At 38.5% G+C, this 72,089-nt stretch overlaps 4 protein-coding genes across 4 annotated transcripts; all 4 read right to left on the reverse strand.

Annotated features, from left to right (window-relative positions):
* Positions 1-25,943: 25,943 nt before the first annotated feature.
* LOC129249800 (putative nuclease HARBI1) lies at positions 25,944-26,364 on the reverse strand. Its single transcript, XM_054889446.1, has 2 exons — positions 26,134-26,364; positions 25,944-26,077 (listed from the first exon to the last, which is right to left on the reverse strand). The coding sequence occupies exons 1-2, from the start codon at positions 26,273-26,275 to the stop codon at positions 25,953-25,955; spliced, it is 267 nt and encodes an 88-aa protein (XP_054745421.1). The 5' UTR covers positions 26,276-26,364; the 3' UTR covers positions 25,944-25,952.
* A 3,984-nt stretch (positions 26,365-30,348) lies between these two features.
* Positions 30,349-30,769, reverse strand: LOC129249805 (putative nuclease HARBI1). Its single transcript, XM_054889454.1, has 2 exons — positions 30,539-30,769; positions 30,349-30,482 (listed from the first exon to the last, which is right to left on the reverse strand). Exons 1-2 carry the CDS (start codon positions 30,678-30,680, stop codon positions 30,358-30,360), a joined length of 267 nt encoding a protein of 88 aa, XP_054745429.1. The 5' UTR covers positions 30,681-30,769; the 3' UTR covers positions 30,349-30,357.
* Positions 30,770-48,772: 18,003 nt separating this feature from the next.
* LOC129249806 (putative nuclease HARBI1) lies at positions 48,773-49,193 on the reverse strand. Its single transcript, XM_054889455.1, has 2 exons — positions 48,963-49,193; positions 48,773-48,906 (listed from the first exon to the last, which is right to left on the reverse strand). The coding sequence occupies exons 1-2, from the start codon at positions 49,102-49,104 to the stop codon at positions 48,782-48,784; spliced, it is 267 nt and encodes an 88-aa protein (XP_054745430.1). The 5' UTR covers positions 49,105-49,193; the 3' UTR covers positions 48,773-48,781.
* Positions 49,194-53,140: 3,947 nt separating this feature from the next.
* Positions 53,141-53,583, reverse strand: LOC129249776 (putative nuclease HARBI1). Its single transcript, XM_054889410.1, has 2 exons — positions 53,331-53,583; positions 53,141-53,274 (listed from the first exon to the last, which is right to left on the reverse strand). Exons 1-2 carry the CDS (start codon positions 53,470-53,472, stop codon positions 53,150-53,152), a joined length of 267 nt encoding a protein of 88 aa, XP_054745385.1. The 5' UTR covers positions 53,473-53,583; the 3' UTR covers positions 53,141-53,149.
* Positions 53,584-72,089: the final 18,506 nt, after the last annotated feature.

The raw sequence follows: 72,089 nt of genomic DNA on the forward strand, positions 1-72,089 counted from the left end.
AACAAAGTACATGCAGCAAAAAAATGGGAAGAATTCACAACGGAGCTGAATTGCTTGGGACCACCAATTAGAACGGCAGCAAAATGGATTAAGGTTAATAATGGTTTTTTTTTTTTTTGTGTGATGTTTATATAAGTACATTTTTCCCTTGGCAGGTATGGGCTGACATGAAGTCAAAAGCGAAGAAAAAAAATGTCGCAAAACAAAGCTGAGCTCCGAGCAACAGGTGGGGGCCCTAACAAACTTCAGGGACTTTCAAATACTGAAGAAAGCATAATCGGTTTGCTGCAATTTGATGTCTGCATAAATCCGCCTGGAGTGGAATTTGCCCTGGATACAACTACCAGTGACCAGTTCACAGTTTTGTCCGCGTCAAATCCCAGCCCAGAGCTTCTGGTCCAAAACTATGAGGAAAGTGAAGCCGATTTAAATTTAAATGTTCACGAGGAGCCAGCAGGAAAAACCAGAACAAACAAAAAGTCTCAAAAAGCGGTGAGATTGAGGTTACTGGAGTTGCAGACTGATGGCCAAAAACAATTTTATGAACAAATGATATCTACATTGCACAAAATCAAGCAAAGTGCTGCAGAAACAGCGAAATACTCAAAAAAAAATTACGAGTTAAAAAAAACGCAACCGACGAACTCTTGCAACTAAAACGGGAGAAATTGCGCGTTTACAGAGAAGAAGTTCTGAGGAAGCAACAAGACCGCAGATCAAAACTACAATTAAAAGTAGCGATTTTAGAGATCAAAAAGAAATTGCTATCGAAATAATTTTTATACTTAGTGTTAAGGAAACTGAAGTGATATTTTTTGTTTTATATTAGTATAAGGAAAAGACTGTATATATTTAAAGTAGGCTAAACAAATGAATTAATGTTTTTTATTAAAGAAATGATATTGATTTTGAACTAAATAGCAAATTGAAATACGTAGAACTGAAATACATATTTTTTTCGAATAACGAATAACTGAATAAAGAAAATTTATAACAAAAATAAAACAGAAACTGTGGCATAAAGGTTTCTATTTAATACTTTTTAGATTTTTTTATAATATTCTAAGAATTTCATTTCTTATGTTTTCTGCTTCTCCGTTATTTGACTCCACTTCAATATTTTCAGCATCATCGTTGGGTATTTGCTATAAAAATGTGCTTTTCTTTGTTGCAGATCAGCCTCTGTGCTACTAAATTTTACCCATCTTTGGCAAATATAATTTTCCAGGACATCTATTATTTCTGATAGCACAACAGACACAGTGGGTTGAGCAAGTTCTATCATACCTTCATTACCAATACTCAATTGGTACGATCCCTGAGCACAAAATCGCAGAACTGTGGCTAGCTTTAAAATATTAGGAATCGATTTGGCTCGGGTGCACTGCTGCAACTGGTTTTCTGTAGTGGACAGTAGGTTCACAAACGCCTCTTTAGATAATCTAAAGTTCTTTAAAAATCTGTAAGGAAATTTCTGTAATATTAAGTACGTCAACACATTTTGAAAATTCTGAACTTACTCAGTGGAAGCCATTTCTAGGGGGTTGGAGGCGTCCCTCAACTGTTTTCTACTTCTAGCTAGTTCCACTAATCTTTCATCGTCCGATGAATCGTCGAACCACAACTCCGTTGTACTCATTTTCACATAAATTACTTTTTTTAACTTTTAAAAATAATGTTAGCAAAGAATTTCAACACAATCGGGTTTTCTTTTATTTTGATTTGCTGTATCAGCTGAGAAAAAATTATCTATTGTAAATGCGTCGAGCGATCGAAATTCACAATAGTCCTATTCTTCAACGAATGAGCACCATAATACCAAATGAAAATTCGTTCGATCAGCACTTTCGACTACAGTCGAAGATCGAATGTTGCTCATAATAGGGGCCATAATAAAATTTGTTCGAAACTGTCACTCTTTGTCTCTCGCGGTAACTCAATTTTTTTCGGATTTAATATACTAGCTGATTTTTGAGCTAACTTAGCGATGTGGGCTCTTTGTATCGCTACTGATAATAATTTAATCAATATTTTTGAGTACTGCTGGGACACTGCAAAAATTACTGATGTGAAAGGATGCGGGAATATTACTGAATTTTACAAATTACTATATTTAAATGGTACCCAACACAGTAGATCGCATCTTTGGCAAAATTATTACAAAAATCGCGGTTTTAACGGCGTTCTGGTCGTTTGTAAAACACACAACTCTCCACAATTTGCTAACTTAAATTTACACAATTAGTTTTCGCTTCATTCGCCTCTCTCTCTCTGTCAAAATTTCGGTGACGTGGCAGTAAAATTTAATTAGTCAACATACTCTGATGATACTCAAATATGCCGGGACATCTTCGCGGTTGCAGCATAGCGATGTGTTCGGGAACGTGTTAATTTTAAATATAAATCTTTTTGCAGTTGCGGAGAGACGATAAACGTGTTGTTGAGCGCTTTTTCAATAGTGGTTGTGGCAGACGTGTTGAAAACGACGCATTGTGGTCACGCTTGACTCTTTCATAAATTGATGATATGACATATAATACGCTTGACTATGCGCGGATACAGGAAACGAACAACAAAACTTCAGAACTATCCCAAAAACACTTCAGGTTTCAGCGGCAACTCGACTATGAATCGATCATAGTCCCGCATAGTTATATTGCAAAATGTTTCTTACAAGAAGTTAAATTATCAATTGAAAATTGGTTTTTAGTATCCTTTTACATATATATACTAGTTGCAATTGTACAACGCTTCTAAGAAAATTAATGAGAATCGTAATAACAAAAACAAAAATAATAACATGACATTTGCTGTGTTGACTCGAAGTGCTATTCACAAAAACGTTTTTCATAGATAAGATGCATCGCTTTCGTGGTGTTTCTTCTTGCCCCTACAATCTAGTGACCGAACGATCAAGGACGATAGTGAAGAAACGGTAAATGTGGCGTAAGTGGAGCAGAGCCATCAATACTTCCGAACAAGTTCCGACCGAAGACTGTTCGCTGTGTCTTTGTAGTGTCAAATGGATCCTTCTTATGTTCTAAACATATAAGTTTACCCATGATGGACGTCATACCATGATTGACATGTCTACTCGACCAGGTTTCATTATAGCCCCTGAAGATCCTGCCATGTTGGTAAGTAGTTCGGTAAAATCAACCAATAGCATAACATTGATCTATGCAGAAGGATGAAAAAAGACTATCGTCTCAACTCTAGATCCAGTCCCTTGCATTGTGATTCCTTCTAGACTTAGCGGACGGGTTCAGACGATTAAACTTATACACAAGTATAAATATTGCAATATGTGTAGCCTGCTTGGTTCCGGCATTGCGTGGAATTGTGTGCTAATATTAGTGAAGTTAACGATGAAAGCATAGTTAAAGATCAACACTTTATTGCATTCCCATGACAGCCGGTTCTACATATCGGAATGACTCGGGATTTTCCCGGCCGAATGCTGACGGCTGCGTAAACGAGCCTAACTCTGCACCCGTAGTTTATTCCCGCTGCTTTTGCCGAAAACGGCTCCACCCAAACTAAATACAATTCGGGTTACACGTGTGGTGCCATCCTAAGACTTTCTCAGGCCTTAAAACCCACAGGAAATGATCCAAATGGCTTATGGAACATGTCGCTTTCGCTATCAAGTGCACGTTACCTTAACGGCTTGTATTTCGCATAACGCGCTGGTGCCCTCATCACGCACCACAAACAAAGCCTCTAAAACTTATCGGAGTTCACCTGAGTAACATGACAAGCTACACCCCAACTCACACCGCCTTGCCACTCTAATTCCATTGTGAAGGTTCACCAGCAGCTCTTGGTCGCCCACACAGTTTGTGCCGAGTTTCAAAACAGACTACCCCGGAATCCGATTTAAGTCTTGAAATATAATCCAGCCTACGCAAAGCTAGAAATTGGGCTAGTCACCACGTTTCCCCCTATTGTAGTAGCTTTAGAAAAGGCAAGTCAATTAGGTATTCTCTGACATGTACATCAAAGCGAAAAGACTTCCAGTAAATAAACAATGCAGTAGTCTCGTTTTGACGTCCACATCACTATGATAAAACTCCCAGCCTCGAAAATCAAAGAATCACTCTCGGCAACAAGTGCCAAGCAAATATCCCGGACAACGAAAAAATTTGGGGAGATTCTTAGAATTGTTGTGTGCAGTAATACCGAAAATTATGGAGCAATGCGGAGTCCCTGCTAGGAAGACCCACTGAGCGATTTTGTTGAACTAAGTCAGTATGGCTTACCCGGTAATAAAGCTAGTTTTGAAAAAGTAAAGAAACAGAAGGGTATGTTCCGGGGCGTTGCGTTACAGATAATTGGAAGTTAGATAATACATATTATTGATAAAGTTTCTATGTTTCACAATATATGTAAATACTGATTTGGAACAATTATATTAAGGAGGTATTCTAATGTAGAGGCATGAATTTCGCCCGGAGTTTGAAACGCTGTAAAAAGGAAACAAACAAAAAAATTTTACGATCCTTTTTTATCATTTGTTTATTGATTATTGATTCTTAAATTAAAAACTAACCCAAAAAAAAAATTAAAATTGATAAAATGATAAAATGATGCGCAGTCAAAGCAGGGGGTCCAAAAACACGAAGGTGTCCTGCCGCGCATGATTGCAACCCTCCTGGTGATCTGAAAAATAAAAACCAAACGATGAATGAATGTTTAAGGAACATCCCCCCAAATTTGAAGTAAATCGGTGCATTAGAACTCGAGATATCCTTACCGCCAGCTTGAAAAAAGTAGATTTGAGAAAAACGCGTTCAAAGTTTTCAGAAGCGGTTGGATCGGAACTATGCCATCTCACCAAAAAAGCTATAACTCATTAAATAATAGGAATTTTACAAAATCCTTTAAATGACATGTTTCTAAATGTTTAAACTTTTAAAATATGCTAAAAACCAATTTCACTTTTTTCAAAATTCTACTCTAGAATACCCCCTTGAAAGTTATACTTAAACAACAAAAAAAAAATAAATAAATAATTGGGGCGTACACTTCTGTTAGGTGTTTGGCCGAGCTCCTCCTCCTATTTGTGGTGGCTTGATGTTGTTCCACAAAATGGAGGGACCTACAGTTTCAAGCCGACTCCCAAGGGCAGATATTTTTATGAGGAGCTTTTTCATGGCAGAAATACACTTGGAGGTTTGCCATTGCCTGCCGAGGGGCGATCGCTATTAGAAAAATGTTTTTATTGATTTTGCTTAGAGTTATACTTAGTCCTGTAATAAATTTTGTCATAAGTTAAGTCCGTTATAGATATGAGCTCATTAAATTTTTTGAATGAAGTTAGTTTTATTTAATCATGGAAATATTAAAATAAAATTTAAATGTTCATTCAAAATGGTCACCATTTACTTTCGCATGAGTCTTCAAACGATTAAGCCATTCAGCTATTGCAGCGCGCACGGTTTCCATGGATATTGGCGTCGCTGCTCGAACCAAAGATTGATTGAGACTCTAGAAATTTCTGTGACGTCTTCGACAGGCCATGTTCTCCAATTCTGACCACACACAGTAGTCCAATAAATTCAGATCTGGACTTCTAGACGGTCATACGGAGAAGCTACTTTGGACCAAAGCAACGTTTATCGGTGGTACAAAATGTTCTCAGAAGGCCGAGAAGATGTGAACGACGAAAAGCATGCCGGACGCCCGAGTACTTCAACGACAGACGAAAAAATTGATGAAGTGAAGAAAATGGTATTGGCCAATCCTCGTTCGGCCGCCGTACCCGAATGGGTTGGTGCGTGACTACCATTCGGAATTCACAGAAAGAACGTAGGTTCGAATATCGGTGAAACACCAAAATTAAGAAAAACATTTTGCTAATAGCGGTCACCCCTCTGCAGGCAATGGCAAACCTCCGAGTGTATTTCTGCCATGAAAAAGCTCCTCAAAAAAATATCTGCAGTTCGGAGTCGGCTTGAAACTGCAGGTTCCTCCATTAGGTTCCTCCAACAACAAAACGCACACCACAAATAGGAGGAGCAGCTCGGCCAAACACCCAAAAAAGGGTGTACGCGCCAATTATATATACCGTCAGCGTCAAAATAAAGTGTACACAAGATATTGTTAAGTTTCGACTATTTGTTTACTTATTTTATAATTTCAATTATTTGTTTATAAAAGTATGATTCGTCCTATAATAAAATCCATATAAACTAATGTTTCAAACTTAACACAAAATTTATAAAAATTCTGCAAATGTTCAGCAAAATTTCACAATTTTTACCAGGAATTTATATGAATATAACTAAGAGAGTCCATAGGGGTACTCCACAGGTGGGAGTATTATCTCCACTTCTTAGGTTATGTGTGATTAGCAAAATCTTAATAAAACTTAAAAGAGGTGGGGTAAAAGCGGTGGCGTACGCTGATGATGTGGTGCTGATGGCGTCAGGAATGTGTCCTAATACGATCAGTGGGATCTTTCAAAGGGCATTAGGCGAGCTTAATTCTTGGGCAACAGGCTGTGGCCTAAGTTTAAACACGCGTAAACCAGAACTCATGCTCTTTACAACCAGATATAAGGTACTAATCTTTACCTTATCAAATATTAACGGACAAGCCCTCTCACTTTCACCCAGTGCAAAGTACTTAGGACTAATTTTGGACTCCAAACTTAGCTGGAAATGAAAAGTCAAAGAACGGGTAAGTAAAGCTGAAATTGCTTTATTTGCCTGTAAACGTATGCTAGGAAGAAGATGGGGTCTTCCCCCTAAGCATACAGTACGGTTGTATAAGGCGGTTATACGACCAATTTTCGTATGGTTCGGTAGTTTGGTGGAAAGCTCTAGGGAGAGATTACAATACCAAATTACTCGGAAGAATACGAAGATCAGCCTGGGCAATAACGGTCGGTGCAATCAGATCATGTCCTAAGGAGGCTCTCAACGCACTGACACACGTTATTCCAATAGACCTGCATATTAAGAAGACGGCAACCATGAGTGCATTTAGGTTAAATGAAGCGGGTCGCTGGAAAGAAAAAGCTTATTGTCATTCCAGTCTACTATTGGGACAAACTCAGTTAACCTCGGTGAGGGCTGACTACATAGCCCCGACGGTAACATTCAATAGGAATTTTGCCACTCTCTTTCAATCTAAGGAGAAATGGAATAAGGGACTCTCAATAAAGGGATTGTGGTATTGAAGCTGTTATATATCCTCATAGACTTAAAATTGAAAAATCTGGGCGTCTCCTCAATGCCTGCAGTGTCTTCCAGGCGGAAGTACTGGCAATTGGAGAAGCATGTAGGCTACTAATCGCAGATTGCTCTTTTAAGGGCAATATCGCTATTCTTTCGGATAACCAAGCTGCAATCCAGGCACTGGATTCAGCTACTACAAACTCTATGGTGGTGGAACAAAGTAGGAATAGCCTCACCACCTTGAGCGTAAACTATAAAGTTACCTTAATCTGGGTGCCGGGACATCGAAATATTGAAGGTAACGAAAAAGCAGATGAACTGGCTAGAGGGGGATGCTCCATGAATAACCCTCTTGCAGAATCAATATTCACACCATTAGCTGCAGTCAAGAGTACAATTCCCCTAAAATACCTCCGAATCGCGGATTGTAGATGGAGATCCAAACGAAATGCAAAATCAGCAGAACGTTATGGCCCACCTTCAACGTCAAGCAATCGTTGGCATTAATAAGAGAGAATCTGGAACAACTGTCTAGCTTAGACGCCAACAACCTAATAAGGTTTTTAAACCGCACAGACTGGATATAGTCATGCCGTGAATAACTGGTAAACAAGTTGGTAACAAGGATGTGGCAACAAAATGGTGCGGAAGCGCTAGTGGGATTCTGGAAGAATCACCACTCAAACCAACCAACCAACCAACCAACAATTCTGTTAGGTGATTGGCCGAGCTTTTCCTCCTACATATTTGTGGCGTGCGTCTTGATATTATTCCCAGTTTAAGCCGACTCCGAAAGGCAAATGGTTTTTTCATGTTGAGCCTTTTCATGGCAGAACACACTCAAAGGTTTGCATTGTCTGCCGAGGGGCGACCGTTACTAGAAAATACTTTTCCATTTTGACGTTTCCGGCACGGAGATTCAAACCTACGCATTCCGGGATGGTATTCTTTATACTCGTATATTACTTAACAGTATCACATAGAGGAAAGTATAGTAGCTTTTAATTTTATTTAGGGAGGCTAGTAAATTTGAAAACTTTGAACTATTTTGGATTAAGGCACTCTTGCAGCAAACAAGCGATATGAAAAAATTTGGGTTAGCGGTTTTAATGCTCTGAATTTTTCAGTGATGACAGTGAACTCAATTTTTTCGGCTCTGATGGTAAGTGCTACGTATGGCGCAAGCAAGATGAAGAATAAAAGACATAGGGAAGACTGTGAAGGACGATGGATGGATGAAGATAGCTAGCTTGATATCTTGAATTAAGGCATAAAAGGGAGTACGCCCAAGTCGGACTTTGTTAAAAAATGTAAATTCTGTGAAGCGGAAAGAACTTAAAAACGCGTCACTAAAAGAGTGGAACATTTGCCGAAATTTTAACCAAAGAATTCCAAAGCGACTGACGAAAGTTAAAAAACAAAGGAGACATTCAATAAGGTACGAAAAAATACATTTATGCCAAATACATACATAATAATTAAATAGGCTTTCAATATGGCCACATTTTTCATGAAATCTGGTGTTTATGTTTTAATACACTGAATTAATTTTGTTTGTAAAACCTTGGTTATTTGATACATTTGATAATGTCTTCTGGTGTTACATCCTGTAGTTTAGCAACGGTATGCTTTTCTGATGAAAAGAAAAACTTTTCATTAACGCAGTTGACATTTCATAAGCTATATGAAACCACAGGAAACCACAGAGAGAAGTTCGACTCAAACTACATATTTGAAGTTTAGAAATACTATTATTATGAAAACAAATATATATCATAACTCTACCTTTGATAAATGATTGTGTAAAACATATAGTATATATGTCTATTAAGCATTTACTATAAATAGTCAGAATGGAGTGACGTTTTTGCACTTTTCTACACGAAAATTAATACAACATTCGAATGGAAAGAGTTTTTTAAGAAATATTTTTGAAACAGAAAAGAAAATATTCAGGCATCAATTTGACGATTCATGTGCGAATCAGGATCGAACTCATGTCTAAAAGGTTAAATATCTTAGTTAGTCCGAGCATTGTTTTTAAATTCTAGAGCTTTTTAAAAATATTTTTTTAATGAGTCCATCTATTACATATATAATACATATTAACATGAGAAAGGCAGATCCTCCACAAATGGTTCAATCCTCCGGACGCGTTGAAGTGTTTAACACATTTAACACACCGCGCATTGGGAATTCTTACACAAATATTGAATTTACCTGTTAAGCCTTCACCAAATGCCCTTATTGGGTCTACGCGACTTTTATATTTTCGGAAAAATATAACCACTGTTTCAAATATTTAACTGTTTTGTAAATTATTTTGTTGCCCAAATGAAAACTTATACAGGTAACTTTATACGGTCTGAAGCAAATACTAAACTAAGGCTTCTATGTACTTTTGACTAAATAACTTATTTGGCTAACGATAAATATGTAAATTGTTAAAGACTCATATATATTTCGCAGAGTAATTTATTATTTTTATTACAGTTGTTTTAAGTGGACCCTAGGCTATGAATGACTAAACGTTTAAAAATTGTATTAGAACTCATCAATTTACGATTTAGCAGCAGTCGGCTTAAGTTGATTTGATAAAAGTCCACATTACTATATATAAATATCTAAACAACATAAGAGGGGGGTTCAATAAATGAAGACACCATTATTTAAAGAAAATATATATATATTATTTAACATAGTCCCCTTTTAGAATGATACCCTTCTCCCAAAGCTCCAGCCACTTTTTAACCCCTCCAAAAAAAGGATTTGTTGAACCAAAATACGCCTCTGTCTTGGCGATGATTTCCTCCTTTGAACCAAATTTTTTTCCCGCGAGCCATTTCTTCCTGTTAGGGAAGAAGAAAAAGTCTCAGAGTCTACGGGGGTGCGCAAGCAATTCAAGCAGTTTGGCGGCGACAACTCTGATTTAATGTGCTGGTGCGTTATCGTGGTGAAACAGCACCTTCGTTTTCGCCAAATGCGGCCGTGTCTCCTTCAATTTTTTTGTGAAAGCGGTTCAATAATTCACTGTAGTATTGTTCAGTGACCGCGATCTTCCTTTTTTTAAAATCCATGAGGATGACGTTTACACCCCAAAAAATCTTCTTGTCTGTCTGTCACCATCTTTGGAGCAAATTGATCGTTCCTTAGTTTCTGGTGTGTAATGATGAATCCAGGCTTGATCAAAGGTGACAACTCGACGCGAAAATTCATTCAGAACGCGCTTGAATTGCTGCAAACACTGTTTCGAAGTTAACAGCCGCATCCGCTTGTTGTCCATCGTGAGCAATCGCGGCAATCATCTGGCCGACAATCTTTTCATCGCCAACTTATCATGTAAAATATTAATATTGCCTCTGTTACTTCGCGCACTTTTGTTCGTCGATCAGCGAGAATAATGTCCCCGACTTTTTGAATGATTTCCTCGGTAACCACGTCTGCCGGGCGTCCTGGTCTCTTCTCATCAAAAAGGGATGTTTGCCCACGTTTAAATTCGATTAACCAATATCTATCTGTGGTCATAGATAGTGAAGCGTCCCCATAGACAGCATCCAACTTTGCTTTTATCTTCACGCATTTTTCCCCATTAAAAACAAAAAGCGAATTACCGAACCATACTGCTCTCTTTCCATCTTAGCGAAAAGCACGAAACACGTGTTACTCGAATAGCTGCCAAATCCAAACTAACCTATCAATCAGTCTGAAATTTGTTTTGTCGTCGTTTGATAGACGGCAGCATACGATGCTAACACCAACTACCCTCAGGAGCGCCCTCTGCCATAAATACGGATACTTATTGAAACGCCCTCGTATTATTGAGATCGAAAAAGACCACGCTCACTTGTTAACCATGTTAAGACACCGAAATTAGATTAAAAAGGGATCGACCTTAGCACTTCTTTACTTGGTTATAATATTTTTTAAATGCCTTTTTGGCATTTTCTTATACACTTAAACTCAGTAATATTTAAAACCTATCACCAGCACAATCACTTCAAACTCAAATAATGATGGGATCATACCAAAACAATTGTAACCCAGTGCTCGAGTGTTTATCAATGCGGTGTTTTTATCATTGAATTGTGTTTTACCGCATGACAATGTCCAATTTGGTAAGCGATTAAAAAGTTCTGGCAGGAACGTCGCAAACACCGATTTTTGAAGTGAAAACTTCTTTAGAATCGTTGGGAGTGATTTGAGAAAAAGTGAAACGAAAAAAGCGACACTCTTGGCTACGAAGCGTTATATTATATGTTGATATAAACGTAGCGACGAACTAAATAACTTTTAGGCCAGCGCCGACAGCATGGCGCGGTAGCCGAGCGACTAGCAATGTGAGCTTCCGGTCCAAAATCCTTGGTTCGAATCACAAGAAAAAAAATTTGTTTATACAGTTATTTTATTTTATTTTATGATATGTTTATGAGGAGCTTTTTTTCATGGCAGAAATACACTCGGTGTTTTGCCATTGCCTGCTGAGGGGTGAGCGCTATTAGAAAAATAGTTTTAATTCATTTTGGTGTTTTCACCGAGATTCGAACTGACGTTCTCTATGTGAATTCTGAATAGTAGTCACGCACCAACCCATTCGGCTACGGCGTTTGTTTAATTTTACTGATGCAAAAATGAGGGAAAATATTTGAATAAAGTTTGCTTACTGTTTACACATTTTCCAAAGGTGACGGAGAACCAAAAAAAAAAGTCGATTTTCAAACAAATACGAGTGCATATGTGTAATTGCGTTAGAGTTTCGGTCACGCAGGTTTTGCTGGGGACGCTCATAATAACAACCGCGTGTGTATTTTTATATTCTTAAATATTTTCATTTTTAAATATTTACCGCAATTATGCCGAAAAATAATGCAGAAAAGTGTCGTGAATATCGACAGGAAAAAAAATCAATAAATAGCATCACGGAATTCATTCACGAAAATTTAATAAAGTATACACCAGAAGTATCGCGGATACTTAGAAAAGATTACGATAAAGTTCCAATGATTTTAAGTGGCGATTTTAACGTAACTTTTGCATTGGACACAGCGGTTCCTTCAATTGACTTTCTCAATACAACATTCAATTTAAAAATGTGTAACAATCGCACTGAATCGACAACACATATTTTATCTATCATAAGCCACTCGTATCATTTGTTGAAATTGAAAACATTGAGGATGAATAATAATAAAATGAAGAAAATAAAATATGAACTTTATAGCAATATTATAATGAACCTATAATTATCCCGCCCATAATGCTGCTTTCGTCTCATTCTCTCTCAGTTTGTTTTACGGAAGGTTTCACTTCTATCGCGTCTAACCGTTAGACTGGTATTTTTTTTTCTATCTAAATAGATACTTCGATTACGGTGTACCGCACTTACCTACAAACTTTGTATGATATCAAAGACGACGTCGTAAAAAGTGCAAAACCGAGTATAATGGATCTGCAAAATCTCGTAACTAACATTTGTCCAAAAATGATATTTGCTCATATGATATGGCTCACGGCTCTTGACATTAAGGCAGATCCATTATTTCATAAAAAATATTGAATGCAACTGGAATTAAATGTATAAGTTAACAAATAACACTTAATATAGGATGTTTCATAACTTTATAATCAACCCTCGCTATCGCGTGCTTCATAAGTTAAGAAACAGCCCTCGCAATTGCGACATTACATAAGTTGTATCAGCGCGCTATAGCTGCAATGGTCAGCGACGGTAACCGGACACCGTTATCGCCAAAGATTTTGTTGAGTCGGCTTGCCGACCATGACATTGTGGCGTGATGCGAGTTTTGGCTTAGCTTAAGTGAAATATTCTATGTATTAAGAAATTAGTTTTGAATACAGCGCTCTTCCAATAAGTCGCTTAAATAAATATTCACTCCGGCACTTGGCCGTTAAATAATTTGTTTTATTGTTTGAACCCGACGCCAGCAATAAGAGGCACAGTTCGCCTCTCAACCTAATCTTCACCCGCAACAGGACCGGAGAAAACTAATTTATATACATATGAGTGGAAATAACACTTGGGATGAATTTTGAAAAAACATGCTGCAGCAAAAAATGGTATTAATGCTTCGTTGGCTTGTCTTTTAAAAAAGAAAGAAATTTCAATTCAAGCTAAATGGCAACTTTTTCGTAATTGCGGATTTTTTAAAAAAATCGAAGACAATTTGTTTTTGGAACTAAAAAACTTTATTCTGTAATGTATTGCCCATTTTAATCAATGACCTCTTACCATCTTTCAAGTAGCATCATAATCCCACGTTCATAAATCTTCTGTTTTGATTCAATTAATTTTTCAGTTCAACCATTTTTATCAAAAATAGGCTCAGCGTTCTAAAGAAAAAAGTATATAGGAAAACTATCTTGGAGTTCAGAAAACTATACATATATAAAAATTAGTTAGTGGATTATTAGTTAGTTGCATTATATGGTATTTGTAGTAGTATAAACTATATTTTGTATAAAATTAATGAGAACTAAAAAATAAATAATTACTTAAAACTTATCAACATGTAGTGTACATTTTCCTTTGATGCTGACGGTATCTACGTACGTACATATATTCATCTTAGTTTTGTCAAAGCTGAATTCCTACATTTTTTAATTCCATTTCTATAGAGTGATTTTCTGTTAGAGCAATGATGGCAATGTGGCCTAGAAATCGGCCTCTAAAAGAAAGCGTGTTGGAAAAATGTGTATCTGATTTGGAAGATGAAATAATTACATTTGGTGACCATGATAATGTCCTAGACTTGTCAATATATGGTGTAACATACTCTTCCCTTTGATGTTGACTGTATATGCAAAAAGAAAACGCGAGCTACACACTGGGGTAAATTTCAACCACTAACTTATTTAGATCTACATAAATTCGGCGCGCAACAACTACTGAGAACTTACTGCATGAATTCGAAGAGTAAAATTTGCAATAAAAGATTGTCGGTAGAATCCTGTATCCTTCTTTGAATAATAGCGGCCGACCGCTATTAAAAAAAACTTCTTCTTCATTTTGGTGTTTCACCGAGACTCAAACCTTCGTTCTCTCTGAATTCCGAATGGTAGTCACGCACCAACCCATTCGGTTACGGCGGCCTCAAATATACATAGTACAAGGAAATATTTAATAAAAAATAAAGAAAGGAAATAAAAATAAGCAAATCAAATAGTAACATATTACATAAGTGCGTACATACAAGTGCATGCATGAATATATGTACATAGTTATACACGTTTACTACACGCTTGCCCAAGGCAAAGACAAACCGGTGCTACACTTCGCATCGACTTCGTTTCGTATATACCTCGTCGCTCACCATACCAAGACTGGCACCTCCGTATATAATAAATTTTGTTCGAAACTGTCACTCTATGTCATTACTTACTCAATCGTGTAACTCTCGCGGTAACTCAATTTTTTTCGGAATATACTAGCTGATTTTTGAGCTAACTTAGCGATGTGGGCTCTTTGTATCTCTACTGATAGGTTAGGTTAGGTTAGCCTGGTTGGCAATAAGCCGCGCATAGACCTTTTGGTCCCTAGCGATACCAGATGGAGACCGACCTTTATGAATACCTGAAGTAGACATCATGTAGGATGTCAGCGCTTTTAGCGAATCTAAGTAGGGCTGGGAGCTCCGCTTTAGAGACGTCTTCCAGACCCTCAAACAGTGGGGCTCCCAGGCATTTTAGTCGCGTTTTTAGTAATGCCGGACAAGCGCACAGAAGGTGTTCTAGAGTCTCCTCAACATCCTCTCTGCATTTCCTGCATTTGTCCGTGTTAGCAATCCCTATCTTGTACGCATATGCAGCCAGTAGATTGTGGCCTGTTAGCATACCTATGATAGTTCTGCATTCCTTTCGCGAGAGCGTAAGTACGAATGGAGTCAGTTTTTTGTCGTTAGTTCTACACATGACTTTTGCTGTTTTGCATGTGGTCAAGTTAGTTCACCTAGCTTCCACTTGACTTTTCATGTGGTCGTCCATTTCGTTGTATATTGTGTTTAGCGGTTTTGGTATGTCGTTCTCTTGTTCAAATGGTAGCCTCACAGCACTTTTTGCTATCTCATCTACTATTTCGTTCCCCATAATGCCTTTGTGACCAGGTATCCAGTAGATATGCAGCCTATTGTTTCCGGCTAGCCTTTCTATGGCCTCCCTGCTCCGTCGAACATTTTTGGACTTAACACAATATGAGCTTATTGCTCTTATTGCTGCTTGACTATCCACGTATATATTAATTGTTGAGTTCTTTCTTGTTCTAGAGTAGGCTAGCTCCTCAGCCTTCCCCACAGCAAAAACTTCCGCTTGGAAAATACTGCTGTGGTCTGGCAGCTTGATAGGCTGCCTTATTCCTAGTTTTGAGCAGTAAATACCCGCTCCCACTCCGTCTGGAGTTTTCGAGCCGTCTGTATAGATGTGAAAAGTTCTATGGCCAGGCTTCATGCCTTTGTGCCATCCCTCCTCTTCAATTGTAGTGCGAAACCTTCTCTCCCAATTAAAGTACGGAGTCATGTAGTCCGTGCCACCTGAGCTCCACTTTCCTATTGAGCTGTGACCGAAGGTTCTGTAGGTGAATACCCCCGCAGCCATTAGCCTCCTCGCGGATTTCGCTGCCAGGTTTTCCGCCATGAGGTCAATAGTTGGCATGCTGAGAATCCTTTCCAGCGCCGCCGTTGGAGTGGTCTTCATCGCTCCTGTTACGCACAGAGCAGCGAGGCGTTGAATCCTTTCTAGCGGCATTAAGTATGTCAGTTTTTTTGTCGCAGTCCACCATACTAAGGTTCCATACAGCAGTATCGGTCTGACTACTGCTGTGTAGCACCAATGCATCAGAGAGGGTGATAGACCCCAAGTAACGCCCAGCATTCTTTTACATGCGTACAATGCATTACTGGCCTTCTTCACCCTCTCCTCAACGTTATGCTTCCACAGCAATTTGCTGTCCAGTATTACTCCGAGGTACCTCGCATAGTCTTTGAGAAGTAGTTCGTTATTGCCCAGCTTCGGTAGGTTCCACGCCGGAACTTTGTACTTCCTGGTAAAAAGTACCATGTCCGTTTTTCCGGCGTTTATCCCTAGCCCTGCGCGAGATGTCCATTGGTGTATCGTTTTGAAAGTGTTGTTCATCACATTACTGATGGTGTCCAGGTACTTTCCCGTAACTACTATAGCTATGTCATCGGCATATGCCACTAGTTTAGGTGCCCCTCCGTCAAGTTTCTTAAGAATTTCATTTGCTACAAGTAACCATCATTGCGGTGATAGTACCCCACCTTGCGGAGTACCTCTACATGCATATTTGGTGACGCTCGCATCGTTCCACTCCGCTTTTATCTTTCTGCTAGCTAATAGCTGCCTTATCCATAGATAAACCGCGGGTTGCACATTAAGAGACTCAATGCTGTTTAAAATAGCATCTTTTGTCACGTTGTTAAAGGCTCCTGATATATCTAGAAATACTCCTAGAGCATACTCCTTATATTCTAACGCCTTTTCTATGTTTAGTATAAGTGAGTGAAGTGCAGTTTCAGTGGATCTGCCTTTAGTGTAAGCATGCTGCGCCTTGGATAATACGTCCGGCGCAATTGTGTCTCTAATGTATGTGTCTAAAATCTTCTCTAACGTTTTCAGGAGAAATGAGGTCAGACTAATGGGCCTGTATTCCTTTGAGTATAGAGGGTTGCTTTTTCCCGCTTTTTGAATAAACACAACTCTCGCTTCTCTCCACAATACAGGAACGTAGCTGAACCTCAGGCATCCTCTGAATATCGTTCTTAACCATGGTACCACAAGATGGCTTACCTTTTGGAGCATGGCCGGGAAGATTCCATCCAGTCCTGGCGATTTGTATGGGTCGAAACTTTGTATAGCCCATTCTATTTTGTTGTTTGTAATTACGTTCGTCGGGATTTCGTGCACAATATCTCCTCTAGGTTCGAGATCTGCAGTGTCCGCACACCCTGGAAAGTGTGTACTGACTAGGTCTTCTAGAGAGTCCTCACAGCTGTCAGCCCACTCCCCGTTAGTTTTTCGTATTGTTCTTGGCATAGACGGATTCTTGGATAACAGTTTCCTGAGTCTAGCCACATCGTTAGTGTCTTCCATACTGCTACAGAAGTCTTTCCAAGATTCTCTCTTGGCTTTACGTATCTCTTTCTTGTATACTTTTAGCAGATCCTTATACTCTTTCCAACAGAACTCATCGTCAGCCACTTTAGCTAACCTATAGAATTCATGTACCCTACGCCTTTGTGCTCCTAATTCCCTGTTCCACCAAGGAGGCTTCACCTTGCGTTTATTACGTGTTGGATGGCAGGATCTTTTAAAGGCTTTAACAAGAGTAGTTGTAAACAATTCAACCCCTTTCTCAAGCGCGATGATTGTCTTGTATTTCCGGGGTATTATTGGTGTTTTTGATAGTATATCCCTATACAAGTCCCAGTTCATATTCTTAGGATTTCTAAAGGATGTAAGCTTGTTTTTTGTGCGAAATATCACCTGAAAGCTTATGTATCTGTGATCAGAGAATGAGGGCCTACTCAATACTTCCCATTCCTGAACCATAACATGCCTGCTTGTGTAGAGTGTTAAATCGAGTACATTCTTCGAGGTTGGTCCCACCTCTATTAGCTATTGGTTCCTCACCTCTATTAGCTATTTCTAGACTACTTTGAAGAATATAGGTAAATAGTGACTCACCTCGGTCGTTTATATCTGCACTTCCCCAGACCGTGTGATGTGCGTTTGCGTCCGTTCCTACCACCAGAGCATGCTTCTTTCTGGCGGCTGTTTCTACCAGCTTCCGAAGTTCCGCCTGTGGTGCTTCCTCATCGTGTGGCATATAGCAGGACCCAAAGAGTAGCGTCTCATCCTTGCAGCCCTCCAGCGCCACCACTGTCAGATCGTCTGAAGAGAGATTGTGATCAATATAAGAACATATACTTTTTTTGACCATTATCGCTGTTCTTACCTTATTTTTTACAATCGGGATGTATGTGTTGTAGTTTTGTGACTTTAGACCGGAGACTATGTTGCCCGACGCTATCCATGGTTCCTGGACTAGAGCCACATCGTAGCCGAGTCCCTCTATGTTGAGCAGGAGCTCGGCTGAGGCGTTTTTACTTTTGTGGAGGTTTATCTGAAGGAATTTCAGCATCTGGCCTCAGTACCTTCTCGGGGTTGGATACTACCTCCAAGTCGCCCTTCTCCACTTCCTGTATATTGAGGGAGGCTTCCAGGATCTCTTCTATGCCAAGATCCTTTTCCACCTCCCCCGCAGCGAGCGTGTTGTGGTTGTCATCTGCCGGGTTGCGCTTTTTGAGGCGAAGGTGCACGCTACCAACTCCCCAAGCCATCCTCCCGAATCGCGCGTTAAGCAGGTCCTCTGCCGGCTTGTTGATTTGGATAATGTAATCCTGGTCACCATCACCATTCGTTGGTTTTGCCACGCTCAACACTTTCCAATCGTCTGTCGGCACGTCCGTGTTTTGACGTTGTAGTAGTCGCAGCGCATATTCCGGTTTTACCACTCGCGGAATGAAAACCTTTGCCTTCGGTATTGAGGGAATGCAACTGCGATCAACGATTTCCAGTGATGCCCCCTCCCACAGGCCGTGAAGCGTTTTTACCGCTTCCTTTAGCCATGTGAGCGTGGGGTCATCCTTGCACTTTATGATTTTGACGCCGCTGAACCACCCTGCTCCGTCGAATGCTGGCATGGGTGCGTTCGGCTCCACGTCCATTTTAGTAAACAAGGTTTCCAGTAGCTTCATTTCCACTACCTTCCACCGTTCCTGCGACATTCGCCCCAGCTGGTCGCTGCGGTCAGTGAGTGCCACTATGAGGTGTCTCTTGGCAATTTCACTGGCCGCTACCGCTGCTTTCGACGTCGTAGGTCTTTCGTCTCCGTTTTTAGGTTTAGCCGTCTCGTGCCTGTGCTTCTGCTTTTTTGATGGCCCTGAGGCCTCACTATTCGCAGAACGTTGCCTCTTGATGGCTAGCTCTTCTTCGATTTTGTTCGCATATTTCGGGTTCGAAGCTGCGAACATTGGCTTTGCTGCGTAGAAGGCCCGGCCATTTTTGATCTCCTCTCTGGCCCAAGCCAACCGTTCCTCCTCTTGCTTCGTCAGGTTGGACTTGCTGCCAAATCGGTCACAAACTTTGACCGCAGCCTTGTATCGGGCTTTGGCCTTCAGCTTCTCTTTATCACGCTTGATCCTTGGTCTGTTCTTGCTATCCGAAGCAGCACCATTGGACTTAGCCGGAGAACGCAGAAGAGCCTCGTCCTCAGCTGTGCTGATGCTCCCGACGCTTTCGTGGTCCGAGTCTTCGTTGACAACGGCACCTCCGCGCTGAAGAGCGTTCTGTATGTGTTTGGCAGTGGAATTGCGACCACTGTAGCCTGCTCCCGCTACAATGGAAGTTTTGTTGCTTGAATTTTTGTCCGTATTCATCTTTTTCGTACGACCACCTGCTCGACGAGGCGAGCGCAGTGGTCTATCTGTATAATGGGGAATTCAAAACGGTCCACCACGGCAGCGCCCCATACCGTGGCAAGGCCACAGTTACTTCCTAAGGCGGCCCGGTGTTAGGAAGGCGCCGTTGAAATACAGCCGGTCTGGTGAACCCCCTGGCTGCAAACCATCCAATGGGCACGGTGTCGCATAACACCCTGGATTAGGGGGTGGGCTAGGAGAGGAAATAACAGGATGTAAGGGGTTTGGGGATGGCAAAGGGATCTTCGTCGGTACGGTGATCTTCGCATGGTGATTGGTTGGCCACCAGGTTCGCCGTATAGCGAATGGATGGCAAGCCAATCTCCATATGAAGCTTCCCTCTTAGTTCGTGTTGGGTTGGCCCCCATGCTATGGGGGTCAGACCACCACTTAAGCCTCATCCCCGCGTTAAGGAGACCAACATGATGAGGTCTACTGATAATAATTTTGTAAATATTTTTGAGTACTGCTGGGACACTGCAAAAATTACTGATGTAAAAGGATGCGGGAATATTACTGAATTTTCACAAATTACTATATTTAAATGGTACCCAGCACAGTAGATCGCCACCTTTGGCAAAATTATTACAAAAATCGCGGGTGTAACCGCGTCCTGGGGTGGCTTTCTGTAATTCGATATAGAGCAAAAACGAAGTATCGTTTTTGCTTTCTCTAACAAAAAATGTCGTAGCGTTACATCGAACGTTCGATAGATACAGCTCGACACCACTTTTGCTCTCGTTTTCATTTTCTCAGCTGTTTATTTCTTCAAAATGTAAGTTAAAAATTTAAATTTGTTTTTTAGTTTTAAGTTTTATATAGTTGTTTGCATAGGTCTCAACAAACAAACGCTGCTCAATTAAAGATAATGGTGGAATATATGGAGAAGCACGATTCATTAGCTAAAAATAGCTTACAGAGTGCAGCTAATGGCCGTTCGAAAAAGAAAGAGTTATGGCAGAAGCATGGCAGAAAGTTTGTATTAACACTTCCCATTACTTTTAAACATTTTCATTTGTGGTAATAAATTATTTTAATGCCCCTAGGTATGGACTGACTACAAATATGTACAATGCAAAACGCAAGCTTACCCAGTGCATGAAAAGCATGACGAAAACGGGTGGCGGTCCATATGATGCGGTTTCATTGAACCATATGGAGGAACGGATAGTTACCGCAGCCAAAATAACCGAGCATATATCGGGAGTACCAGGCGCAACTTTATATGGTTGCCATACAGACGGACCCAACTGTTCTACTGCGGCTCCTCAGGCAGACGATACTTTTGTTTGTGAATATTTGGACCAAATCTCGAGCGCAGATAATTCTTCTAGTGACGACGAAGGTAAAACATCAAGTAAGTCTGAGCCTCCAAAAATTAATATACGTGAGGAAGGGGAAATCGACGAGGTACAACCTGCTAAAACGAAAAGATATTCAGACCCCAAAATCAAAATAATTGAAAAAGAGATTGAAAAGCAAGAAAAAATTCAAAGTGAAGTGTTGAGGCTTTTCGAAGAGAGCAATGAAATCGCAAAGAGGAAACTGCAACTAAAGGAGACACAAATTGCAACTGAAGTGCAATATAAAAGAATGAAGGTTCAAGTCTTAGAGCTAGACTTGGAAAAACTGAAATGTGAAATCGCATTGCTAAAACGAAAAATGTATTAATAATGAGTTAGTTTATGTACATATGTGATAACTTTAAGCTTAGTTTTTTACCTTTTATAAAAAGAAAGACTTATACCTGAGAAATGAAGTACAATTTTTGGTTATACTTAAGAAATTTTATTCTTAATTTATAGTCACATATCTGCAATAAAAAATGTAGAGTACGATAACTCCAAGAAAAAAGGATTAAGTGCTAGTGTAAGTATACATTTACAATCATCGCGTTTATACTATGCTTTCCTTTTCTGTTGAAGTATATATGTTCGTTCTCAATAGGCCTCAACAGCATTAAATGAGTACCATCTACGGCACCAACAACTGCAATGGATGAAAATAGTAAAAAAGTTAAATTTCGTTAATATTGCACTACTTACTTCCCGGAAAGTTATATTTTTCATGGAACCACTCTTTGCACGGCTGGAAGTTTTTTTCGAAAGATATCCATTGGTTGCATAGAGTTTCTTCCATCGACGATAATGTGCTGCGAAATATCTTCGACAGAGTACTATGCCCCATTGCTGGTGTGTGTGCGCCGCCAGTTTGCCACTGGTAACCGCCACCTGCTAATATCTCCAGCGTTGCAGCTAGCCTCAAAATTGGAGGTATATAAGTCCTTCTCTAAGGTTTATTTCACAAACAACGTACATAAAACCCTCCTTGGTCAGTCGGTATTTTGTTTGGAAGCTATGCAAAAGAAATACTTTGATATTTACTTAATGAAATTTGTATTAATCTTACTATAAATCGGGCAATTCCATTGGATTCGACGCATCGCGTATTCTCCTTCTATTTATTGAAGAGTTTTCTTCATTAAAATCTTCCAATATTAAAAAATAGCGCCAATTGTACATATTTACTTTTAATTTTTATTGCTTTCGTGCACTTTTTGACAACTATAAACCACTTTTCAAACACTTCCGAAAATATGAAAACGATAGTACATACAAATATCGAAATACGGGAACCAAAATGGGATCGTCGCGCATTCGATATCGAATTAAAGTGTCGAGCAAACGAGTGTCGACTATCGAATTACAGAAAGCCACCCCTGGTCGTTTGTAAAACACACAACTCTCCACAATTTGCTAACTTCAATTTACACAATTAGTTTTCGCTTTATTCGCCTCTCTCTCTGTCTAAATTTCGGTGACGTGGCAGTAAAATTTAATTAGCCAACATACTCTGATGATACTCAAATATGCCGGGACATCTTCGCGGTTGCAGCATAGCGATGTGTTCGGGAACGTGTTAATACTAAATATAAATCTTTTTGCAGTTGCGGAGAGACGATAAACGTGTTGTTGAGCGCTTTTTCAGTAGTGGTTGTGGCAGACGTGTTGAAAACGACGCATTGTGGTCACACTTGACTCTTTCATAAATTGATGATATGACATATAATACGCTTGGCTATGCGCGGATACAGGAACACGAACAAAAAAACTTCAGAACTATCCCAAAAACACTTCAGGTTTCAGCGGCAACTCGACTATGAATCGATCATAGTCCCGCATAGTTATATCAGAGAATGTTAATGCAATGAGAAGGAGCAAATGTTAAACAAGCTTTTTTCGAGTACTAATTTGTAGATTCAAACTAAGGTCATTTCAAATTCAACTTTGCTCACGAGTGGGGAATTGCAGATATTTACCACGCGAGTGAAGCGAGTGGAGGGTTTCTATATTTACTTACCACGCTAGGACAGGAATTCAGATATTTTCTGCGTTTACCAAACTACTGAGGAAGTTCATAAGATTTTTCGGCACACTACTAAGGAAATCGAAGCGAATAAATTTGCGATTAAGAAGGCCGCGCGGCAGTTAATTTGTGGTGCAGAAGCTAAAGTCGACGGAATTATTCGTTTTGTTTTTTGGCACGTATTTAATTCAGGTTCAAATCCTGAGTTATATTTTTTTTCTCGCACATTTTTTTTTACAATTCAAACCAGGAAAGTTTGGTAAAATTTTTGAGTTTATTTTAATTAAAATTTCTTTAAAATACTGTTTTTTTGTATTTTATAAATGGAAATTTCTTTTCGGTATAAAATAGTTCATACTGGATATGACCTGATTTTTATATAAATCAATCAAAACAGAAAATATGTACATATGTCTATAATCTATTTCATCAAATCCAAATTATATTGATGAGAAAATATTATTCTAATATCCGTCCAGAAAGCCAAACGCGCACACACACATACATATGCATATAATTACGCATACAAACTTTCAACTAACGCAGAATATGTGCATATAAAACTGCGAATCGAATAAATGAGTGATTTAGAAAACTTCATTAGTCATTGTAGTTTAGCGCAATTGTGAAAGACGTGTCGTATATGCAGAACATCGTCCCATATTTGACTCAGGTTCAAGTCCTGTACACAGTTTTTTGTTCGATATTTTTATTTAATTTTTTATATATGGTTTAATTAGAATTGATTTAAAATAGTGTATTCAGGTTTTTCTAATACCTGTTATTTAGAAATTTATTTTCTATATAACATTATTCATACTTCTTTTGAATTAATTTATATGTAAAACAACCATAAAGGCAATCATATGAATATGCATTCCTATATTTAATCTCTTTAGTCAAATCTGAACTACTTACATACACATATTGATGAGAAAATATTCTAATATCCATGGATGCATCCAGAAAGCCAAACGCGCATACACGCATATGTATATAAATATATGTATATAAATATATACAAACCTTCAACGAACGCAAAATGTATGCATACAAAAAACAACAACTGCGACCGTCTTCTTGTCCGTCAGTGAAAAGATGGGATATGTATACCCTATGAGCAAAAAGAACCGGGAAGGTGATGTTGACTGTTTCCTTCGATTGCCAAGGCATAGTCCACCATGAGTACCTTCCATCGGGCCAGACAGTCAATAGAGAAAATTATTTATCCGTTTTGAAACCTTAGAGAGATGCTGTGTGTTGCAAACCGCCGGAAATGTGAGCAAACAATTCTCATATTTGGCATGATGATAACGCGCCATCGCACTGATCAAAGAGAATACAAATCGGCCTGCCGGGCACATGTGTTGTTGCTTCAGACGGGTCATATTTTGAAGGAGATAATATAAATTTGCCTTAAATTTAACTCTGTTTTGTTTAATTTAAACATTCCCGGTACTTTCTGATCATAAGGTACATATATGCGGCTTTGCGGACAGCAATGTGTGATTCTCTGGAAGTCGCATTAACTCGCGACTGTCGCACAGTTAGAAGACATATTTACATACATATAAGGGTGCATACATACATACGGAGCCGCGGCCACTCGACTTGACAAAAATTTAAGATTTATCAAATATTGGCAAATAATTCCACGCGAAATATTCCAATATTGACTATTTTCGAATGGTCGCGAAAATTGGCATATGGGCGGCTCGTTTTATGAATGAAATTGAAATATGAGCTCTAACTTATGAATGAACTTTTTGTTTTTGTCCTAAATTGTTCAGCGCCGTCGCTGATAGAATCATGGCCGCTGCGACTGCGTCTACGAATGTTTGTTTTTGTAGTCGCTAGGCTTAGATTTTAGCTTTGGGCAACATGCGCATGTGAGGTATGTGTTTTTGTTGTGTTCTAGAACATTTTAGAATGTGTGGTGGCAAAACGGCCATCGCGTTGCGCTTGCTGTTGCTTTTGCGTCTATCAAAGTATTGTGTTTTTGTAAGTGTAATATTAGGAATATCGACTGATGAAAGACAAAAGTACACGGAAGCAAGAAGGGAGCGCTGTGCTCGCGCATATATGCATGAATGTATGAACGTGCATGGATGTAGTAACATATGAATACAATTATTTTGTAGGAAGTTTAGAAGGCAAGTAGGTATACTCGTATATGTATGTATATATGCTAGGACATAAAGTGGGTATATATACATACATAGAGCAGAATTGTTTTTGCACTTGTTAGGAAGAAACTCGTTCACTAGTGCGTATGTGTATTTGATTTCTTGTAAGAATGTGATGTGCTGTGACATGTGTACATACATAAGTCAAGGTTATTTGGCATACTTGCATATGTGATATGATGTTCTTGCGCTTGTGCATTATTGTTTTTCATATATATAAATTAATATACGCGAGGAAGCGGAAATCGACGAGGTACAACCTGCTAAAACGAAAAGATATTCAGACCCCAAAATCAAAATAATTGAAAAAGAGATTGAAAAGCAAGAAAAATTTCAAAGTGAAGTGTTGAGGCTTTTCGAAGAGAGCAATGAAATCGCAAAGAGGAAACTGCAACTAAAGGAGACACAAATTGCAACTGAAGTGCAATATAAAAGAATGAAGGTTCAAGTCTTAGAGCTAGACTTGGAAAAACTGAAATGTGAAATCGCATTGCTAAAACGAAAAATGTATTAATAATGAGTTAGTTTATGTACATATGTGATAACTTTAAGCTTAGTTTTTTACCTTTTATAAAAAGAAAGACTTATACCTGAGAAATGAAGTACAATTTTTTGTTATACTTAAGAAATTTTATTCTTAATTTATAGTCACATATCTGCAATAAAAAATGTAGAGTACGATAACTCCAAGAAAAAAGGATTAAGTGCTAGTGTAAGTATATATTTACAATCATCGCGTTTATACTATGCTTTCCTTTCCTGTTGAAGTATATATGTTCGTTCTCAATAGGCCTCAACAGCATTAAATGAGTACCATCTACGGCACCAACAACTGCAATGGATGAAAATAGTAAAAAAGTTAAATTTCGTTAATATTGCACTACTTACTTCCCGGAAAGTTATATTTTTCATGGAACCACTCTTTGCACGGCTGGAAGTTTTTTTCGAAAGATATCCATTGGTTGCATAGAGTTTCTTCCATCGACGATAATGTGCTGCGAAATATCTTCGACAGAGTATTATGCCCCATTGCTGGTGTGTGTGCGCCGCCAGTTTGCCACTGGTAACCGCCACCTGCTAATATCTCCAGCGTTGCAGCTAGCCTCAAAATTGGAGGTATATATGTTCTCCTAAGTCCTTCTCTAAGGTTTATTTCACAAACAACGTACATAAAACCCTCCTTGGTCAGTCGGTATTTTGTTTGGAAGCTATGCAAAAGAAATACTTTGATATTTACTTAATGAAATTTGTATTAATCTTACTATAAATCGGGCAATTCCATTGGATTCGACGCATCGCGTATTCTCCTTCTATTTATTGAAGAGTTTTCTTCATTAAAATCTTCCAATATTAAAAAATAGCGCCAATTGTACATATTTACTTTTAATTTTTATTGCTTTCGTGCACTTTTTGACAACTATAAACCACTTTTCAAACACTTCCGAAAATATGAAAACGATAGTACATACAAATATCGAAATACGGGAACCAAAATGGGATCGTCGCGCATTCGATATCGAATTAAAGTGTCGAGCAAACGAGTGTCGACTATCGAATTACAGAAAGCCACCCCTGGTCGTTTGTAAAACACACAACTCTCCACAATTTGCTAACTTCAATTTACACAATTAGTTTTCGCTTTATTCGCCTCTCTCTCTGTCTAAATTTCGGTGACGTGGCAGTAAAATTTAATTAGCCAACATACTCTGATGATACTCAAATATGACGGGACATCTTCGCGGTTGCAGCATAGCGATGTGTTCGGGAACGTGTTAATACTAAATATAAATCTTTTTGCAGTTGCGGAGAGACGATAAACGTGTTGTTGAGCGCTTTTTCAGTAGTGGTTGTGGCAGACGTGTTGAAAACGACGCATTGTGGTCACACTTGACTCTTTCATAAATTGATGATATGACATATAATAAGCTTGACTATGCGCGGATACAGGAACACGAACAAAAAAACTTCAGAACTATCCCAAAAACACTTCAGGTTTCAGCGGCAACTCGACTATGAATCGATCATAGTCCCGCATAGTTATATCAGAGAATGTTAATGCAATGAGAAGGAGCAAATGTTAAACAAGCTTTTTTCGAGTACTAATTTGTAGATTCAAACTAAGGTCATTTCAAATTCAACTTTGCTCACGAGTGGGGAATTGCAGATATTTACCACGCGAGTGAAGCGAGTGGAGGGTTTCTATATTTACTTACCACGCTAGGACAGGAATTCAGATATTTTCTGCGTTTACCAAACTACTGAGGAAGTTCATAAGATTTTTCGGCACACTACTAAGGAAATCGAAGCGAATAAATTTGCGATTAAGAAGGCCGCGCGGCAGTTAATTTGTGGTGCAGAAGCTAAAGTCGACGGAATTATTCGTTTTGTTTTTTGGCACGTATTTAATTCAGGTTCAAATCCTGAGTTATATTTTTTTTCTCGCACATTTTTTTTTACAATTCAAACCAGGAAAGTTTGGTAAAATTTTTGAGTTTATTTTAATTAAAATTTCTTTAAAATACTGTTTTTTTGTATTTTATAAATGGAAATTTCTTTTCGGTATAAAATAGTTCATACTGGATATGACCTGATTTTTATATAAATCAATCAAAACAGAAAATATGTACATATGTCTATAATCTATTTCATCAAATCCAAATTATATTGATGAGAAAATATTATTCTAATATCCGTCCAGAAAGCCAAACGCGCACACACACATACATATGCATATAATTACGCATACAAACTTTCAACTAACGCAGAATATGTGCATATAAAACTGCGAATCGAATAAATGAGTGATTTAGAAAACTTCATTAGTCATTGTAGTTTAGCGCAATTGTGAAAGACGTGTCGTATATGCAGAACATCGTCCCATATTTGACTCAGGTTCAAGTCCTGTACACAGTTTTTTGTTCGATATTTTTATTTAATTTTTTATATATGGTTTAATTAGAATTGATTTAAAATAGTGTATTCAGGTTTTTCTAATACCTGTTATTTAGAAATTTATTTTCTATATAACATTATTCATACTTCTTTTGAATTAATTTATATGTAAAACAACCATAAAGGCAATCATATGAATATGCATTCCTATATTTAATCTCTTTAGTCAAATCTGAACTACTTACATACACATATTGATGAGAAAATATTCTAATATCCATGGATGCATCCAGAAAGCCAAACGCGCATACACGCATATGTATATAAATATATGTATATAAATATATACAAACCTTCAACGAACGCAAAATGTATGCATACAAAAAACAACAACTGCGACCGTCTTCTTGTCCGTCAGTGAAAAGATGGGATATGTATACCCTATGAGCAAAAAGAACCGGGAAGGTGATGTTGACTGTTTCCTTCGATTGCCAAGGCATAGTCCACCATGAGTACCTTCCATCGGGCCAGACAGTCAATAGAGAAAATTATTTATCCGTTTTGAAACCTTAGAGAGATGCTGTGTGTTGCAAACCGCCGGAAATGTGAGCAAACAATTCTCATATTTGGCATGATGATAACGCGCCATCGCACTGATCAAAGAGAATACAAATCGGCCTGCCGGGCACATGTGTTGTTGCTTCAGACGGGTCATATTTTGAAGGAGATAATATAAATTTGCCTTAAATTTAACTCTGTTTTGTTTAATTTAAACATTCCCGGTACTTTCTGATCATAAGGTACATATATGCGGCTTTGCGGACAGCAATGTGTGATTCGCTGGAAGTCGCATTAACTCGCGACTGTCGCACAGTTAGAAGACATATTTACATACATATAAGGGTGCATACATACATACGGAGCCGCGGCCACTCGACTTGACAAAAATTTAAGATTTATCAAATATTGGCAAATAATTCCACGCGAAATATTCCAATATTGACTATTTTCGAATGGTCGCGAAAATTGGCATATGGGCGGCTCGTTTTATGAATGAAATTGAAATATGAGCTCTAACTTATGAATGAACTTTTTGTTTTTGTCCTAAATTGTTCAGCGCCGTCGCTGATAGAATCATGGCCGCTGCGACTGCGTCTACGAATGTTTGTTTTTGTAGTCGCTAGGCTTAGATTTTAGCTTTGGGCAACATGCGCATGTGAGGTATGTGTTTTTGTTGTGTTCTAGAACATTTTAGAATGTGTGGTGGCAAAACGGCCATCGCGTTGCGCTTGCTGTTGCTTTTGCGTCTATCAAAGTATTGTGTTTTTGTAAGTGTAATATTAGGAATATCGACTGATGAAAGACAAAAGTACACGGAAGCAAGAAGGGAGCGCTGTGCTCGCGCATATATGCATGAATGTATGAACGTGCATGGATGTAGTAACATATGAATACAATTATTTTGTAGGAAGTTTAGAAGGCAAGTAGGTATACTCGTATATGTATGTATATATGCTAGGACATAAAGTGGGTATATATACATACATAGAGCAGAATTGTTTTTGCACTTGTTAGGAAGAAACTCGTTCACTAGTGCGTATGTGTATTTGATTTCTTGTAAGAATGTGATGTGCTGTGACATGTGTACATACATAAGTCAAGGTTATTTGGCATACTTGCATATGTGATATGATGTTCTTGCGCTTGTGCATTATTGTTTTTCATATATATAAATTAATATACGCGAGGAAGGGGAAATCGACGAGGTACAACCTGCTAAAACGAAAAGATATTCAGACCCCAAAATCAAAATAATTGAAAAAGAGATTGAAAAGCAAGAAAAATTTCAAAGTGAAGTGTTGAGGCTTTTCGAAGAGAGCAATGAAATCGCAAAGAGGAAACTGCAACTAAAGGAGACACAAATTGCAACTGAAGTGCAATATAAAAGAATGAAGGTTCAAGTCTTAGAGCTAGACTTGGAAAAACTGAAATGTGAAATCGCATTGCTAAAACGAAAAATGTATTAATAATGAGTTAGTTTATGTACATATGTGATAACTTTAAGCTTAGTTTTTTACCTTTTATAAAAAGAAAGACTTATACCTGAGAAATGAAGTACAATTTTTTGTTATACTTAAGAAATTTTATTCTTAATTTATAGTCACATATCTGCAATAAAAAATGTAGAGTACGATAACTCCAAGAAAAAAGGATTAAGTGCTAGTGTAAGTATATATTTACAATCATCGCGTTTATACTATGCTTTCCTTTCCTGTTGAAGTATATATGTTCGTTCTCAATAGGCCTCAACAGCATTAAATGAGTACCATCTACGGCACCAACAACTGCAATGGATGAAAATAGTAAAAAAGTTAAATTTCGTTAATATTGCACTACTTACTTCCCGGAAAGTTATATTTTTCATGGAACCACTCTTTGCACGGCTGGAAGTTTTTTTCGAAAGATATCCATTGGTTGCATAGAGTTTCTTCCATCGACGATAATGTGCTGCGAAATATCTTCGACAGAGTATTATGCCCCATTGCTGGTGTGTGTGCGCCGCCAGTTTGCCACTGGTAACCGCCACCTGCTAATATCTCCAGCGTTGCAGCTAGCCTCAAAATTGGAGGTATATATGTTCTCCTAAGTCCTTCTCTAAGGTTTATTTCACAAACAACGTACATAAAACCCTCCTTGGTCAGTCGGTATTTTGTTTGGAAGCTATGCAAAAGAAATACTTTGATATTTACTTAATGAAATTTGTATTAATCTTACTATAAATCGGGCAATTCCATTGGATTCGACGCATCGCGTATTCTCCTTCTATTTATTGAAGAGTTTTCTTCATTAAAATCTTCCAATATTAAAAAATAGCGCCAATTGTACATATTTACTTTTAATTTTTATTGCTTTCGTGCACTTTTTGACAACTATAAACCACTTTTCAAACACTTCCGAAAATATGAAAACGATAGTACATACAAATATCGAAATACGGGAACCAAAATGGGATCGTCGCGCATTCGATATCGAATTAAAGTGTCGAGCAAACGAGTGTCGACTATCGAATTACAGAAAGCCACCCCTGGTCGTTTGTAAAACACACAACTCTCCACAATTTGCTAACTTCAATTTACACAATTAGTTTTCGCTTTATTCGCCTCTCTCTCTGTCTAAATTTCGGTGACGTGGCAGTAAAATTTAATTAGCCAACATACTCTGATGATACTCAAATATGACGGGACATCTTCGCGGTTGCAGCATAGCGATGTGTTCGGGAACGTGTTAGTACTAAATATAAATCTTTTTGCAGTTGCGGAGAGACGATAAACGTGTTGTTGAGCGCTTTTTCAGTAGTGGTTGTGGCAGACGTGTTGAAAACGACGCATTGTGGTCACACTTGACTCTTTCATAAATTGATGATATGACATATAATAAGCTTGACTATGCGCGGATACAGGAACACGAACAAAAAAACTTCAGAACTATCCCAAAAACACTTCAGGTTTCAGCGGCAACTCGACTATGAATCGATCATAGTCCCGCATAGTTATATCAGAGAATGTTAATGCAATGAGAAGGAGCAAATGTTAAACAAGCTTTTTTCGAGTACTAATTTGTAGATTCAAACTAAGGTCATTTCAAATTCAACTTTGCTCACGAGTGGGGAATTGCAGATATTTACCACGCGAGTGAAGCGAGTGGAGGGTTTCTATATTTACTTACCACGCTAGGACAGGAATTCAGATATTTTCTGCGTTTACCAAACTACTGAGGAAGTTCATAAGATTTTTCGGCACACTACTAAGGAAATCGAAGCGAATAAATTTGCGATTAAGAAGGCCGCGCGGCAGTTAATTTGTGGTGCAGAAGCTAAAGTCGACGGAATTATTCGTTTTGTTTTTTGGCACGTATTTAATTCAGGTTCAAATCCTGAGTTATATTTTTTTTCTCGCACATTTTTTTTTACAATTCAAACCAGGAAAGTTTGGTAAAATTTTTGAGTTTATTTTAATTAAAACTTCTTTAAAATACTGTTTTTTTTGTATTTTATAAATGGAAATTTCTTTTCGGTATAAAATAGTTCATACTGGATATGACCTGATTTTTATATAAATCAATCAAAACAGAAAATATGTACATATGTTTATAATCTATTTCATCAAATCCAAATTATATTGATGAGAAAATATCATTCTAATATCCGTCCAGAAAGCCAAACGCACAAACACACATACATATGCATATAATTACGCATACAAACTTTCAACTAACGCAGAATATGTGCATATAAAACTGCGAATCGAATAAATGAGTGATTTAGAAAAGATCATTAATAATTGTAGATTAGCGCAATTGTGAAAGACGTGTCGTATATGCAGAACATCGTCCCATATTTGACTCAGGTTCAAGTCCTGTACACAGTTTTTTGTTCGATATTTTTATTTAATTTTTTATATATGGTTTAATTAGAATTGATTTAAAATAGTGTATTCAGGTTTTTCTAATACCTGTTATTTAGAAATTTATTTTCTATATAACATTATTCATACTTCTTTTGAATTAATTTATATGTAAAACAACCATAAAGGCAATCATATGAATATGCATTCCTATATTTAATCTCTTTAGTCAAATATGAACTACTTACATACACATATTGATGAGAAAATATTCTAATATCCATGGATGCATCCAGAAAGCCAAACGCGCATACACGCATATGTATATAAATATATGTATATAAATATATACAAACCTTCAACGAACGCAAAATGTATGCATACAAAAAACAACAACTGCGACCGTCTTCTTGTCCGTCAGTGAAAAGATGGGATATGTATACCCTATGAGCAAAAAGAACCGGGAAGGTGATGTTGACTGTTTCCTTCGATTGCCAAGGCATAGTCCACCATGAGTACCTTCCATCGGGCCAGACAGTCAATAGAGAAAATTATTTATCCGTTTTGAAACCTTAGAGAGATGCTGTGTGTTGCAAACCGCCGGAAATGTGAGCAAACAATTCTCATATTTGGCATGATGATAACGCGCCATCGCACTGATCAAAGAGAATACAAATCGGCCTGCCGGGCACATGTGTTGTTGCTTCAGACGGGTCATATTTTGAAGGAGATAATATAAATTTGCCTTAAATTTAACTCTGTTTTGTTTAATTTAAACATTCCCGGTACTTTCTGATCATAAGGTACATATATGCGGCTTTGCGGACAGCAATGTGTGATTCGCTGGAAGTCGCATTAACTCGCGACTGTCGCACAATTAGAAGACATATTTACATACATATAAGGGTGCATACATACATACGAGCCGCGGCCACTCGACATGACAAAAATTTAAGATTTATCAAATATTGGCAAATAATTCCACGCGAAATATTCCAATATTGACTATTTTCGAATGGTCGCGAAAATTGGCATATGGGCGGCTCGTTTTATGAATGAAATTGAAATATGAGCTCTAACTTATGAATGAACTTTTTGTTTTTGTCCTAAATTGTTCAGCGCCGTCGCTGATAGAATCATGGCCGCTGCGACTGCGTCTACGAATGTTTGTTTTTGTAGTCGCTAGGCTTAGATTTTAGCTTTGGGCGCCATGCGCATGTGAGGTATGTGTTTTTGTTGTGTTCTAGAACATTTTAGAATGTGTGGTGGCAAAGCGGCCATCGCGTTGCGCTTGCTGTTGCTTTTGCGTCTATCAAAGTATTGTGTTTTTGTAAGTATAATATTAGGAATATCGACTGATGAAAGACAAAAGTACACGGAAGCAAGAAGGGAGCGCTGTGCTCGCGCATATATGCATGAATGTATGAACGTGCATGGATGTAGTAACATATGAATACAATTATTTTGTAGGAAGTTTAGAAGGCAAGTAGGTATACTCGTATATGTATGTATATATGCTAGGACATAAAGTGGGTATATATACATACATAGAGCAGAATTGTTTTTGCACTTGTTAGGAAGAAACTCGTTCACTAGTGCGTATGTGTATTTGATTTCTTGTAAGAATGTGATGTGCTGTGACATGTGTACATACATAAGTCAAGGTTATTTGGCATACTTGCATATGTGATATGATGTTCTTGCGCTTGTGCATTATTGTTTTTCATATATATAAATTAATATACGCGAGGAAGGGGAAATCGACGAGGTACAACCTGCTAAAACGAAAAGATATTCAGACCTCAAAATCAAAATAATTGAAAAAGAGATTGAAAAGCAAGAAAAATTTCAAAGTGAAGTGTTGAGGCTTTTCGAAGAGAGCAATGAAATCGCAAAGAGGAAACTGCAACTAAAGGAGACACAAATTGCAACTGAAGTGCTGTAGTATGTTGTATGCCTAATAAGCATATGCCCACAGTATTGTAGAGTATACAATACATCAAGTGGTCATATGCCATACTCACAACATAGCGACACTTTGTTGCTATGTTTATACAATCAAATATATAAGTGCAGCAATATGATCCGTCACTTATGCGGACTGGCCTGCAGCGTGGGATCTGCAATGCAAGCACTTTGACGCTTCGACCGTTCGGTCCCAGCGCATTATATATATGCCTTCTGCATGTATATACAATAACATACATACATACATGCATACTACGCTCTCCCGTTCTGTCGCTGCTCTCAGCGGCAGAACTCTATGTATAAGCAGCATGTATTTAGCCTAAGTAATTTTTGAAATAAAAGATTGGATTCAGTTCCATATTGAAAGGCAAAGAGTAAACGTGTTTAAAGATAACGAACCACCTTTTATTCCTACATGGCGGCCGTGACAAGTTTTTAGTTTTCGTTTAAAACGTAGCTGCAGAATGGGCTGTCCAGCGGTCCCTCGCAGTCATCCGGGCACTGTCCCTTGTATTCTGGGATAGCTGTTGGTAATGGAGCTATCCCTCCATCGCCGTCGTCTGTCGCTGACTGGCGTCCCCGTTTTTTTTTTGTGTGCTGTCCACTTTGCTTCACACCTCCCACTACGACTTTGGGCACTTTAAGTATTTTTGGCCAAATCATTTGGTTGAAATTTAATTTTGTTGTATGTTGGCGCGCGAACGTTTTAAGCCATTTCTGCAACTACACGTGCAAACATTGCACAGCAGCCTGTGCGACCAGCACCGGCACCGCCTAGCGTTACAAGCTAGGCCAAGGACAAGGACACCACCGAGGACCGACAGCGCTCCCAAGTGCGCACACCAATATATTTTAATTTTCATATATTATTATAATAAAAAAAATACATTGTAAAATTGAGCGAGAACTCGCCCGATTAGAGTACATGTCGGAAGGCTGTACAAAATATAGGCAGGAAACATTGTAAATTCACCTGCGAGTGAATAAAATAATAACAAAACAAATTTTTTTGAAGTAAAAATATATAAAAATATATTTGTAAAAACAAATATAAGTAATGAAAAAAAAATTGATTGAAAACCAAAAAAACAAAAAGGGATTAATAAATTGTATATATATATATATAGAAGAAACGAAATGACAAATCCATAACTAAAACAAAAAAAAAAAAAATTTTTAAAGAAGACAAATAGATATTTTAAAAAAAATGGGAGGAAAAACTTCCAAAGTTGAGGATAACACAGCCAATGTGCTGAATGTTATATCAGTTGTCGATACAACCAATCATTTAGACATTCAAATTGTTCTTCTTGCTTTAATAGTAGCAATTTCGGCAGCAAATTTATTAATCAAAATTTACTTAATGTACAAACGTACTTTAAAAAAACGATATCTAAGCCGTGCAAACGACTTAGATAAAGTCTAAAATTCATTTTACTGATTTAATTTTTTTTTCCAAATTCAAAATATATTAATTCATTGCTGTCAACAATAGTTTTGGTAAAGTTGTATCGCTAAGAGTGATGGAATGGAAAGAATTAGCAAAACAAATTAATTCAATTAAGGAAAAATTGGAAAAATCTTATAAATGTATTAACAAAGATATAACAATAAGTGTAAATACGCTAATCCACCATACAACCATTCTAGTAGCTGAATATAACAATATCAGTCAATTAGCATCCTCTTACAAACACAAGATATCAAGTTTACATGTAGATCAATGTCTTAAAATATTACGCTCATTACAAACAAGATTGGAAAATGTAAGTGTAAGACACAAAATTACCTTACAAATACCAACAAATCCCTACTATCAAATTGAGATTGACCCAAATCAATTCCAAAATTTGGACGAATCAAAACCAATAATTGAAGTAGAGGGTAAAGCGGAAAGCGACATTGATACACTTGAAGAAAGCGAAACAACAATAGCAATGGCACAAACAATTGTGGAATTCCTTAAGCTAGCCTCATCACTCTAGGATGGTTCCATGTGTAGAAGTCCACGCAAGTGGGGAAAGTTACTGATCGCCATTCACTTGGGAGTGGCCAGGACGATTCTTCTACATATGGTTCAAGCAGCTCACAACGTCCGGGATTAGCCCAAGTATCCTCTGGTTAGCTTTCGAACACCCGTTCGGGAGTGAGCTAACGTGAGAAGGCGAAGCATCCCAGCATAGCTGGTTGTGCGCTGGGTTTGGGACCCGCCACTTAAAAATCCCCCCCAATGAAAACAGCAACAAAGCCTCGGATGAGAACTTCCAACACTGATGACGACCCCTGCAAACGAAATAAGGAATACGATTTGAGGGCATGCACCTGGAATGTCCGGTCCCTTAATGGGGAAGGTGCCTCTGCCCGGCTGGTTGATGTCCTCGTAAGAGCAAAGGCTGACATCACTGCCATCCAAGAGATGCGATGGACGGGGCAAGGCAAGAAAACCATAGGACCTTGCGACGTCTACTACAGCTGCCATGTAAAGGAGCGCAAATTCGGTGTCGGATTTGTTGTGGGAGAGAGACTTCGTCGCCAAGTACTGTCGTTCACTCCGGTGGACGAGCGTCTCACAATAATCCGCATCAAAGCACGTTTTTTTAAGATATCGCTAATTTGCGCCCACGCCCCTACGGAAGAGAAGGACGATGCGACCAAAGATTCCTTCTATGAGCGCTTGGAGCGTTCGTATGAGCACTGCCCCCGCCACGACATAAAAATCGTGCTTGGCGACTTCAACGCCAGGGTGGGCAAGGAAGGAATTTTTGGTCCCACAGTCGAAAAATTCAGCCTGCACAACGAAACATCCGGTAACGGACAGAGGCTGATCGACTTCGCCGGGGCCCGAAACATGGTAGTCTGCAGCACCAGATTCCAGCATAAAAAAATCCACCAAGCTACCTGACTGTCCCCTGATCGAAAAACGCGAAACCAGATCGATCATGTTGTGATAGATGGAAGACACGCCTCTAGTGTATTAGATGTACGTACGATCCGAGGACCCAACATTGATTCGGATCATTACCTTGTTGCAGCCAAACTGCGCACACGCCTCTGTGCAGCTAAAAACGTACATCTACCTACGCAAAGAATGTTCGACATCGAAAAGCTGCAATCACAACAGACAGCCAGACGATTCGCCACTCGACTCTCACTCCTGCTCTCAGAGAGCACTTCCCAACAAACCGGCATGCACGAGCAATGGAGCAACATTTCTCGTTCCCTACGTACCGCCGCCGAAGAAGAAATCGGATTCCGGCGAGCCCGAAAAAACAATTGGTACGACGAGGAATGTCATGCTGCCGCAGAAAGAAAGGATGCCGCCTATAGAGAGAGACGTATTATCCGACAGAAGAAACGAGAGGCCGAAATACGTGAGTGCGAGGAGCTTGAGATGCTGGCCTATAGGAACAACGCCCGAAAATTTTACCAGAAAGTTCGGCGGCTTACAGAAGGTTTTAAGACCGGGGCGTTTTCCTGTAAGAACAAAGACGGCGATCTGGTGACTGACGTACAGAGCAATCTTAAATTATGGAGGGAACACTTCTCGAACCTGTTAAACAGTGACAGCTGCGCATGTCGTAGAGAATGTGAAGATCCCGATACCCCAATCGATGACGACGGAATTGTAGTTCCGTTACCCGACCATGACGAGGTGAGAATAGCAATATCACGGCTAAAGAACAACAAAGCCGCGGGCGCCGACGGACTGCCGGCTGAGCTATTCAAACATGGCGGCGAGGAGCTGGTAAGGTGCATGCATCAGCTCCTATGCAAAATATGGTCGGACGAAAGCATGCCTGCCGATTGGAATTTAAGTGTGCTCTGCCCAATTCATAAGAAGGGCGACCCTGTAATTTGTGCCAATTACCGCGGGATTAGTCTTCTAAATATCGCCTATAAGGTTCTAGCGAGCGTATTGTGTGAAAGGCTGAAGCCCACCGTCAACCAACTGATTGGACCTTATCAGTGTGGCTTCAGACCTGGAAAGTCTACCATCGACCAAATATTCTCAATACGCCAAATCTTGGAAAAGACCCATGAAAGGAGAATCGACACACACCATATTTTCGTCGACTTCAAAGCTGCATTCGACAGTACGGAAAGGAGTTACCTGTATGCCGCGATGTCTGAATTTGGTATCCCCGCAAAACTAATACGGCTATGTAAGATGACGTTGCTCAACACCAGTAGCGCCGTCAGAATTGGGAAGGACCTCTCCGAGCCGTTTGATACCAAACGAGGTTTCAGACAGGGTGACTCGCTGTCGTGTGACTTCTTTAACCTGATGTTGGAGAGCATCGTACGAGCCGCAGAACTTAATCGCTCAGGCACAATATTTTATAAGAGCGTACAATTGTTGGCGTATGCCGATGATATCGATATCATCGGCCTTAACAACCGCGCTGTTAGTTCTGCCTTCTCCAAACTGGATAAAGAGGCAAAGCGAATGGGTTTGGTGGTGAACGAGGACAAAACGAAATACCTCCTGTCTTCAAACAAACAGTCGGCGCACTCGCGTATCGGCACCCACGTCACTGTAGACAGTTATAATTTCGAGGTTGTAAAAGACTTCGTTTATTTAGGAACCAGCATTAACACCGATAACAATGTCAGCCTTGAAATCCAACGTAGAATCTCTCTTGCCAACAAGTGCTACTTTGGACTAAGTAGGCAACTGAGCAGTAAAGTCCTCTCTCGACGAACAAAACTAACACTCTACAAGACTCTCATCATGCCCGTCCTGACGTATGGCGCAGAAGATTGGACGATGACAACATCTGATGAAGCGACGCTTGGAGTGTTCGAGAGAAAGATTCTGCGTAAGATTTTTGGACCTTTGCACGTTGGCAACGGCGAATATCGCAGACGATGGAACGTTGAGCTGTATGAGCTTTACGACGACATAGACATAGCGCAGCGAATAAAGATCCAGCGGCTACGTTGGCTGGGTCATGTCGTCCGAATGGATACAAACGCTCCGGCTTTGAAAGTATTCGATGCGGTACCAGCTGGTGGTAGTAGAGGAAGAGGAAGGCCTCCTCTGCGTTGGAAAGATCAGGTGGAGAAGGACTTGGCTTCACTTGGTGTGTCCAATTGGCGCCGGTTAGCACGAGAAAGAAACGACTGGCGCGCTTTGTTAAACTCGGCCAAAATCGCGTAAGCGGTTATCGCGCCAATTAAGAAGAAGCCTCATCACTCATACCTGAGTTTGATGGAAAGGCCGAAAACCTACAAAGTTTCATAGATGCGCTGAATCTAGTAGATTCCCTTAAAGGCACACATGAAGCAGCAGCTATAAGTCTAATAAAGACAAAGCTCGAAGGCCATGCGAGAAACGTTGAGCTGTATGAGCTTTACGACGACATAGACATAGCGCAGCGAATACAGATCCAGCGGCTACGTTGGCTGGGTCATGTCGTCCGAATGGATACAAACGCTCCGGCTTTGAAAGTATTCGATGCGGTACCAGCTGGTGGTAGTAGAGGAAGAGGAAGGCCTCCTCTGCGTTGGAAAGATCAGGTGGAGAAGGACTTGGCTTCACTTGGTGTGTCCAATTGGCGCCGGTTAGCACGAGAAAGAAACGACTGGCGCGCTTTGTTAAACTCGGCCAAAATCGCGTAAGCGGTTATCGCGCCAATTAAGAAGAAGCCTCATCACTCATACCTGAGTTTGATGGAAAGGCCGAAAACCTACAAAGTTTCATAGATGCGCTGAATCTAGTAGATTCCCTTAAAGGCACACATGAAGCAGCAGCTATAAGTCTAATAAAGACAAAGCTCGAAGGCCATGCGAGAAACTTGATTAGAACTGAAGACACAGTAGCTGCAAAAGTAGTGAAAGGAGAATCGGTAGAAGTAATATCTGCCAAACTTCTAAATCTGCAACAAAAAAGTAAAACAGCTAATCAGTATACCCAGGAGGTAGAAAAATTAACTAAATCTCTTGAGGGAGCTTATATCAGTGATGGATTGTCACCTGAATTAGCCACTAAATACAGCACAACGCTTGCTGTCAAGGCCATGACACAGAACTGCGCTTTAGATAAGGTAAAACTTATCATGCAGGCAGGCACATTCAATAATATGAATGATGCCATATCCTAGTTTGTGAACAGCTGTACCGAAGCAACAGGACAGTCAAATACTGTACTGCACTTCCAACAGCGCCAAAATGGATATTATCGAGGTAACCGAGGTAATTACCGAGGAAGAGGTAATTACCAAAACAACGGTTATAATAATACCAATAACAGATATAACAATAGAGGAGGTCGAGGTAATAACAGAGGTAGAAATTATTCTAACAGAGGCAACGAGCAAAACAGAAATAATTATAATAACAATAATGTCCGAGTTGCCCAAAATACTTCGGGAAACTCCCAGACACCTCCAGATACACAAAATTAAATAATAAAATATATACTGTTAACTTAAGTCTCAACAATTTCGTATCATTCAAAAATGTTGCAACAAATAAAAAGATAACATTTTTGATTGATACAGGTGCAGACATTTCAATTATAAAAGAAAATTCTGATGTCTTTCATGACATCCAAATCAATAGAATTATAGACATTCGAGGCATAGGAGAAGGAGTAATAAACTCCAAAGGACTAGTCTCGATGGAATTACAAACAGACAAATACATTATTCCATACAAATTTCATCTACTTTATTCAGATTTCGCAATCCCCTGCGATGGAATAATAGGATTAGATTTCATAAAAAGATTTAATTGCCAATTAGATTACAATAGTTCAGAGGATTGGTTTATAATTAGACCGCAAAACCTAACGTATCCTGTCTACGTCCCAATAACATTTAGTTCTGGTACTAACTCGACACTTCTACCAGCAAGATCCCAAGTGATACGCAAAATAGAGTTGTCTTCAGCAGAAGAAAACATTTTAATTCCAAATCAGGAAATTAAACCGGGTGTTTATGTTGCAAACACTATTGCAACAGCCCAAAATACTTTTGTCCGATTCTTAAATACCACAGATACATGCCAAGTAGTAGGCATTAACAACTTAAAATTTGAATCACTTTCGAACTACGATTTAGTTCGAAATCCAAAAGAAAAAAGAAAGGAGTCTGTAATTAATAAATTAAAGAAAAATTTTCCAGTTTTGTTTAAGAAACAACTTGAAGAAATATGCACCCAGTATAGTGATGTGTTCGGACTTGAAACCGAACCAATCACAACAAACAATTTTTATAAGCAAAAATTGAGACTTAAGGATGATGAGCCAGTATACGTAAAAAATTATCGATGTCCGCATAGCCAAATAGAAGAAATCCAGCATCAAGTTGGAAAATTAATTGAACAAAATATTGTTGAACCGTCTGTCTCACCATACAATAGCCCACTTTTGTTAGTCCCAAAGAAAGCTCTTCCAGGCTCTAAAGAGAAAAAATGGCGATTAGTAATTGATTATCGCCAAATAAATAAAAAATTGCTGTCAGATAAATTTCCACTCCCCAGAATTGACGATATTCTCGATCAATTGGGTAGCGCTAAATATTTTTCATGCCTTGACTTAATGTCAGGTTTCCACCAAATTGAACTTGAGGAAAACTCAAGAAACATAACGTCTTTTTCAACAAGCAATGGTTCACATCGCTTCACGCGATTACCATTTGGTTTAAAAATAGCGCCTAACTCATTTCAGAGAATGATGACAATAGCATTCTCAGGCCTTCACAAGCATTCCTTTATATGGATGATTTAATCGTCATTGGCTGTTCTGAACAACATATGATTAAAAATTTAACAGATGTTTTTAAACTTTGTAGAAAAAACAATCTAAAATTGCATCCAGAAAAATGTTCATTTTTCATGCACGAGGTGACGTTTTTAGGTCACAGATGCACAGATAAAGGAATCCTACCAGATGACAAAAAATTTGATGTTATCAATAATTATCCTGTCCCTACGGACGCAGATAGCGCTAGAAGATTCGTTGCATTTTGCAATTATTACCGACGTTTCATTAAAAACTTCGCCGATTATTCACGGCACATAACTAGATTATGTAAAAAGAACGTTCCTTTCGAATGGACTGCGGAATGCCAAAATGCATTCCAGTACTTAAAAAATAAACTTGTTCAACCAAATTTATTACAGTACCCAGATTTTAGCAAAGAATTTTGCATAATCACAGATGCAAGCAAACAAGCATGTGGAGCAGTTTTAACTCAAAACTATAATGGACTCCAACTCCCAGTCGCATATGCATCTAGAGCATTCACTAAAGGTGAAAGCAATAAGAGTACTATAGAACAAGAACTAGCAGCAATACATTGGGCAATAACACATTTTCGACCATATATATATGGCAAACATTTTAAAGTTAGAACTGATCACAGACCTTTAACATATTTATTTTCTATGGTAAAACCAAGTTCAAAACTAACACGCATGCGACTCGAATTGGAAGAGTATGATTTTACAGTAGAGTATCTGAGAGGGAAAGATAATTTCGTGGCAGACGCCTTATCAAGGATAACAATATCCGAACTAATTGACATGAACCGAAAAGTCCTGAAAGTCACTACCAGGCAACAATATAGACAGAAAAAATCCTGCGCAGGAAATGTACAAGTAGATTTGCCTACGCAAACTCTTGACAACGCTTCTAAGTCCAACGTATATGAAGTCATTTGTAATGACGAAGTACGAAAAGTAGTGGCCTTGCTAATAAAAAATCAGATATGTTTTTTGAAACGTGGAAGAACAATTATAGCAAGAATTGATGTTAGCGATCTGTACACCAATGGAAAACTTGACTTCGGTCAGTTCTTCCAAAGGCTTGAAATGCAAGCCGGTATACTTAAGATTAGCCAACTCAAAGTGGCACCGAGCGAAAAGATCTTTGAATTAGTTTCAATTGAATCTTTTAAAAATATGGGCAATAAAATTCTGAATATTTTAAGAGTAGCGCTACTCAAGCCGGTGACCCTAATAGATAAAGAAAAAGATCAAGAAGCGATACTGTCTAAATTTCATGACGATCCAATTCAAGGTCATAATGGCATTACAAGAACGCTAGCTAAAATAAAAAGACATTACTACTGGAAAAACATGACTCGGTATGTCAAAGAGTACGTACGTAAATGTCCAAAATGCCAAAAATCCAAAACAACAAAACATATAAAGACCCCATTGACATTAACTGAAACACCAATTATAGCTTTTGATAGGGTAATTGTAGATACTATAGGTCCATTACCACTATCAGAGAATGGCAATGAATATGCAGTTACGCTAATATGCGATCTAACAAAGTATTTAGTAACCATTCCAATTTCAAACAAAAGTGCAACAACTGTTGCCAAAGCTATATTTGAAAACTTTATTCTAAAGTACGGTCCAATGAAGACGTTCATTACGGACATGGGAACAGAATATAAGAATTCAATAATAAATGATTTGTGCAAATATTTAAAGATAGATAACATAACGTCTACCGCACATCATCACCAGACTTTAGGAACAGTAGAACGAAGTCATAGAACATTTAATGAATACGTTCGTTCTTACATATCAACAGACAAAACCGATTGGGATGTTTGGATACAATATTTTACATACTGTTTCAACACAACACCCTCGGTAACACACGGCTATTGTCCATACGAACTAGTATTTGGAAGATTACCAAGACAGTTCACAGATTTTAATAATACAAATAGAATAGAACCATTATATAATGAAGAGGATTACGCTAAAGAAATTAAGTTTAGATTAGAAATAGCATATAAAAGAGCAAGAATAGCACTAGAGAATAGTAAAGCCAGAAATAAAAAATTTTATGACAATAAAATATCAGATGTAAGCATAGAAATAGGAAATAAAGTTTGGTTAAAAAATGAAGCAGGACACAAACTAGATTCTTCATATATAGGACCATTTGAGGTCATAGATATAGATAATAAAGATAATATAACAATAAGAAATAACAAAAATAAAGAACAGAAAGTTCATAAAGATAGGTTAAAATTGTTTAATAAATAAATAAAGACAAGAAAAAGGTCTGATCAACCAAAAAAAAAAAAAAAAGGAAATTAAATAAAAAAAAAAAGAAAATATATATATATATACAAATAATATTTCCACTAATTTATAATACTAAATAAAATTAAAAATTTACATACATATATAACGGTGTGTGTGCGCCGCCAGTTTGCCACTGGTAACCGCCACCTGCTAATATCTCCAGCGTTGCAGCTAGCCTCAAAATTGGAGGTATATATGTACTCCTAAGTCCTTCTCTAAGGTTTATTTCACAAACAACGTACATAAAACCCTCCTTGGTCAGTCGGTATTTTGTTTCGAAGCTATGCAAAAGAAATACTTTGATATTTACTTAATGAAATTTGTATTAATCTTACTATAAATCGGGCAATTCCATTGGATTCGACGCATCGCGTATTCTCCTTCTATTTATTGAAGAGTTTTCTTCATTAAAATCTTCCAATATTAAAAAATAGCGCCAATTGTACATATTTACTTTTAATTTTTATTGCTTTCATGCACTTTTTGACAACTATAAACCACTTTCCAAACACTTCCGAAAATATGAAAACGATAGTACATACAAATATCGAAATACGGGAACCAAAATGGGATCGTCGCGCATTCGATATCGAATTAAAGTGTCGAGCAAACGAGTGTCGACTATCGAATTACAGAAAGCCACCCCTGGTCGTTTGTAAAACACACAACTCTCCACAATTTGCTAACTTCAATTTACACAATTAGTTTTCGCTTTATTCGCCTCTCTCTCTGTCTAAATTTCGGTGACGTGGCAGTAAAATTTAATTAGCCAACATACTCTGATGATACTCAAATATGCCGGGACATCTTCGCGGTTGCAGCATAGCGATGTGTTCGGGAACGTGTTAATACTAAATATAAATCTTTTTGCAGTTGCGGAGAGACGATAAACGTGTTGTTGAGCGCTTTTTCAGTAGTGGTTGTGGCAGACGTGTTGAAAACGACGCATTGTGGTCACACTTGACTCTTTCATAAATTGATGATATGACATATAATAAGCTTGACTATGCGCGGATACAGGAACACGAACAAAAAAACTTCAGAACTATCCCAAAAACACTTCAGGTTTCAGCGGCAACTCGACTATGAATCGATCATAGTCCCGCATAGTTATATCAGAGAATGTTAATGCAATGAGAAGGAGCAAATGTTAAACAAGCTTTTTTCGAGTACTAATTTGTAGATTCAAACTAAGGTCATTTCAAATTCAACTTTGCTCACGAGTGGGGAATTGCAGATATTTACCACGCGAGTGAAGCGAGTGGAGGGTTTCTATATTTACTTACCACGCTAGGACAGGAATTCAGATATTTTCTGCGTTTACCAAACTACTGAGGAAGTTCATAAGATTTTTCGGCACACTACTAAGGAAATCGAAGCGAATAAATTTGCGATTAAGAAGGCCGCGCGGCAGTTAATTTGTGGTGCAGAAGCTAAAGTCGACGGAATTATTCGTTTTGTTTTTTGGCACATATTTAATTCAGGTTCAAATCCTGAGTTATATTTTTTTTCTCGCACATTTTTTTTTTACAATTCAAACCAGGAAAGTTTGGTAAAATTTTTGAGTTTATTTTAATTAAAATTTCTTTAAAATACTGTTTTTTTTTGTATTTTATAAATGGAAATTTCTTTTCGGTATAAAATAGTTCATACTGGATATGACCTGATTTTTATATAAATCAATCAAAACAGAAAATATGTACATATGTCTATAATCTATTTCATCAAATCCAAATTATATTGATGAGAAAATATCATTCTAATATCCGTCCAGAAAGCCAAACGCGCAAACACACATACATATGCGTATAATTACGCATACAAACTTTCAACTAACGCAGAATATGTGCATATAAAACTGCGAATCGAATAAATGAGTGATTTAGAAAACTTCATTAGTCATTGTAGTTTAGCGCAATCGTGAAAGACGTGTCGTATATGCAGTACATCGTCCCATATTTGACTCAGGTTCAAGTCCTGTACACAGTTTTTTGTTCGATATTTTTATTTCATTTTTTGTATTTGGTTTAATTAGAATTGATTTAAAATAGTGTATTCAGGTTTTTCTAATACCTGTTATTTAGAAATTTATTTTCTATATAACATTATTCATACTTCTTTTGAATTAATTTATATGTAAAACAACCATAAAGGCAATCATATGAATATGCATTCCTATATTTAATCTCTTTAGTCAAATCTGAACTACTTACATACACATATTGATGAGAAAATATTCTAATATCCATGGATGCATCCAGAAAGCCAAACGCGCATACACGCATATGTATATAAATATATGTATATAAATATATACAAACCTTCAACGAACGCAAAATGTATGCATACAAAAAACAACAACTGCGACCGTCTTCTTGTCCGTCAGTGAAAATATGGGATATGTATACCCTATGAGCAAAAAGAACCGGGAAGGTGATGTTGACTGTTTCCTTCGATTGCCAAGGCATAGTCCACCATGAGTACCTTCCATCGGGCCAGACAGTCAATAGAGAATATTATTTATTCGTTTTGAAACCTTAGAGAGGTGCTGTGTGTTGCAAACCGCCGGAAATGTGAGCAAACAATTCTCATATTTGGCATGATGATAACGCGCCATCGCACTGATCAAAGAGAATACAAATCGGCCTGCCGGGGGTGTTTGGAGGACTGGGTTAAACGTTGGCACATGTGTGTTGCTTCAGACGGGTCATATTTTGAAGGAGATAATATAAATTTGCCTTAAATTTAACTCTGTTTTGTTTAATTTAAACATTCCCGGTACTTTCTGATCATAAGTACATATATGCGGCTTTGCGGACAGCAATGTGTGATTCGCTGGAAGTCGCATTAACTCGCGACTGTCGCACAATTAGAAGACATATTTACATACATATAAGGGTGCATACATACATACGAGCCGCGGCCACTCGACATGACAAAAATTTAAGATTTATCAAATATTGGCAAATAATTCCACGCGAAATATTCCAATATTGACTATTTTCGAATGGTCGCGAAAATTGGCATATGGGCGGCTCGTTTTATGAATGAAATTGAAATATGAGCTCTAACTTATGAATGAACTTTTTGTTTTTGTCCTAAATTGTTCAGCGCCGTCGCTGATAGAATCATGGCCGCTGCGACTGCGTCTACGAATGTTTGTTTTTGTAGTCGCTAGGCTTAGATTTTAGCTTTGGGCGACATGCGCATGTGAGGTATGTGTTTTTGTTGTGTTCTAGAACATTTTAGAATGTGTGGTGGCAAAGCGGCCATCGCGTTGCGCTTGCTGTTGCTTTTGCGTCTATCAAAGTATTGTGTTTTTGTAAGTATAATATTAGGAATATCGACTGATGAAAGACAAAAGTACACGGAAGCAAGAAGGGAGCGCTGTGCTCGCGCATATATGCATGAATGTATGAACGTGCATGGATGTAGTAACATATGAATACAATTATTTTGTAGGAAGTTTAGAAGGCAAGTAGGTATACTCGTATATGTATGTATATATGCTAGGACATAAAGTGTGTATATATACATACATAGAGCAGAATTGTTTTTGCACTTTTTAGGAAGAAACTCGTTCACTAGTGCGTATGTGTATTTGATTTCTTGTAAGAATGTGATGTGCTGTGACATGTGTACATACATAAGTCAAGGTTATTTGGCATACTTGCATATGTGATATGATGTTCTTGCGCTTGTGCATTATTGTTTTTCATATATATAAATTAATATACGCGAGGAAGGGGAAATCGACGAGGTACAACCTGCTAAAACGAAAAGATATTCAGACCCCAAAATCAAAATAATTGAAAAAGAGATTGAAAAGCAAGAAAAATTTCAAAGTGAAGTGTTGAGGCTTTTCGAAGAGAGCAATGAAATCGCAAAGAGGAAACTGCAACTAAAGGAGACACAAATTGCAACTGAAGTGCAATATAAAAGAATGAAGGTTCAAGTCTTAGAGCTAGACTTGGAAAAACTGAAATGTGAAATCGCATTGCTAAAACGAAAAATGTATTAATAATGAGTTAGTTTATGTACATATGTGATAACTTTAAGCTTAGTTTTTTACCTTTTATAAAAAGAAAGACTTATACCTGAGAAATGAAGTACAATTTTTTGTTATACTTAAGAAATTTTATTCTTAATTTATAGTCACATATCTGCAATAAAAAATGTAGAGTACGATAACTCCAAGAAAAAAGGATTAAGTGCTAGTGTAAGTATATATTTACAATCATCGCGTTTATACTATGCTTTCCTTTCCTGTTGAAGTATATATGTTCGTTCTCAATAGGCCTCAACAGCATTAAATGAGTACCATCTACGGCACCAACAACTGCAATGGATGAAAATAGTAAAAAAGTTAAATTTCGTTAATATTGCACTACTTACTTCCCGGAAAGTTATATTTTTCATGGAACCACTCTTTGCACGGCTGGAAGTTTTTTTCGAAAGATATCCATTGGTTGCATAGAGTTTCTTCCATCGACGATAATGTGCTGCGAAATATCTTCGACAGAGTATTATGCCCCATTGCTGGTGTGTGTGCGCCGCCAGTTTGCCACTGGTAACCGCCACCTGCTAATATCTCCAGCGTTGCAGCTAGCCTCAAAATTGGAGGTATATATGTTCTCCTAAGTCCTTCTCTAAGGTTTATTTCACAAACAACGTACATAAAACCCTCCTTGGTCAGTCGGTATTTTGTTTGGAAGCTATGCAAAAGAAATACTTTGATATTTACTTAATGAAATTTGTATTAATCTTACTATAAATCGGGCAATTCCATTGGATTCGACGCATCGCGTATTCTCCTTCTATTTATTGAAGAGTTTTCTTCATTAAAATCTTCCAATATTAAAAAATAGCGCCAATTGTACATATTTACTTTTAATTTTTATTGCTTTCGTGCACTTTTTGACAACTATAAACCACTTTTCAAACACTTCCGAAAATATGAAAACGATAGTACATACAAATATCGAAATACGGGAACCAAAATGGGATCGTCGCGCATTCGATATCGAATTAAAGTGTCGAGCAAACGAGTGTCGACTATCGAATTACAGAAAGCCACCCCTGGTCGTTTGTAAAACACACAACTCTCCACAATTTGCTAACTTCAATTTACACAATTAGTTTTCGCTTTATTCGCCTCTCTCTCTGTCTAAATTTCGGTGACGTGGCAGTAAAATTTAATTAGCCAACATACTCTGATGATACTCAAATATGACGGGACATCTTCGCGGTTGCAGCATAGCGATGTGTTCGGGAACGTGTTAATACTAAATATAAATCTTTTTGCAGTTGCGGAGAGACGATAAACGTGTTGTTGAGCGCTTTTTCAGTAGTGGTTGTGGCAGACGTGTTGAAAACGACGCATTGTGGTCACACTTGACTCTTTCATAAATTGATGATATGACATATAATACGCTTGGCTATGCGCGGATACAGGAACACGAACAAAAAAACTTCAGAACTATCCCAAAAACACTTCAGGTTTCAGCGGCAACTCGACTATGAATCGATCATAGTCCCGCATAGTTATATCAGAGCATGTTAATGCAATGAGAAGGAGCAAATGTTAAACGAGCTTTTTTCGAGTACTAATTTGTAGATTCAAACTAAGGTCATTTCAAATTCAACTTTGCTCACGAGTGGGGAATTGCAGATATTTACCACGCGAGTGAAGCGAGTGGAGGGTTTCTATATTTACTTACCACGCTAGGACAGGAATTCAGATATTTTCTGCGTTTACCAAACTACTGAGGAAGTTCATAAGATTTTTCGGCACACTACTAAGGAAATCGAAGCGAATAAATTTGCGATTAAGAAGGCCGCGCGGCAGTTAATTTGTGGTGCAGAAGCTAAAGTCTACGGAATTATTCGTTTTGTTTTTTGGCACGTATTTAATTCAGGTTCAAATCCTGAGTTATATTTTTTTTCTCGCACATTTTTTTTTTACAATTCAAACCAGGAAAGTTTGGTAAAATTTTTGAGTTTATTTTAATTAAAATTTCTTTAAAATACTGTTTTTTTGTATTTTATAAATGGAAATTTCTTTTCGGTATAAAATAGTTCATACTGGATATGACCTGATTTTTATATAAATCAATCAAAACAGAAAATATGTACATATATCGATAATCTATTTCATCAAATCCAAATTATATTGATGAGAAAATATCATTCTAATATCCGTCCAGAAAGCCAAACGCGCAAACACACATACATATGCATATAATTACGCATACAAACTTTCACCTAACGCAGAATATATGTATATAAAACTGCGAATCGAATAAATGAGTGATTTAGAAAACTTCATTAGTCATTGTAGTTTAGCGCAATCGTGAAAGACGTGTCGTATATGCAGTACATCGTCCCATATTTGACTCAGGTTCAAGTCCTGTACACAGTTTTTTGTTCGATATTTTTATTTCATTTTTTGTATTTGGTTTAATTAGAATTGATTTAAAATAGTGTATTCAGGTTTTTCTAATACCTGTTATTTAGAAATTTATTTTCTATATAACATTATTCATACTTCTTTTGAATTAATTTATATGTAAAACAACCATAAAGGCAATCATATGAATATGCATTCCTATATTTAATCTCTTTAGTCAAATCTGAACTACTTACATACACATATTGATGAGAAAATATTCTAATATCCATGGATGCATCCAGAAAGCCAAACGCGCATACACGCATATGTATATAAAAATATGTATATAAATATATACAAACCTTCAACGAACGCAAAATGTATGCATACAAAAAACAACAACTGCGACCGTCTTCTTGTCCGTCAGTGAAAATATGGGATGTTGACTGTTTCCTTCGATTGCCAAGGCATAGTCGACCATGAGTACCTTCCATCGGGCCAGACAGTCAATAGAGAAAATTATTTATCCGTTTTGAAACCTTAGAGAGATGCTGTGTGTTGCAAACCGCCGGAAATGTGAGCAAACAATTCTCATATTTGGCATGATGATAACGCGCCATCGCACTGATCAAAGAGAATACAAATCGGCCTGCCGGGCACATGTGTTGTTGCTTCAGACGGGTCATATTTTGAAGGAGATAATATAAATTTGCCTTAAATTTAACTCTGTTTTGTTTAATTTAAACATTGCCGGTACTTTCTGATCATAAGGTACATATATGCGGCTTTGCGGACAGCAATGTGTGATTCGCTGGAAGTCGCATTAACTCGCGACTGTCGCACAGTTAGAAGATATATTTACATACATATAAGGGTGCACACATACATACGGAGCCGCGGCCATTCGACATGACAAAAATTTAAGATTTATCAAATATTGGCAAATAATTCCACGCGAAATATTCCAATATTGACTATTTTCGAATGGTCGCGAAAATTGGCATATGGGCGGCTCGTTTTATGAATGAAATTGAAATATGAGCTCTAACTTATGAATGAACTTTTTGTTTTTGTCCTAAATTGTTCAGCGCCGTCGCTGATAGAATCATGGCCGCTGCGACTGCGTCTACGAATGTTTGTTTTTGTAGTCGCTAGGCTTAGATTTTAGCTTTGGGCGACATGCGCATGTGAGGTATGTGTTTTTGTTGTGTTCTAGAACATTTTAGAATGTGTGGTGGCAAAGCGGCCATCGCGTTGCGCTTGCTGTTGCTTTTGCGTCTATCAAAGTATTGTGTTTTTGTAAGTATAATATTAGGAATATCGACTGATGAAAGACAAAAGTACACGGAAGCAAGAAGGGAGCGCTGTGCTCGCGCATATATGCATGAATGTATGAACGTGCATGGATGTAGTAACATATGAATACAATTATTTTGTAGGAAGTTTAGAAGGCAAGTAGGTATACTCGTATATGTATGTATATATGCTAGGACATAAAGTGTGTATATATACATACATAGAGCAGAATTGTTTTTGCACTTGTTAGGAAGAAACTCGTTCACTAGTGCGTATGTGTATTTGATTTCTTGTAAGAATGTGATGTGCTGTGACATGTGTACATACATAAGTCAAGGTTATTTGGCATACTTGCATATGTGATATGATGTTCTTGCGCTTGTGCATTATTGTTTTTCATATATATAAATTAATATACGCGAGGAAGGGGAAATCGACGAGGTACAACCTGCTAAAACGAAAAGATATTCAGACCCCAAAATCAAAATAATTGAAAAAGAGATTGAAAAGCAAGAAAAATTTCAAAGTGAAGTGTTGAGGCTTTTCGAAGAGAGCAATGAAATCGCAAAGAGGAAACTGCAACTAAAGAAGAGACAAATTGCAACTGAAGTGCAATATAAAAGAATGAAGGTTCAAGTCTTAGAGCTAGACTTGGAAAAACTGAAATGTGAAATCGCATTGCTAAAACGAAAAATGTATTAATAATGAGTTAGTTTATGTACATATGTGATAACTTTAAGCTTAGTTTTTTACCTTTTATAAAAAGAAAGACTTATACCTGAGAAATGAAGTACAATTTTTTGTTATACTTAAGAAATTTTATTCTTAATTTATAGTCACATATCTGCAATAAAAAATGTAGAGTACGATAACTCCAAGAAAAAAGGATTAAGTGCTAGTGTAAGTATATATTTACAATCATCGCGTTTATACTATGCTTTCCTTTCCTGTTGAAGTATATATGTTCGTTCTCAATAGGCCTCAACAGCATTAAATGAGTACCATCTACGGCACCAACAACTGCAATGGATTAAAATAGTAAAAAAGTTAAAATTCGTTAATATTGCACTACTTACTTCCCGGAAAGTTATATTTTTCATGGAACCACTCTTTGCACGGCTGGAAGTTTTTTTCGAAAGATATCCATTGGTTGCATAGAGTTTCTTCCATCGACGATAATGTGCTGCGAAATATCTTCGACAGAGTACTATGCCCCATTGCTGGTGTGTGTGCGCCGCCAGTTTGCCACTGGTAACCGCCACCTGCTAATATCTCCAGCGTTGCAGCTAGCCTCAAAATTGGAGGTATATATGTTCTCCTAAGTCCTTCTCTAAGGTTTATTTCACAAACAACGTACATAAAACCCTCCTTGGTCAGTCGGTATTTTGTTTCGAAGCTATGCAAAAGAAATACTTTGATATTTACTTAATGAAATTTGTATTAATCTTACTATAAATCGGGCAATTCCATTGGATTCGACGCATCGCGTATTCTCCTTCTATTTATTGAAGAGTTTTCTTCATTAAAATCTTCCAATATTAAAAAATAGCGCCAATTGTACATATTTACTTTTAATTTTTATTGCTTTCGTGCACTTTTTGACAACTATAAACCACTTTCCAAACACTTCCGAAAATATGAAAACGATAGTACATACAAATATCGAAATACGGGAACCAAAATGGGATCGTCGCGCATTAGATATCGAATTAAAGTGTCGAGCAAACGAGTGTCGACTATCGAATTACAGAAAGCCACCCCTGGTCGTTTGTAAAACACACAACTCTCCACAATTTGCTAACTTCAATTTACACAATTAGTTTTCGCTTTATTCGCCTCTCTCTCTGTCTAAATTTCGGTGACGTGGCAGTAAAATTTAATTAGCCAACATACTCTGATGATACTCAAATATGCCGGGACATCTTCGCGGTTGCAGCATAGCGATGTGTTCGGGAACGTGTTAATACTAAATATAAATCTTTTTGCAGTTGCGGAGAGACGATAAACGTGTTGTTGAGCGCTTTTTCAGTAGTGGTTGTGGCAGACGTGTTGAAAACGACGCATTGTGGTCACACTTGACTCTTTCATAAATTGATGATATGACATATAATACGCTTGGCTATGCGCGGATACAGGAACACGAACAAAAAAACTTCAGAACTATCCCAAAAACACTTCAGGTTTCAGCGGCAACTCGACTATGAATCGATCATAGTCCCGCATAGTTATATCAGAGAATGTTAATGCAATGAGAAGGTGCAAATGTTACTGTAAGCTTTTTTTAGTACAATTGAGATCTGAAAGATTTGTAATAAGGTCATTTAGCACACCGAGTTTATAGACACCTCACTGACTTTTGCCCACACAAAAATTAGAAACACCACACATCTTTCACCTCAACACACAACACATTTCTCACCTCGACATTAAACCAATTAAATTGGTACTATTTTCGTATTTTTGAAATAATAAGCGAATACGTAAAATTTATTACATAATTTTTTTTTCAATTACATTAAAAAAAAACGATTTTAAAAAATAAAATTTATAAAAAAAAGTTTGCACCGGGAATTGAACTCGAGTCTAACATGTGGCGAGGAAAAATAGGCGGTGCGTTTATTTCTTCGACTGCTTATTTTTTGACCATTTTGTTACTTTTGAAATGATAAGCGGATACATAAAATTTATTAAAATTTTTTTTACGATTACATTAAAAAAAAAAATTTAAAAACGAAAAAAAAAAATTTCCACCGAGAATTGATGCCGAGTCACGTGGGGAGGATAAATACATTAAACTAATTAAATTTTTACTATTTTCGTATTTTTTGAAATAATAAGCGAATACGTAAAATTTATTACATAATTTTTTTTAATTACATAAAAAAAAACGAATTAAAAAAAAAAAAATTAATAAAAAAAGGTTTGCACTGGGAATTGAAATCGAGTCTAACATGTGGCGAGGAAAAATAGGCGGTGCATTTTAAATACGCAGTGCGTTTATTTCTGCGCCTGCGTTGTGAACCAAGGTTTTGTGCATGCGCGCGACGCGAATTAATTTTAATAAAGTTCTGAAAGTAATTCATGAAGTTTTTCATTACATACATTCATAAATGAACGTATACTCTATATGTACATAAATGATGGTATATGACAATATACATACATAATATGTATGTACATGTCAATAGGAGGTATTTGCATTAAGAAAAAAAAAACGGTTTAAGATAAATCAACACTTATTTTATATTGTATGTCAATTTATAGTTTATGTATTCGACAGCATTTACATACATATGTAGGTATGTACATTTGTATATGAAAAACAATAATGCACAAGCGCAAGAACATCATCTCCCTTTCATACATATGTACATATGCATGTATGCCCAAATAACCTTGACTTATGTATGTACACAAGTCACAGCACATCACATTCTTACAAGACAAATACACATACGCACTAGCGAGTTTCTTCCTAACAAGTGCAAAAACAATTCTGATCTATGTATGTATTATGTCCTAGCATATATACATACATATATACCTACTTGCCTTCTAAACTTCCTACAAAATAATTGTATTCATATGTTACTACATCCATGCACGTTCATACATTCATGCATATGTATATGCGCGAGCACAGCGCTCCCTTGTTGCTTCCGTGTACTTTTGTCTTTCACCAGTCGATATTCCTAATATTGTACTTACAAAAACACGATATGTTCTTTGATAGACGCAAAAGCAACAGCAAGCGCAACGCCATGGCCGCTTTGCCACCGCACATTCTAAAATGTTCTAGAATACAACAAAAACACATACCTCACATGCGCATGTCGCCCAAAACTAAAATCTAAGCCTAGGGACTACAAAAACAAAATACATTCGTAGACGCAGTCGCAGCGGCCATGATTCTATCAGCGACGGCGCTGAACAATTTAGAACAAAACAAAAAGTTCATTCATAAGTTAGAGCTCATATTTCAATTTCATTCATAAAACGAGCCGCCCATATGCCAATTTTCGCGACCATTCGAAAATAGTCAATATTGGAATATTTCGCGTGGAATTATTTGCCAATATTTGATAAATCTTAAATTTTTGTCATGTCGAGTGGCCGCGGCTCCGTATGTATGTATGCACCCTTATATATATGTAAATATGTCTTCTAACTGTGCGACAGTCGAGAGTTAATGCGACTTCCAGCGAATCACACATTGCTGTCCGCAAAGCCGCAAGTATGTACCTTATGATCAGAAAGTACCGGGAATGTTTAAATTAAACAAAACAGAGTTAAATTTAAGGCAAATTTATATTATCTTCTTCAAAATATGACCCGTCTGAAGCAACACACATGTGCCAACGCTTAACCCAGTCCTCCAAACACTCCCGGCAGGCCGATTTGTATTCTCTTTGATCAGTGCGATGGCGCGTTATCACCATGCAAAATCTGAGAATTGTTTGCTCACATTTCCGGCGGTTTGCAACACACAGCATCTCTCTAAGGTTTCAAAACGGATAAATAATATTCTCTATTGACTGTCTGGCCCGATGGAAGGTACTCATGGTGGACTATGCCTTGGCAATCGAAGGAAGCAGTCAACATCACCTTCCCGGTTCTTTTTGCTCATAGGGTATACATATCCCATGTGTCAAGTGTGCGCAGAAGCTTGTGTTCTGGGTTTGTTAGAATGGTGGTAGTTTGTACATATATTTAAACACATATGTGAGTATGCGCGTTAGGCTTCCTGGATGGATATTAGAATATTTTCTCATCAATATGTGTATGTAAGTAGTTCAGATTTGACTGAAGAGATTAAATATAGGAATGCATATTCATATGATTGACTTTATGGCTGTTTTACATATAAATCAATTCAAATGAATAATGTTATATAGAAAATAAATTTCTAAATAACTGGTATTAGAAAAACCTGAATACACTATTTTAAATCAATTTCAATTAAACCAAATATAAAAAATGAAATAAAAATATCGAACAAAAAACTGTGCACAGGATTTGAACCTGAGTCAAATATGAGACGATGTACTGCATATACGACACGTCTTTCACGATTGCGCTAATCTACAATTATTAATGATCATTTCTAAATCACTCATTTATTCGATTCGCAGTTTTATATGCACATATTCTGCGTTAGTTGAAAGTTTGTATGCGTAATTATATGAATATGCATGTGTGTATGCGCGTTTGGCTTTCTGGACGGATATTAGAATGATATTTTCTCATCAATATAATTTGGATTTGATGAAATAGATTATAGATATATGTACATATTTTCTGTTTTGATTGATTTATATAAAAGTCAGGTCATATCCAGTATGAACTATTTTATACCGAAAAGAAATTTCCATTTATAAAATACAAAAAAAAAAACAGTATTTTAAAGAAATTTTAATTAAAATAAACTCAAAAATTTTACCAAACTTTCCTGGTTTGAATTGTAAAAAAAAAAATGTGTAAGAAAAAAAAAATGTCTTCAGGACTTGAACCTGAATTATATACGTGCCAAAAAACAAAACGAATAATTCCGCCGACTTTAGCTTCTGCACCACAAACTAACTGTCGCGCGGCCTTCTTAATCGCAAATTTATTCGCTTCGATTTCCTTAGTAGTGTGCCGAAAAATCTTATGAACGTCCTCAGTAGTATGGTAAACGCAGAAAATATCTGAATTCTTGGCCTAGCGTGGTAAGTAAATATAGAAACCCTCCACTCGCGTCACTCGCGTGGTAAATATCTGCAATTCCGACCTCTTCAGGAAAGTTGAATTTGAAATGACCTTATTATGAATCTATAAATTAGAACTCGAAAAAAGCTCTTTTAACATTTGCTCCTTCTCATTGCATTAACATTCTCTGGTTATATCAGAGAATGCTAATGCAATGAGAAGCAGCAAATGTTAAACGAGCTTTTTTCGAGTACTAACTTATAGATTCAAACTAAGGTCATTTCAAATTCAACTTTGCTCACGAGTGGGGAATTGCAGATATTTACCACGCAAGTGAAGCGAGTGGAGGGTTTCTATATTTACTTACCACGCTAGGACAGGAATTCAGATATTTTCTGCGTTTACCAAACTACTGAGGAAGTTCATAAGATTTTTCGGCACACTACTAAGGAAATCGAAGCGAATAAATTTGCGATTAAGAAGGCCGCGCGGCAGTTAATTTGTGGTGCAGAAGCTAAAGTCGACGGAATTATTCGTTTTGTTTTTTGGCACGTATTTAATTCAGGTTCAAATCCTGAGTTATATTTTTTTTCTCGCATATTTTTTTTTACAATTCAAACCAGGAAAGTTTGGTAAAATTTTTGAGTTTATTTTAATTAAAATTTCTTTAAAATACTGTTTTTTTTGTATTTTATAAATGGAAATTTCTTTTCGGTATAAAATAGTTCATACTGGATATGACCTGATTTTTATATAAATCAATCAAAACAGAAAATATGTACATATGTCTATAATCTATTTCATCAAATCCAAATTATATTGATGAGAAAATATCATTCTAATATCCGTCCAGAAAGCCAAACGCGCAAACACACATACATATGCATATAATTACGCATACAAACTTTCAACTAACGCAGAATATGTGCATATAAAACTGCGAATCGAATAAATGAGTGATTTAGAAAACTTCATTAGTCATTGTAGTTTAGCGCAATCGTGAAAGACGTGGTTCAAGTCCTGTACACAGTTTTTTGTTCGATATTTTTATTTCATTTTTTATATTTGGTTTAATTAGAATTGATTTAAAATAGTGTATTCAGGTTTTTCTAATACCTGTTATTTAGAAATTTATTTTCTATATAACATTATTCATACTTCTTTTGAATTAATTTATATGTAAAACAACCATGAATATGCATTCCTATATTTAATCTCTTTAGTCAAATCTGTCCCTTAATGGGGAAGGTGCCTCTGCCCGGCTGGTTGATGTCCTCGTGAGAGTAAAGGCTGACATCACTGCCATCCAAGAGATGCGATGGACGGGGCAAGGAAAGAAAACCATAGGGCCTTGCGACGTCTACTACAGCTGCCATGTAAAGGAGCGCAAATTCGGTGTCGGATTTGTTGTGGGAGAGAGACTTCGTCGCCAAGTACTGTCGTTCACCCCGGTGGACGAGCGTCTCGCAACAATCCGCATCAAAGCACGTTTTTTCAACATATCGCTAATTTGCGCCCACGCCCCGACGGAAGAGAAGGACGATGCGACCAAAGATTCTTTCTACGAGCGCCTGGAACGTTCCTATGAGCGCTGCCCCCGCCACGACATAAAAATCGTGCTTGGCGACTTCAACGCCAGGGTGGGCAAGGAGGGAATTTTTGGTCCCACAGTCGGAAAATTCAGCCTGCACAACGAAACATCCGGTAACGGACAGAGGCTGATCGACTTCGCCGGGGCCCGAAACATGGTAGTCTGCAGCACCAGATTCCAGCATAAGAAGATTCACCAAGCCACCTGGCTGTCTCCTGATCGAAAAACACGAAACCAGATCGATCATGTTGTGATAGATGGAAGACACGCTTCTAGTGTATTAGATGTACGTACGATCCGAGGACCCAACATTGACTCGGATCACTACCTTGTTGCAGCCAAACTGCGCACCCGCCTCTGTGCAGCAAAAAACGTGCATCTACCTACGCAAAGAATGTTCGACATCGAAAAGCTGCAATCACAACAGACAGCCAGAAGATTCGCCACTCGACTCTCACTCCTGCTCTCGGAGAGCACTGCCCAACAAACCGGCATCCACGAACAATGGAGCAACATTTCTCGTTCTCTACGTACCGCCGCCGAAGAAGAAATCGGATTCCGGCGAGCCCGAAAAAACAATTGGTACGACGAGGAATGTCATGCTGCCGCAGAAAGAAAGGATGCCGCCTATAGAGCCACGCTGCGATCGGGCGCAACGCGAGCCATGTGGGATCGCTACAGAGAGCTGAAAAAGGAAGAGAGACGTACTATCCGAAAGAAGAAACGAGAGGCCGAAATACGTGAGTGCGAAGAGCTTGAGATGCTGGCCAACAGGAACAACGCCCGAAAATTCTACCAGAAAGTTCGGCGGCTTACAGAAGGTTTCAAGACCGGGGCGTTTTCCTGTAAGAACAAAGACGGCGAACTGGTGACTGACGTACAGAGCAATCTTAGATTATGGAGGGAACACTTCTCGAACCTATTGAACAGTGACAGCTGCGCATGTCACCGAGAAAGTGAAGATCCCGATACCCCAATCGTTGACGACGGAATTGTCGTTCCGCTACCCGATCATGACGAGGTGAGAATAGCGATAATGCGGCTAAAAAACAACAAAGCCGCGGGCGCCGACGGACTACCGGGTGAGCTATTCAAACATGGCGGCGAGGAGCTGGTAAGGTGCATGCATCAGCTTCTATGCAAAATATGGTCGGATGAAAGCATGCCTGCCGATTGGAATTTAAGTGTGCTCTGCCCAATCCATAAGAAGGGCGATCCTGCAATTTGTGCCAATTACCGCGGGATTAGTCTTCTAAATATCGCCTATAAGGTTCTAGCGAGCGTATTGTGTGAAAGGCTGAAGCCCACCGTCAACCAACTGATTGGACCTTATCAGTGTGGCTTCAGACCTGGAAAGTCTACCATCGACCAAATATTCTCAATACGCCAAATCTTGGAAAAGACCCATGAAAGGAGAATCGACACACACCACCTTTTCGTCGATCTCAAAGCTGCATTCGACAGTACGGAAAGGAGTTACCTGTATGCCGCGATGTCTGAATTTGGTATCCCCGCAAAACTAATACGGCTATGTAAGATGACGTTGCTCAATACCAGTAGCGCCGTCAGAATTGGGAAGGACCTCTCCGAGCCGTTTGATACCAAACGAGGTTTCAGACAGGGTGACTCGCTGTCATGTGACTTCTTTAACCTGATGTTGGAGAGCATCGTACGAGCCGCAGAACTTAATCGCTCAGGCACAATTTTTTATAAGAGCGTACAATTGCTGGCGTATGCCGATGATATTGACATTATCGGCCTTAACAACCGCGCTGTTAGTTCTGCCTTCTCCAAACTGGATAAAGAGGCAAAGCGAATGGGTTTGGTGGTGAACGAGGACAAAACGAAGTACCTCCTGTCTTCAAAAAAACAGTCGGCGCACTCGCGTATCGGCACCCACGTCACTGTAGACAGTTATAATTTCGAGGTTGTAAAAGACTTCGTCTATTTAGGAACCAGCATTAACACCGATAACAATGTCAGCCTTGAAATCCAACGTAGAATCTCTCTTGCCAACAAGTGCTACTTTGGACTAAGTAGGCAACTGAGTAGTAAAGTCCTCTCTCGACGAACAAAACTAACACTCTACAAGACTCTCATCATGCCCGTCCTAACGTATGGCGCAGAAGCTTGGACGATGACAACATCCGATGAAGCGACGCTTGGAGTGTTCGAGAGAAAGATTCTGCGTAAGATTTTTGGACCTTTGCACGTTGGCAACGGCGAATATCGCAGACGATGGAACGATGAGCTGTATGAGCTTTACAACGACATAGACATAGCGCAGCGAATAAAGATCCAGCGGCTACGTTGGCTGGGTCATGTCGTCCGAATGGATACAAACGCTCCGGCTTTGAAAGTATTCGATGCGGTACCAGCTGGTGGTAGCAGAGGAAGAGGGCGGCCTCCACTGCGTTGGAAAGATCAGGTGGAGAAGGACTTGGCTTCACTTGGTGTGTCCAACTGGCGCCGGTTAGCACGAGAAAGAAACGACTGGCGCGCTTTGTTAAACTCGGCCAAAATCGCGTAAGCGGTTATAGCGCCAATTAAGAAGAAGAAGTCAAATCTGAACTACTTACATACACATATTGATGAGAAAATATTCTAATATCCATGGATGCATCCAGAAAGCCAAACGCGCATACACGCATATGTATATAAATATATGTATATAAATATATACAAACCTTCAACGAACGCAAAATGTATGCATACAAAAAACAACAACTGCGACCGTCTTCTTGTCCGTCAGTGAAAAGATGGGATATGTATACCCTATGAGCAAAAAGAACCGGGAAGGTGATGTTGATTGTTTCCTTCGATTGCCAAGGCATAGTCCACCATGAGTACCTTCCATCGGGCCAGACAGTCAATAGAGAAAATTATTTATCCGTTTTGAAACCTTAGAGAGATGCTGTGTGTTGCAAACCGCAAATGTGAGCAAACAATTCTCATATTTGGCATGATGATAACGCGCCATCGCACTGATCAAAGAGAATACAAATCGGCCTGCCGGGGGTGTTTGGAGGACTGGGTTAAACGTTGGCACATGTGTGTTGCTTCAGACGGGTCATATTTTGAAGGAGATAATATAAATTTGCCTTAAATTTAACTCTGTTTTGTTTAATTTAAACATTCCCGGTACTTTCTGATCATAAGTACATATATGCGGCTTTGCGGACAGCAATGTGTGATTCGCTGGAAGTCGCATTAACTCGCGACTGTCGCACAATTAGAAGACATATTTACATACATATAAGGGTGCATACATACATACGGAGTCGCGGCCACTCGACATGACAAAAATTTCAGATTTATCAAATATTGGCAAATAATTCCACGCGAAATATTCCAATATTGACTATTTTCGAATAGTCGCGAAAATTGGCATATGGGCGGCTCGTTTTATGAATGAAATTGAAATATGAGCTCTAACTTATGAATGAACTTTTTGTTTTTGTCCTAAATTGTTCAGCGCCGTCGCTGATAGAATCATGGCCGCTGCGACTGCGTCTACGAATGTTTGTTTTTGTAGTCGCTAGGCTTAGATTTTAGCTTTGGGCGACATGCGCATGTGAGGTATGTGTTTTTGTTGTGTTCTAGAACATTTTAGAATGTGTGGTGGCAAAGCGGCCATCGCGTTGCGCTTGCTGTTGCTTTTGCGTCTATCAAAGTATTGTGTTTTTGTAAGTATAATATTAGGAATATCGACTGATGAAAGACAAAAGTACACGGAAGCAAGAAGGGAGCGCTGTGCTCGCGCATATATGCATGAATGTATGAACGTGCATGGATGTAGTAACATATGAATACAATTATTTTGTAGGAAGTTTAGAAGGCAAGTAGGTATACTCGTATATGTATGTATATATGCTAGGACATAAAGTGTGTATATATACATACATAGAGCAGAATTGTTTTTGCACTTGTTAGGAAGAAACTCGTTCACTAGTGCGTATGTGTATTTGATTTCTTGTAAGAATGTGATGTGCTGTGACATGTGTACATACATAAGTCAAGGTTATTTGGCATACTTGCGTATGTGATATGATGTTCTTGCGCTTGTGCATTATTGTTTTTCATATATATAAATTAATATACGCGAGGAAGGGGAAATCGACGAGGTACAACCTGCTAAAACGAAAAGATATTCAGACCCCAAAATCAAAATAATTGAAAAAGAGATTGAAAAGCAAGAAAAATTTCAAAGTGAAGTGTTGAGGCTTTTCGAAGAGAGCAATGAAATCGCAAAGAGGAAACTGCAACTAAAGAAGAGACAAATTGCAACTGAAGTGCAATATAAAAGAATGAAGGTTCAAGTCTTAGAGCTAGACTTGGAAAAACTGAAATGTGAAATCGCATTGCTAAAACGAAAAATGTATTAATAATGAGTTAGTTTATGTACATATGTGATAACTTTAAGCTTAGTTTTTTACCTTTTATAAAAAGAAAGACTTATACCTGAGAAATGAAGTACAATTTTTGGTTATACTTAAGAAATTTTATTCTTAATTTATAGTCACATATCTGCAATAAAAAATGTAGAGTACGATAACTCCAAGAAAAAAGGATTAAGTGCTAGTGTAAGTATATATTTACAATCATCGCGTTTATACTATGCTTTCCTTTCCTGTTGAAGTATATATGTTCGTTCTCAATAGGCCTCAACAGCATTAAATGAGTACCATCTACGGCACCAACAACTGCAATGGATGAAAATAGTATATTAAAAAAGTTAAATTTCGTTAATATTGCACTACTTACTTCCCGGAAAGTTATATTTTTCATGGAACCACTCTTTGCACGGCTGGAAGTTTTTTCGAAAGATATCCATTGGTTGCATAGAGTTTCTTCCATCGACGATAATGTGCTGCGAAATATCTTCGACAGAGTACTATGGAGGATGGTTCCATGTGTAGAAGTCCACGCAAGTGGGGAAAGTTACTGATCGCCATTCACTTGGGAGTGGCCAGGACGATTCTTCTACATATGGTTCAAGCAGCTCACAACGTCCGGGATTATCCCACGTATCCTCTGGTTAGCTTCCGAACACCCGTTCGGGAGTGGGCTAAAGTGAGAAGGCGAAGCATCCCAGCATAGCTGGTTGTGCGCTGGGTTTGGGACCCGCCACTTAAAAAGCTCCCCCCAATGAAAACAGCAACAAAGCCTCGGATGAGAACTTCCAACACTGATGACGACCCCTGCAAACGAAATAAGGAATACGATTTGAGGGCATGCACCTGGAATGTCCGGTCCCTTAATGGGGAAGGTGCCTCTGCCCGGCTGGTTGATGTCCTCGTGAGAGTAAAGGCTGGCATCACTGCCATCCAAGAGATGCGATGGACGGGGCAAGGTAAGAAAAACATAGGACCTTGCGACGTCTACTACAGCTGCCATGTAAAGGAGCGCAAATTCGGTGTCGGATTTGTTGTGGGAGAGAGACTTCGTCGCCAAGTACTGTCGTTCACTCCGGTGGACGAGCGTCTCGCAACAATCCGCATCAAAGCGCGATTTTTTAACATCTCGCTAATTTGCGCCCACGCCCCGACGGAAGAGAAGGACGATGCGACCAAGGATCCTTTCTATGAGCGCTTGGAACGTTCCTATGAGCGCTGCCCCCGCCACGACATAAAAATCGTGCTTGGCGACTTCAACGCCAGGATGGGCAAGGAGGGAATTTTTGGTCCCACAGTCGGAAAATTCAGCCTACGCAACGAAACATCCGGTAACGGACAGAGGCTGATCGACTTCGCCGGGGCCTGAAACATGGTAGTCTGCAGCACCAGATTCCAGCATAAAAAGATACACCAAGCTACCTGGCTGTCTCCTGATCGAAAAACGCGAAACCAGATCGATCATGTTGTGATAGATGGAAGACACGCTTTTAGTGTATTAGATGTACGTACGATCCGAGGACCCAACATCGACTCGGATCATTACCTTGTTGCAGCCAAGCTGCGCACACGCCTCTGTGCAGCAAAAAACGTACATCTACCTGCGCAAAGAATGTTCGACATCGAAAAGCTGCAATCACAACAGACAGCCAGAAGATTCGCCACTCGACTCTCACTCCTGCTCTCAGAGAGCACTGCCCAACACATCGGCATGCGCGAGCAATGGAGCAACATTTCTCATTCCCTACGTACCGCCGCCGAAGAAGAAATCGGATTCCGGCGAGCCCGAAAACACAATTGGTACGACGAGGAATGTCATGCTGCCGCCGAAAGAAAAGATGCCGCCTATAGAGCCACGCTGCGATCGGGCGCAACGCGAGCCATGTGGGATCGCTACAGAGAGCTGAAAAAGGAAGAGAGACGTATTATCCGACAGAAGAAACGAGAGGCCGAAATACGTGAGTGCGAGGAGCTTGAGATGCTGGCCAATAGGAACAACGCCCGAAAATTTTACCAGAAAGTTCGGCGTCTTACAGAAGGTTTTAAGACCGGGGCGTTGTCCTGTAAGAACAAAGACGGCGATCTGGTGACTGACGTACAGAGCAATCTTAAATTATGGAGGGAACACTTCTCGAACCTGTTAAACGGTGACAGCTGCGCATGTCATAGAGAATGTGAAGATCCCGATACCCCAATCGTTGACGACGGAATTGTCGTTCCGTTACCCGACCATGACGAGGTGAGAATAGCAATATCACGGCTAAAGAACAACAAAGCCGCGGGCGCCGACGGACTGCCGGCTGAGCTATTCAAACATGGCGGCGAGGAGCTGGTAAGGTGCATGCATCAGCTCCTATGCAGAATATGGTCGGATGAAAGCATGCCTGCCGATTGGAATTTAAGTGTGCTCTGCCCAATCCATAAGAAGGGCGATCCTGCAATTTGTGCCAATTACCGCGGGATTAGTCTTCTAAATATCGCCTATAAGGTTCTAGCGAGCGTATTGTGTGAAAGGCTGAAGCCCACCGTCAACCAACTGATTGGACCTTATCAGTGTGGCTTCAGACCTGGAAAGTCTACCATCGACCAAATATTCTCAATACGCCAAATCTTGGAAAAGACCCATGAAAGGAGAATCGACACACACCATCTTTTCGTCGACTTCAAAGCTGCATTCGACAGTACGGAAAGGAGTTACCTGTATGCCGCTATGTCTGAGTTTGGTATCCCCACAAAACTAATACGGCTATGTAAGATGACGTTGCTCAACACCAGCAGCGCCGTCAGAATTGGGAAGGACCTCTCCGAGCCGTTTGATACCAAACGAGGTTTCAGACAGGGTGACTCGCTGTCGTGTGACTTCTTTAACCTGATGTTGGAGAGCATCGTACGAGCCGCAGAACTTAATCGCTCAGGCACAATTTTTTATAAGAGCGTACAATTGCTGGCGTATGCCGATGATATTGACATCATCGGCCTTAACAACCGCGCTGTTAGTTCTGCCTTCTCCAAACTGGATAAAGAGGCAAAGCGAATGGGTTTGGTGGTGAACGAGGACAAAACGAAGTACCTCCTGTCTTCAAACAAACAGTCGGCGCACTCGCGTATCGGCACCCACGTCACTGTTGACAGTTATAATTTTGAGGTTGTAAAAGACTTCGTGCATTTAGGAACCAGCATTAACACCGATAACAATGTCAGCCTTGAAATCCAACGTAGAATCTCTCTTGCCAACAAGTGCTACTTTGGACTAAGTAGGCAATTGAGCAGTAAAGTCCTCTCTCGACGAACAAAACTAACACTCTACAAGACTCTCATAATGCCCGTCCTAACGTATGGCGCAGAAGCTTGGACGATGACAACATCCGATGAAGCGACGCTTGGAGTGTTCGAGAGAAAGATTCTGCGTAAGATTTTTGGACCTTTGCACGTTGGCAACGGCGAATATCGCAGACGATGGAACGATGAGCTGTATGAGCTTTACGACGACATAGACATAGCGCAGCGAATAAAGATCCAGCGGCTTCGTTGGCTGGGTCATGTCGTCCGAATGGATACAAACGCTCCGGCTTTGAAAGTATTCGATGCGGTACCAGCTGGTGGTAGCAGAGGAAGAGGAAGGCCTCCTCTGCGTTGGAAAGATCAGGTGGAGAAGGATTTGGCTTCACTTGGTGTGTCCAATTGGCGCCGGTTAGCACGAGAAAGAAACGACTGGCGCGCTTTGTTAATCTCGGCCAAAATCGCGTAAGCGGTTATCGCGCCAATTAAGAAGAAGAAGAGTACTATGCCCCATTGCTGGTGTGTGTGCGCCGCCAGTTTGCCACTGGTAACCGCCAGCTAGCCTCAAAATTGGAGGTATATATGTTCTCCTAAGTCCTTCTCTAAGGTTTATTTCACAAACAACGTACATAAAACCCTCCTTGGTCAGTCGGTATTTTGTTTGGAAGCTATGCAAAAGAAATACTTTGATATTTACTTAATGAAATTTGTATTAATCTTACTATAAATCGGGCAATTCCATTGGATTCGACGCATCGCGTATTCTCCTTCTATTTATTGAAGAGTTTTCTTCATTAAAATCTTCCAATATTAAAAAATAGCGCCAATTGTACATATTTACTTTTAATTTTTATTGCTTTCGTGCACTTTTTGACAACTATAAACCACTTTCCAAACACTTCCGAAAATATGAAAACGATAGTACATACAAATATCGAAATACGGGAACCAAAATGGGATCGTCGCGCATTCGATATCGAATTAAAGTGTCGAGCAAACGAGTGTCGACTATCGAATTACAGAAAGCCACCCCTGGTCGTTTGTAAAACACACAACTCTCCACAATTTGCTAACTTCAATTTACACAATTAGTTTTCGCTTTATTCGCCTCTCTCTCTGTCTAAATTTCGGTGACGTGGCAGTAAAATTTAATTAGCCAACATACTCTGATGATACCAGAGAATGTTAATGCAATGAGAAGGTGCAAATGTTACTGTGAGCTTTTTTTAGTACAATTGAGATCTGAAAGATTTGTAATAAGGTCATTTAGCACACCGAGTTTATAGACACCTCACTGACTTTTGCCCACACAAAAATTAGAAACACCACACATCTTTCACCTCAACACACAACACATTTCTCACCTCGACATTAAACCAATTAAATTTTTACTATTTTAGTATTTTTGAAATAATAAGCGAATACGTAAAATTTATTACATAATTTTTTTTTCAATTACATTAAAAAAAAAAAACGATTTTAAAAAATAAAATTTATAAAAAAAAGTTTGCACCGATAATTGAACTCGAGTCTAACATGTGGCGAGGAAAAATAGGCGGTGCGTTTATTTCTTCGACTGCTTATTTTTTGACCATTTTGTTACTTTTGAAATGATAAGCGGATACATAAAATTTATTACAAATTTTTTTACGATTACATTACAAAAAATACAAATTAAAAACGAAAAAAAAAAAATTTCCACCGAGAATTGATGGCGAGTCACGTGGGGAGGATAAATACGCAGAGCGTTTATTTCTGCGCCTGCGTTGTGAACAAAAGGTTTTGTGCATGCGCGCGACGCGAATTAATTTTAATAAAGTTCTGAAAGTAATTCATGAAGTTTTCATTACATACATTCATAAATGAACGTATACTCTATATGTACATAAATGATGGTATATGACAATATACATACATAATATGTATGTACATGTCAATAGGAGGTATTTGCATTAAGAAAAAAAAACGGTTTCAGATAAATCAACACTTATTTCATATTGTATGTCAATTTATAGTTTATGTATTCGACAGCATTTACATACATATGTAGGTATGTACATTTGTATATGAAAAACAATAATGCACAAGCGCAAGAACATCATCTTCCTTTCATACATATGTACATATGCATGTATGCCCAAATAACCTTGACTTATGTAAGTTAACACGCGCTACATTTATTTTCTCTTTTTCCTTTGCTTTTGCTTTACTTAATTGTAATTTAATAAGACAAACAAGTTGTAGACATTAGGTAAGCAATTTATTTCTTAAGCGTGCCGGAAATGCAAGTAACAGAATAATGACCTGCAGGCACTAATTGGGCAATTCTTTCCAAAGAATAAAAAATGCAATACTTGCATTAATATTGTAAAACTTAGTATAATTAATTGAATTGTAAAAATAAATTTTCAGTCTAAAACTGGAGTCCAATAAAGCGGTGCATTAGCTCCGATCTTTTTTTAAAAACCCAAATCGACTTTCGAATTAAAAACCGGCGCCCGAGCAGGGACCAGTCGCGAAAAAAGTGTAAAGTGTTTAAAAGTGTCTGTGAAAGGAAGAAATTAAAGTTGACTTCCCAACGGCACCAACCCTATTTTCCGACTGGTCATCAGGATTCCCAGAAGACTCAGGCTCTCTTGTGTCCGTCCGGAGACCACCTCGCATCGAAGTGTTGCAGCAGGAGCCGCAGTAGGTCTAGCCGACCAAAAAGGAATACATCCGTGCAGCCAGCGAGGGAAGAGTAGTTCAATGCTACTCCTCCTGTAAGTCAGCGTATTTAACTAAATACATTAAGTTAAATTAAACCTTTTTAAATTTACAAAATAATAAAATTAATAACTTGAGACATTAAATAAGAAGTGAGTTATTACATTAAGTGAAATTAAACCTTTTTAAATTTACAAAATAATAAAATTAATAACTAGAGATATTAAATAAGAAGTGAGTTATTACATTAAGTGAAATTAAACCTTTTTAAATTTACAAAATAATAAAATTAATAACTAGAGATATTAAATAAGAAGTGATCCATTGTGTATTCCAATATATTTTAACTAATTTTTCGCATAGGTACGAAAAGCGTGTTCTAATTTGTAAGGTTCAAACCAAGAACTATAGAAAATATTTAATCGACAAAAAATAAAGTGTAATAAAAATAATTTGAAAGTTAGGAATAAGATAAAGAAATCCAATTCTGGATCAAGACAAAATCTAAATACAAGTTAATTTTGACATTTCCGTTATTTAAATTATAAGGCGTAAATATTCGTGTCCAATTGCGAAGATGAGTAATCCAAGCAATCTGATAAGACCACCGGTTCTAGGTCAAATCCCTCCGGGTGCAAATCTCCAAAACGAAGAAAATAGGGGCATAGTTAGGCAAATAACAGAAGTGGTCAATAGAATATTAGACGACAGGTTAGCAGTTAGGAACGTTATAGAGGTAGACGAACCTGTTAACATAGGACCCCAAGGAATCAGTGAACTCGACAAAATTCCTGATGTTGTGCGTTCTTTGCGAGAATTTGCAGGGGACCCAGGTGAATTCGGATCCTGGAAGAAAAGTGTCGATAGAGTTCTACAACTGTACGAGCCAATGCGAGGCTCAACTAAATACTTTGGTATCTTAAACACCATACGAAACAAAATTACAGGCCAAGCGGACATTGTGCTGGAGTCCTACAGCACACCCTTAAATTGGACCGTGATTTCACGTTGTCTCACAACGCATTACGGCGACAAACGAGACCTAGGTACTTTAGAGTACCAAATGGCCTCACTGACTCAGGGAAATCTAACCATACACGAATATTATCAGAAGGTCTATTCAAACCTTTCTCTGATCCTGAACAAAATTTCTTGTTTAGAAGCCGGATCAGAACCCCGGAAACTTCTTGTAGACACGTATAGAAACAAAGCGTTGGATACCTTCGTTAGAGGTCTCAATGGCGACCTTCCGAGACTCCTAGGGATAAGAGAACCAGCAGACCTTCCAGAGGCTCTGCAATTATGCCTCAAATTGGAGAATCAAACCTACCGAGCAAATATCGTCAGTAGGAAACCACCTGTAAATCTACGAAGGAATTTCCCCCCACAGCCCCACGCCGCACCGAAACCGTTTAACCCACACCTTGCCCATTGGAATCAACCAATGCAGAGACAAACACTCCCACCCTCCTATATCCCACCTCAACAACAAGGGCACTGGCAAAAACCCCAGCATTTTTTCCCACAACAACAAAACTTCAATTCTCAACCTCGACACCTGCCACCACCTAGACCTTTTGCACCAAAGCCTATGCCAAGACCTGAACCAATGGACATCGACCAGAGCATGCAGACGAGAAGGGTCAATTACATTAATAGGCCACCACAAAACCTAGCATTTCACGGGAAAAGACCAGCACCTCCCCAGCAAGATATGGAAAAAAGACAACGAAACTTTAACATAGAAGCGGAACAATGCAACAGCGTTGCATACCGACAAGATTTGGAATATGCAAATCAACACGACGAAATTAGACAAGACAATTATAACGTGCGAGAAACTCTCGAACAGTACGGTATAGACGACAATGCTGCAGAGGATTTTTCGGACATCCATTTTTTAGATTAGCGAACTCCTCACTTCCATATTTTGAATGTAAAACGAAGGAAGGAGGAATTTTAAAAATATTGATCGATACGGGCTCAAACAACAATTATATGCAACCCTCTATTGTACCCAATCCCCTCCCAAATGACCAACCCTTTTTTGCTAACACTATAGCTGGAAAAATAAAAATTACGCACCACACCAACGTTAGTTTATTCGGAATACCCGATCTAAAAATTAAATTTTTTCTATTACCCTCCTTAAAGTCATTCCACGGCATCTTAGGCAA

This window comes from Anastrepha obliqua, chromosome 6, assembly GCF_027943255.1.
Source record: "Anastrepha obliqua isolate idAnaObli1 chromosome 6, idAnaObli1_1.0, whole genome shotgun sequence".
NCBI lineage: Eukaryota > Metazoa > Arthropoda > Insecta > Diptera > Tephritidae > Anastrepha > Anastrepha obliqua.

Bases quoted from the DNA above. Each gene is read 5' to 3' on its own strand.
- LOC129249806 (XM_054889455.1), bottom strand. From the start codon at position 49,104: ATGGGGCATAATACTCTGTCGAAGATATTTCGCAGCACATTATCGTCG. The intron at 48,907-48,962 runs GTAAGTAGTGCA...CATCCATTGCAG, and splicing joins AAAATATAACTTTCCGGGAA to TTGTTGGTGCCGTAGATGGT.
- LOC129249776 (XM_054889410.1), bottom strand. From the start codon at position 53,472: ATGGGGCATAGTACTCTGTCGAAGATATTTCGCAGCACATTATCGTCG. The intron at 53,275-53,330 runs GTAAGTAGTGCA...AATCCATTGCAG, and splicing joins AAAATATAACTTTCCGGGAA to TTGTTGGTGCCGTAGATGGT.
- LOC129249800 (XM_054889446.1), bottom strand. From the start codon at position 26,275: ATGGGGCATAATACTCTGTCGAAGATATTTCGCAGCACATTATCGTCG. The intron at 26,078-26,133 runs GTAAGTAGTGCA...CATCCATTGCAG, and splicing joins AAAATATAACTTTCCGGGAA to TTGTTGGTGCCGTAGATGGT.
- LOC129249805 (XM_054889454.1), bottom strand. From the start codon at position 30,680: ATGGGGCATAATACTCTGTCGAAGATATTTCGCAGCACATTATCGTCG. The intron at 30,483-30,538 runs GTAAGTAGTGCA...CATCCATTGCAG, and splicing joins AAAATATAACTTTCCGGGAA to TTGTTGGTGCCGTAGATGGT.